The sequence below is a fragment of the Pan paniscus genome, chromosome 2 (genome assembly GCF_029289425.2).
Source record: "Pan paniscus chromosome 2, NHGRI_mPanPan1-v2.0_pri, whole genome shotgun sequence".
In the NCBI taxonomy this organism is placed as follows: Eukaryota; Metazoa; Chordata; class Mammalia; order Primates; family Hominidae; genus Pan; species Pan paniscus.
Window position 1 is genome coordinate 188,245,789 of NC_085926.1, and position 72,089 is coordinate 188,317,877.

General features: G+C 36.3%; 2 protein-coding genes across 2 annotated transcripts in view; one reads left to right on the forward strand and one right to left on the reverse strand.

The window, feature by feature from the left end:
* The first annotated feature begins 11,242 nt into the window (after nt 1-11,242).
* CLDN16 (claudin 16) lies at nt 11,243-37,017 on the forward strand. Its single transcript, XM_034957892.2, has 5 exons — nt 11,243-11,566; nt 25,511-25,613; nt 29,265-29,429; nt 32,818-33,009; nt 34,428-37,017. Exons 1-5 carry the CDS (start codon nt 11,243-11,245, stop codon nt 34,559-34,561), a joined length of 918 nt encoding a protein of 305 aa, XP_034813783.2. The 3' UTR covers nt 34,562-37,017.
* Nucleotides 37,018-53,462: 16,445 nt separating this feature from the next.
* Nucleotides 53,463-72,089, reverse strand: part of TMEM207 (transmembrane protein 207) — a 20,870-nt gene continuing 2,243 nt past the window's right edge. Inside the window, exons 3-5 of the mRNA XM_003824968.5 lie at nt 65,876-65,920; nt 64,684-64,829; nt 53,463-54,534 (exon numbers count right to left, since the gene is read on the reverse strand). Coding sequence (XP_003825016.2) covers nt 54,398-54,534; nt 64,684-64,829; nt 65,876-65,920 — 328 coding nt within the window. The 3' untranslated portion in view covers nt 53,463-54,397. The remainder of the gene's footprint in view (nt 54,535-64,683; nt 64,830-65,875; nt 65,921-72,089) is intronic.

Consider the following 72,089-nt stretch of genomic DNA (forward strand, 5'->3'; position numbering starts at 1 on the left):
TCTAGACAGAGGCAGAGAAGCTAGTTAAGTGCTGAAGGAGTGAGGAAAGAAGGACAAAAATCTTCCAGGCAACGGGAAGAGCCTTTTCTGGATGCCAGAGAAAATGTTACTGGGTTCAAAGGAACTTTATGCATTTCAGAACAGCAAGAAAACAGGGTACATATTAGGGATGCATAAGAAGTGAATCTAGAGAGGAAAAGAAGAACCAGCTTGGGAAAGATCTGCATATTGTGCTACATACTTTGCAGTTTTTTCTGCTATTGATGAGAATCTTTAAAAAGTTAGGAATGTGGTAAAGGAAGCACCAAGCAAATGCTGCTGCTCATGCATTTGATATCCAAATAACTTTTTTTTCACTTCTGTTTAAGTTCTTGGGTTGAAACATTTTACTAAAAATGGAGGTCACATGGTCATCATCCTTCTATCATAAGAGTTTGTACTCTTGGGTTCTATTTGGGTCTCCGTTAGTTTCATCTCTGCAAATAAGTTTAGTTGAGCTTTGTCCCTGGTAAAACAAAACAAAACAAAACAAAACAAAACAAAGCAAAACAACTCTGTATTTTGAGATTCTCTGTTTAAAGTCTCCTTAGATGTGCAAATAAGTAACAGTTACTGGTTTGTGTTCAATGTATGTTATTAATCACTATGAAAAGCTCTAAAATCTCTGTTTTCTGATTAGTGATCTTTGGTTGCCAAAAAATTCCAGTGAAATATAGTTCTTTAAGCCCTTGCTACGAGCAAGATGTGTGTGTAAATTCTGCGAGTGATAAGAGGGTGAGCGGGCACCCTCTCTGCCCTTACGAATCTTACAGGTAGAGCTAAAAGTGTAAAGAAGGTTTGAGTCTTAGGTTTCTCATTAACAGCTGTCATCCTGGGAAAATACTTGCCTGCAACCTTATTTATTCATCTGTAAAAGGAATTCCTGAACAAGAGTATCTCCAAACTCCTTTCTAGTTTTAACTAGGAGTTTCCAGAAATCTAGTAGAGAAAGATATGGGGATAACAAAGTAGAAGTCTATATTGCATAGTGTTATTTAGGACCATGTTCTCTGGAGTCAGTCAAACCTGGGTTTAAATCCTGGCTCCATTATTTACTTATTGTAAAAACTGGGATAAGTTACCACCCCAATCATCTGTTTCCTTGTCCATTAAACACATGCTTATAATAGTGACTACCTCTTATATAATTATTATTACAACAAGCAAAGAGCTAATAATAATTCAAAGAAAAGGTCACATATGAATGAGGGCTCACAATGCACTTACAAGAAGACAGCAATTGAGAAGATCCTTGAAGATGGAGGAGGGTCTCAGTAGGTAGAATCAGCAGACGAGAGATAAGAGACAAAAATGAGAGAAGTTCTCTCTAAAGGAGGGTAAAACTCACAAGGTTTTCACACATGTAGAGAACAGGATATACAGTACAATAGAACCTTCTACCTTTCATGAGTGATGCTTCCCTGAGGGCTGATCACTCATGATCACTCATGATTGAAACTACTTCACTGATAAATTCAAGGGAATGAAGTGACTTGCTTCATCGTTTCAGCAGAGAGCTTTCATGAAACCAGGATGACAGTCCAAATATCATGGGTGCCAGGCCCTGATTCCATCCTATTCAATGGTAGATGAGTTCTTACGTATGAGTCCTGCTGTCGGATCTTGATGAGTAAGGGTTTGGACAAGTAACAGGTGAAATGGAAACTTGTTCCTGAATAAGTGCCAGTTTTGAGTAGGCCTCACTCTCCTTGGGAGGACTTCCATCTCCCTGACTCATCTACATTGGCTTTCGTAATTTCCACTGGACGTTTGCCTGTGTTCTACTTTGCTTGTCTTGGATCCAAACTGCAATTCTGCCACTTTCTAGCTGTGTCAGGTTGAATAAGTCACTTAATATATAGTCCTCATTTTTGTCATCTAGAAAATGGTGATATGATGCCTTTCTAATTATGTCTTGTAGTACAAAATAAAAATAAATACAAATGTTTATATACTCCAATTGAATATGATTAAAATGAGGAATAATGATAGTTATTTCCATTAATTCTTCAAAAACTGGGCTATAGACCTTTGAAAATTTGAGGCGTAAGCAAAGAAACGTACTTGATTTGTTGTTGTTGAGCCTCAGTTACATAGATTGGCTTTCTATAATGGTCAGATCAACTGAACAATTGTCAAAGTTTCACCTCCTTCATTTCAAGACAATATAAGCTAAAAAATTCTGAAGTGTACCTTGGACTGAAACCAAGTTTCTATAATTCCAGTCCATTTTTCTATTAAAATGATTAGCCTCTTGAATGTAAAATGTATTCCAAAATAAACTACACTATTACAGGGTCACCTTAGAAGGATCTCTTTAGAATGCTCACAGTAACATATCTCATCTGATAGAAAGATAGCAAAAATCTATCAAGAGCCTAAATACTATTGGATACCCTCCCCCGACTAGAATATCTTGTTCACTGATGAATTTCTGGTGCCTAGCACAATGTATGGCACATAGAATTCATTTGTTCATTTATTAATTCACTCAACATATATGTATTAAAACCCAGAATTTAATAAAGCTAGTCACACAATCTTTATTCTCATTGGGCTTCAACAAACAAACAAACAAACAAACAACATCATCATGTGGTCATCTACAATGATACATTCGCTGTACTTGGTATTGCTGTGCATGTACAAGCACAGGCAAAAGAAAGCATCCCTGCTCTTAAGTTGTTTATAAGATGCTTCTCACAAACACATTTCTTAATACAGTGATGCACATTCACAAGTCTTTGTCTTTGTTCAAGATGTTTCCCTTTAGGAACACTCCCTTCTTTTCTAACAAATTCTTATTATTTAAGAACTACATCAACCATTATCTTTTCCATGAAGCTTTTTGTAATGAGTTTCCAGAGGCATTAATCATTTCCTCATTTATGGTCCTATAACATTTTGTGGAAACATATATTTCAACATTGTAGACCTAGATTGATCTATCTATGTCTATCAACTCTGTCTGTCTATCTATCTATCTATCTATCTATCTATCTATCTATCTATCTATCTATCTAAACTTCTATTTGCCTGCAAGCTTCTTGAATGGCATTCTATTAATCTATAGTTACTAAGTGCCTGACCTAAGCCTGACATATTTTCTACTTGGTGAATCCCCTTCCTTCCTTCCTTCCTTCCTTCTTTCCTTCCTTCCTTCCTTCCTTCCTTCCTTCCTTCCTTCCTTCCTTCCTCCCTTCCTTCCTTTTCTTCCTTCCCTCCTTTCCTTCCTTCCTTCCTTTTCTTCCTTCCCTCCCTTCCTTCCTTCCTTTTCTTCCTTCCTTTTCTTCCTTCCTTCCTTTTCTTCCTTCCCTCCCTCCCTCCCTTCCTTCCTTCCTTCCTTCTGCTTTTTGGTTATAGACTAATAAACATCATCTAGAGGTATCAAATATACAGAAAGCTTAATTGTGACATACTAAACTATCCAGTTACTGATTCTAAGTCCATCAAAAAGAGAGGAGGAGAGTAACTGAAGATATCAATTTGGGCTTCACAAAGTTAATATTTATTCCTGAGGGATGGTTAGGATTATGATAAATGGTAGGGAAAATAAAAAAGCATTTTAGGCAGAAGAAATTGCATAACTGTGTTGAGAGACTGAAGTATTCATGGGTTAAGAAGAAAGCATAAAATTGACCAATGAGATCTAATTAAACTAAAGGGCTTTTGCACAACAAAAGAAACTATCAACAGAGTAAACAGACAACCTACAGAATGGAAGAAAATTTTTACAATTTATTATGCATCTAACAAAGGTTGAGAATTGCTTGAACCCAGGAGGCAGAGGTTGCAGTGGTCTGAGATCGCGCCATTGCACTCCAGCCTGGGCAACAAGAGTAAAACTCCATCTAAAATAAATAAATAAATAAAAATAAATAAATTAGTAAAATTTTTAGTTGTGTATCAAGAAATCTGGACAATCGAAGCCTGAAGTTGCTTCCCCTTGTTGAGAGGAGGAAATGGAAATGGTTCTATAAAATTAACTGATGCAAGGTAGGGTTCCCGGTACCAGAGCTAAATAGGACAGCATGGAGGTTATTCAGATGAACAATGAGTGTGAGTACAAGTTGCACCCTAAGGAATACTAAGTGTAAAAGATGGGGAACCCAAAGTCAATTCTCAAGTCCAAAGGTCAGGACTGGAATACAAATGACAAATAAACTACAAAGGCTGCAAATTCAGGAAGCCATTAGAAGATAGGGAGGTGACGCGGGTGCAGCGCAAACAGCAAGAAAAAGAGTAAAGGGAGAGAACTCTTGGTAATTTCCTAAAATGCAATTGATTAGAACTTGTTTTTATTAGTTTCCCCATACCTCGTTGGTGGGAGTTCACTCTGGTTTAAAAGTGTAAGTAGATGGAAGTTTAAGTTTACAGGTAGCAGTAAAAAACGATGCTACCTAATCTGTTGCTTGATCACTGTTACTCTCTTGTCTAAAACCTTCAGTTACTCTCAAAGATAAGTTCAAATTTATCCATGCTCCTTCATCTGGAACTGAAGATCTTCCACAAGGTTACCATCACCTGCTACTCCAGCTTCATTTTCTTATGCTGACCTAAACATATGCTAAACTCTGGACATACCAAAGTACTCACTCACTACTTCTTAATTTAATACTTACTCCTACTGCCTCTAGGCCCTTGATAATATTATTTCTATCCCTGATGTGATTTAGCACCAGTGTATTGGAATAAAATAGAAAGTTAGTCATCTAACTTTCTATTTTATTGTGTTAGGTAGGGACTGCTTTTGTATATTTGTCACTCCAGAATGGTTAAGTGAGAACAGATGTGCTGAGTTAAGAACACACCAGTTAAGCTAACTGGACTGGGAAGGTTGGCATGAGTGCAGCGATAAGGACTCAACCTAACAGTTTATAGAGAGTATCCTACATTTCCTGGCAATTTCAGTGTTTCCTTGCCCAACATGGATTAAGTACACACTGAAATCTTACCATTTGCATAGTCTTTTTGATTTACAAAGAAGAGCTGACATTGACTTCATGAGAGAATATTTAAATATTTGGAGAGAAAACAAGAAGGAAATACAAAATAATGAAAGGATATTAATAATGACCAATTGAATGTGTTTGAGTCAAAAGAAAAAAAAAGCCTCAATTTGTGAGATTAAGCCCAATTCAGACAGATTCATTTTATGTCCTATTTCATAATGAACATAGGATGTATGTGGAAGGGTGTAGGGCATTCAAGAGAAAGGTTTTATGCCAGAATGACTTCATGAGTTGCCTACTAACTCAAAGGGAGTAAAATGTTAACCTTTCACATTAGGTTTATTCCAACCTGGTTCACTCAAAACACCCCCCATTGCTTAATCCTTCTGTACCATGATGAACATCTTGTTTTTTCAGGTGAAGTAAGTTACAGAATGAGTAACAACATGTGCCTTGCTACTGAATTTGAGGTTGATTTTTGATGAATGATTCACTGAGTAATTGCTGAGGTTTGGCTTAAGTAAAACTCGAATTCTATGTAAGAAAACAGACGCATAAAGAGCATACTATTTTCAGGGCCTCATGCTTGCCCAGGCATTCTCCACATTGGAGATGTCAATTATTCCCATCATGAACTGATTCATGAATTTTGTAGGTAACATTTGTACCAATGGTGATCCTACCACTATTTGAACCCCCACCAAACCAGACCATTTTCCTTTCAGTCAGTTCTAATTGTTGGAAAGTCCCTTCTTAATTGAGCATAATTCTGCTTCTCTGTGCTTTTACAATATTTTCTAGTTATATTCTCTGAAGCCTGCCAGAAAGATCATAATTCCTTTGGGCCATCCACCCATTATTTTAAACCCACTGTCACGTTTGCTCTGTTCCCTTTTTAAAAACAATTAAAATACTCTTTTTGTCCCAATTTCCTTCAGTCATGCTTCATGTGAGATAGTTGCCAGATAGTTGCCAATCTCCTCATTAATCTCACTAACTGGAACCTTCTCTAGTTGGGCTTTATCTTAAATAGTGGTACCCAAGAGTAAACACAACAAATCCAGGTGTGGGCTGCCCAAAATGAACACTTGACTTCCAGTGCAACATCACATAAGCTAGTGTAATAGGATTTTAAATTAGAATCATTTCTGACTCAGTTTTTACTGAATCCACTAGACAATAAAGACCAAGTTCCAAAATGAAACAAGAGACCTATGCCGGAGTTGCAAAAATGGTGTCTGAGAACCAGTTTTGCAGCCCCTAGTGGACCAGCTATCTCTCTCCTCTTCAAAACAAACAAACAAACAAATAAACTTAACCCCAAGAAAGGAGTTAGAGTTTAGGAGATAATTTTTGGAGGGAGCTATTGATATGTACTGAGTACCACTTTTATGTCACCATGGAGGGGGCAGACACTGGGAGTTCTTGAATCTCACTTTAAGCCTAAAGAACAAGGCTTCAGTTCATCTGCTCTGAACACTTGGTATTTGCTCCCTGGATCTAGAGAAACACGGTAAACCTGTGCACTTCTCCAGCTAAGAAATCTAAGGAACAAAAGTTCTAGCAGACACATTGCCTACATGATGGAAGATGACTGCATGAGGGAGGAGTGGCTATAAAGAGATTTGGCCTATGTACAGGGGTACAGATACTCATATCACTGGAATGAAGCAGTATCTTTGTGCTTTGAAATGACTAAAATACATTATATTACCTGAAACATTACCTGAAAATGACATAAATGTCATAGAATTTGCCCTGTATTTTATTCAAGGGTCAGGGGAGGAATAGGCCCAGACCAAATGGATTTGAAAGCACCATAGGAAACAAAAATGAAATTGTTTTATGACTACACTTTTTCTTTCCTTTGTTTTCAACTTAGTAAGTTGTTTTATATATAGATATAGATGGATAGATATAGATATACATACACGCACATACATGTGTGTACACACATACATACATATGTATATGCATGGCACATATATAAAACAGCAAACTTATAAAAATCATACTAACTACAATTTATTGCTTATTTATTGAGTTCTATGCACTGCATTAAGACCTTTACAAACGTTATTCATTTTTCACAGCCATTTTATGGGACAAAATTCATAATTCTCATTTTATTGACAAGAAGGCAGCCTCAGAAATGTTAACTAGCTTGCTCAAGATCTGTCATATATAAATGGGCTTAGCCTAAACTCGAGTCTGCCTGACTATGAGGTCCAAGCTTTTAACCACCGCTTTTTTTATATTAGTTATAGCTAGCATGGCCTTTCAGAACAGCAACTGATTTTATTGTTTAGATTTTTCCAATGTGCACTGGAAATTTCAAAGGGAGTTAGAAGACTATTTATAGGATATGGTATAAGTCAGTTTACTCCTTCTAATAACTCTTATTATCCTAATAAATATAGAGGGAACATTTTGTGACATTAATGGAAACAGAACTAACACAAAAATATGCTGTTCTTGACACAAGAGCTTGCTGTTCTGTTCAACTGAAAATGCAAGGCTGCTTCCACCTGCAGACCAAAAGGACAACTGCAATACTTCCAGTTCTACAATTACTTCCTTTAATAGAACAACAGCCACGGTGCTAGATTAAGGGTGTCACTCAACTGATCACCAGGTGGCTCTAAAGCCTCATCCAGGAGTAGTGCAAGCACTGGGTGAGTAGGAACATGGTGCATAATGAATTGACGAAACTGTTGGTCTTAGAGATCTTGCAGAATCAATAGCCCTGGAGCTGCAAAGATGATTAGGACACTTTTGCCAGCCTAGTATCCATCCTGGAGGACCCTGAATGTTTCAGAAGGGGAAAGTCCAATATTACTCCCTCTTCTGTAAAATGTGGGGGCTCTGAGAATTAAAGTATTACACATTTGTTGAGAGCCTACCATATGCCAGGTAGAATTTTAAGCATGTGGGATGCACTGGTGAATGAAAGATGTCTGTCTTCACGGAGCTTAGATGAGATAATATATCTGACAATATTTTGTAAACCTTATTGAGCAACACACAGTAATAACTTTTCTTCATGTTTATAATAAATTGGAAAACACATCATATTTCTAACTAATATGCCTATGTACTCTTATTGGGAGTGGTATTATAGCTTAAGACTGTTGTCAGAATTACCTGAATGGAGTTCTTTACTTCCTGCTTCTGGTCCACTCACTGAAGAGTAAACCTCTCAAGGACTAGGATGAGTTCTTCCAACCGTTTATTTTCTCTGTGTCCCAAGAGAAAGTACTAGAGTCAGAGTACACTGTTCATAAATGTGTGCTGGATGGAATGGAATTAAACTATAAAAGAGTTGATAAGCCAAAATGTTGAAGCCTAGGGAGGGTCAGAATGCAAAAGAGATGTGTCTATATAGATTGGTGAGCAGTTTATTCTGCATCTGTGCCCTCCATCCTCACAACGCCCTACACATTTCTTAGAAGTGCACTCACATCCCATCCATGAAGTGTTTACTGCTCTATCAGTTTGCATGACTCTCCTTTTTGTATCTCCTATTACATTATGGCCTCACTCACAGAAATTCACATGCAAGCCTGAATGTTTTATGTTATTCTCTAAGAGTAGTAAACTTAAATTCAGGAACAATTCTATAGCCACCTGAATAATTCCCCACTCCCTATCACATACAATGTTCAGTGACCATTAGGAGCGAATGAATGTTATAGTCTAGATTTTTTTTGTGTGTGAAAGAATCTATGATTTCCAGAGATATGTATGCACATGTGTGTGTTTGCATATGAGAATGCATATGCTTAGCATTTTTTGGTCTTTATTTCTTTCCATTAAGTTCTGATATTTGGATTTGGGACCTATTGGTGCTAGTTAGGGAAGAGTTTGTAGCAAAGATGGAATTCTGATACCCTCTTTTCTAAAACTTTGTCTGTGACTTGTAGTATATAACTCTTAAAAAATTGTTTTTCTTTTGTTGTTCTAAACTCATCTCTCAAAGTATGGCCATCTGTTTCAAAATCAGAATTTTATACAAAACACATGTAAAATATGAATTCCTGGCTTCCACTCCCAATTTCCTGAATCCAAATGTCTGGGAGTGGAATTCCTGGGTCTGTATTTATAACAAGTGGCCTTACAGAGTCCAGTGTACACTCAGGTTGAAGAACTACTGCCTTGGAGTGCACTGTCAGCAGGTAACGTACACTGTGAAAAGTCCCTGTGTGAAATGTCAGCAACAAGTCCAGGACTTTTCCTGCAAAGGGCATGTGCTTTTGGAATTGGTTTGCTCTCCCAGATCAACAGAGTAAATCTTAATAGCATTTCAGATTTTAGGGCACAGGGAAAGATTCTCTGTGACTCACCAAAGCAGCATGTTTGTATTCCATGGGCAATGACATTCTTTGAATGAGCACTTAAAAAACAGGTATTTTTTTTCCAACTGTTAAACAAAATAAGTAAAATAAAAGCATCTGTAATGTACCTCACAGATAGTTATAACGATCGCTAATGTGTACAGTAATCACCCCTTCTCCTTGAGGAATATGTTCAAAGACCCTCAGTGGATGTGAGAAACGAAGGACAGTACTGGATCCTACACACACTATACGCAACAGTAGGTCAGATCACCGAGGCAGCTATTAAGTGACTAAGGGGTGGGTAGTGCATACAATGTGGAAGTGCTGGACAAAGGGATGATTCATATCCCATGTGAAGTGGGATGGCTTGAGATTTCATCACGCTATTCAGAACAGTGTTCAATTTACCACTGATGAATTGTTTATCTATGAAATTTTCCACGTAATTTTTGCAGACCATGATTAACCACTGGTAACTGAAGCCTCAAAAGGGAAATTCTGGATAGCAGGGGTGGTACTGTAGACCCTATGTATAGAAATAATTAAGCTTATATTCCACTTATGGTTTTCCATGCAGCTTTTACATTTAAATTTACATTTTATATACTTGAATAAAATGAATTAAAATTAGAAAAAACAAAGTTTAGTCACAAAAAGTTTATTATTTTAATATATTTTGAAAAATGGTTTATCAATACTGATTTTAGCCTTTTATACTGTATATTATGATCAAATAATTTTCAAATGGAAAAAAGTAATCCTTTTATGAGCTGTTGGTAAAATAAGTATCTTAGTAGCTGATTCATTCCAGAGTAATTACCTCTTTCTGGCCTTTTCTCTGCTCCTTTCTTTCTCTCCCTCCCAATTTCTTTCTCTCACTCTGTCTCCCCTTTGACATTCTCTCCTACATTAAGAATCACCACTTTGTTTTTACTGTTCTCATTCAAAATTTTTATTTTAGTATATAGAAGTCTACCTGATGAAGAGAAAATGTTGATATATGTGCTTTTTAAAGCATATTAAAGAGTATTGGTTATGGAATTTGTAGACCCATTAAGGATACCTATTCAGATACAGATAAAATTCCAGTTGCCCCAGTTACATATTAAAAACTTTTTTTTACAAAAAAGAAACACACTTTCTTCCTAATATAACAGTTTTTTTTTCTTCATTAGACACGTTTTCAAACATTGGTCCAGGAGAGAAAAGTAATAATATAGGAAATTCTTGGTCATGTTAATATTTTCCATTTAGCTATTACTGACAGATGCTATTCTAAGCGACTTACAGGCACAATATCTTTTATTCCTCATATGAAGAACAAATATTATATAAAGAAAATATTAATACATGCATTTTCAGAAACTACAGCCCAAGGGCTCTCAGACCATAAATTCAGAGCAAGGATTTCCACCCAGAGCTGTCTGCATTAAAATGCACACTTGTTCCCATTCTACGATGCTGAAAGGTTAGGAGCCTTGGCTGTCCCTACTGCCCAGGTGCTACAAGTCCTTCATGGAGCTGTTGTACGCAACACTTTGGAATGCAGACTCCCTTGAGCGAGCACTTGTTTAGCATAGTTTCGCCAGTGGCCTGTCTGTCTAAAGTAGTTGGCGAATATTAAAATAGTCCTAACAATAAAATAACACTCAGTCAACCGTGTAGCCTTCTTCTGAGTGGGGAGGAGAATAGCTCACTCTCCCTAGAGGGCCTAAGAAAGATCAGTTTACAGGTTCCAGCATGGGGTGGGACCCTTCCTGCTTTCCCCGTCTTGGCACTGGCACTTGGTCTGGTGACCACCACTAGCCCACAGTTGGGTCGGAAAACGTTACAGAACCCCTCTCTCCCCCACCCGAAACACACTCAGCCCTTGCACTGACCTGCCTTCTGATTGGAGGCTGGTTGCTTCGGATAATGACCTCCAGGACCCCACTGTTGGTTACAGCCTGTTTGTATTATTCTTACTGCAACTCAAGACACCTGCAGCAGGGTGTGAGAAAAAGTAAAAGACCAGTATTTTCACATTGCCAGGTACCAGAAACACAGAAGACTGACACCCGCCACTTAAGTGGGGCCAGGGCTGGTGTCTGCCCATGTTGCCATCTGGATGGGCTGCTTGCCACAATGAGGGATCTTCTTCAATACATCGCTTGCTTCTTTGCCTTTTTCTCTGCTGGGTTTTTGATTGTGGCCACCTGGACTGACTGTTGGATGGTGAATGCTGATGACTCTCTGGAGGTAAGAAGATAGCAGCTTCTTTTCATGATCCAGGCCAGCCCAAATTTTCGCTAAGTCCCAACTGCCATGTACAACATTCAGTATCTTTACTAAGGCTAATGATACCAAAAATAGGCAACATGGACTGACTATTTATTGAGTCGTTACATTATTAGCTCATTTAATCCTCATAGTTAATTTATGAGGTAGGTCTTGTTATCCCATTAAACAGACGAAGTTACTAAATAGTTCCTCCTTTTTTCACAAGGATAAATTTCCACAAGGGTAATTAAGTGATCTCTGCTACTGAGACCTTCAGAAATTCACGTCTTCCATTGCTGCATATATCATATTGAGTAACATTTCAGTACCACCCTTTTTTCTAAGATAAATTTTTTACTCTTGATGACAGCATTAAGAATAGTGTGATAGATTTTTTTAAGGAGTATTAATAATCTAAAACGTTGAGAAAGAAAATGCAAGGCATGCAAAACCTACCCAATTAACATGCAAGAGGAAAAAACATAATCTTAATGATTTCCAAGTAAAAGAAAAAATGTTGAGGGAGAAAATGTCTTTCCAGTGCATCCCAATGTACGGGGGACAGGCATGGATTTAAATCCTCCCTTAAAATGAGTTGCTCTAGGGAACTGACTACTATTCAAAAGATGAGTGAGTGGGTTCACATTTGAGGATTTTATTTTTCTCACTGGAGAAGCTCAGAAAGAAGTAATTTTGAAGTTCAAAACCATTACCTGTGGCCATAGGAATCTGAGAGAGGCAGAACTGAGTAAAAAATCAAATCTTCAGAATTAGCTGCTGTTCATTAATGAGGCTTAGGAAAACACAGGTAAGAAAAAGAAACAATATTTCAAGAGCTCAAAAAAAGGAGTATATAGCAAAACAATTTGCTTTTTAATGTGCATCCTGAAGGGAACAATTTACCCTAGCAAATGCTATAATGTCACCTCTATAAAGTTTAAGAAAGATACTCGACTGAGTTTATATATTTTTCTTCTAATTTTCTTTATTAAACTCTCAAATTGGAGTTCCAAATGGAAAGTAATAATGATTCTATTTTGCTGTGCATTATTTTTGCTGCTCACTTTTTCTTGCTTTTAATTTGCCTCTGACTTGAACATGGCATTTCAAAACCAATGGAGTTAGGAATACCTCTTTAATGCTAGAAAATTACATTTCCAAAAATTGTGATAGAATTGAACTACTGTAAAGGATGTCTGCTATAAGTGAGCCCAGTGATGCATTTTATCTGGCCATGAATATATGCAGAGAATGAAATAAGTGCCCTTTGAACAGTGCTCAGGGAAAAGTGCAGATAAAACGTTCTGCTGTCATTAGTTTGCCATTATCTAGATGGCCAGTGGTAGGTGATGAATACAGAAATATGTTTAACTTGAGCACAATTATAATTATGTTTTTTAAAATGCAAAAAAAAATGTAAAATCCCATCTAGGGGCATTGTTAAAATATTTTCTAAAACAATTTAAAAGTCTTTCTGCTTAAGCTGACATAATTGCTAACTTCATTTGATAAGAAATAGTTTTAGAAAGGGTCAAACGTTGCTGAGAGAGAGATTGAGAGTCCTGGAATTTAAAGTGTCTTCTTTCATTTTAGTATAACCAACCAATTTGCCATCTGTCCCATGAAAGAATACTTCTAGTTAAAACGAATGGAATGAGCAGTCCAGGTTACACACCTCAAGTAAACCCTTGCTAACCTTGAAAAATAGTTAATATTTCTTAGCTTCCTTCTTATTTCCCATACTTAAAATGTATTGCTATAATATTCCCAAGAAGCCTTCACATTTAAAGGAAGAGGCTGGGCATGGTGGCTTATGCCTGTAATCCCAATACTTTGGAAGGCCGAGGCGGGCAGATCACAGGTCAAGAGATTGAGACCATCCTGGCCGACATAGTGAAACCCCATCTCTAACAAAAATACAAAAATTGGCTGGGTGTGGTGGCAGGCGCCTGTAGTCCCAGCTACTCAGGAGGCTGAGGCAGGAGAATCGCTTGAACTAGGGAGGCGGAGGTTGCACTGAGCCGAGATTGTGCCACTGCACTCCAGCCTGGGTGACAGAGCGAGACTCCGTCTTAAAAAAAAAAGAAGAAGAAGAAGAACCCTGTAACAAATCCGGCCCCCTTCTCTTTCAACAATCTCTTTACTTGTCAATATTTTTAAAGAGACAATAATCTCTTATAATAATTGCTACTTCAACAGGCCAGGATAGAAACTTATATTTTCCACAAATTTGAAGGTTCTGATACTAGCTCAATTGCTCTTCTCTTTTCTTGCCCCCATCCTCATTTATATATCACCTTTGGTCCATATAACAACTCACTTTATGTTTTTATTTTTATTTTTTTATAGATATGGTCTCACGCTGTCACCCAGGATAGAGTGTACTGGTGCGACCATATCGCACCGCAGATTCAAACTTCTAGGCTCAAGTCATCCCCCCACCTCAGCCTCCCTAGTAGCTAGGCCTACAGGTGCATGTCCCCACAACTGGCTAATTTTAAAAATTTTTTGTAAGAACAAGGACTTTCTCTGTTCTCTAGGCTGGTCTCCAACTCCAGGCCTCAAGTGATCCTCTTGCCTCGGCCTCCTAAAGTACTGGGATTATAGGAGTGAACCACCACAGCAGCTCACTTTAATCCATTGTTGGACAAAAGTCAATGAAACAAGTGTTTTGTTTTGTTTTGATTTTTTAAGAAAAAAAAGGAATACCAATAGACAATTTAAATAAGAAGGAGTATTATACTTTTCCAGTTTTTTTTTTTCTTAGTATATTTGGATGATGTTGGCACGGGAGTTAGAAGAAGAGTTTTGTGGTTCAATTCAGTATAAAAATATATACAATTTTATCATATAAAAGGAATGATGCTACTCCTACTAGAAGAGACAAAGATAAAGCAAAAACTGCTCCTGCCTCTCAGGAGTGCACATTTAATGAGGGGAAAACAAAGATACACATGAAACTATAATAAAAAGCATAAATAAATTCATATTTTGAGCAAGAAATAAATGAAGTATCATTGGGGAAGAAAATATGCGATGATTACTTCCTATCAGGGCCATCGAAGCAGGTCTCATGAAAGAAAAGGCATTTGAGCAAAGCCTTGAAACGATGTAAAGCATTTCAAATTGTAGAAATGGCAGCAGGGGCCTTTCAGATAAGGGGACAGAGTGGCAAAAGTGCAAAGTGAGGAAAAGCTCAGGGCTTGTTAGAGAAGTAAAGTGGGTAACACAAAGCAGGAGGCAGAAAAAGCTCAGATATTCTTTTTGCCTACCACACTCTACCTATCTCAAATGAAGTTCTTCGTATTAGGTAAAAATGTTAGGAAAGAAAATAGCACACAGAATTACGATGTGCACAACCCTACATCAGTGACTAGAGGCCCTCAGCTACCATCCTGCTCTTGTCATTATTGATTCATTTGTGTCTCTGAGAAGACTGATAGGGAGAAGAGAATTTGGGTTTTGAGATTTTTCAAGCGTATGTTTGCATCTTAACCCTTATTAACTGCCTTCTATTAAGCAAGTCACATTTCTTGTCTTTGGCTCAGTTTTTTCAATTGTATAGTTGAACTCAGTTGTTTCTAAGGTCCTTTTCAGTCTTTTTTTTTTTTTTTTTAACATCATGTCTCCATGACTGTCTGAAACTTCAGAGAGTTGGACACTCACTAATGGACTGGTGGTGTCTGGCACTTCTCCAGACATTTCCATTGGGAATCCAGTGGAAGGATCCTCCATTTTTCTGTAGCTTCATACACTCTCCCTTCCTTCATTCCAACTTCTCTTTTTCCTTCATTTCCTTGTTCCTTCCTTCCTCTTCTTTATTCCCCCTCTCTCTTTTCCTCCCTTTTCTTAACTCTCTCTCTTTCCCTCCTATATCCTTCTTTTTCTTTCTTTCTCTTTCTCCTTCATCTCTTTACCCCTTCATTTCTCTCTCTTTTCTTTCTACCTTTTGTCATTTCACAAATAATCTTTGACAACTTCTGTATACTTGGCACCATGGTGGGTACATGGTTATGAAGTAGGATGAGACCTGGAGCCTCCCTAGGCTACTGCCAGTGTAGTGAGTGGGACAAATAGGTGAACCGACAGTTATAGCACCATGTAGCACACACTATGATAATGAAAACCCTAAGCGAGTGGCTCACTTGGTCTTGGATAACCAGTGAAAGCTACCCAAAAGAAGAGATATCTAAACTAGGACTTGAAGAACAAGTGAGTGAAGCAGGAGAAGTAGAGAGTATTCCAAGCTCAGGAAACGGCAGGAACTGAGATCAAGGTACAAGAGCGTTGTATGTTTGCGGTATTTTGTATATTTCATCATAGTAAGAATTTCCAGTTTAGAGAAAAGAATACAGGGGTTGGGTCATTAAGAGTTTTGCATAGCATGTAAAATATAGATCTTATACCATAGGCAAGGGTTTGTCGCTGTAAACAATATGTACATGTATTTTAGAAAGATTAATCATTCTGGCTATCTGTGGGGAGAGATTGGAAGGGTAAAATGAGGTATGGGGAGAACAACTAGGAGACTTTTGTTATAGACCAGAAGGGAAACAATAGTGGTCTGTACTTCAGTGACAGCAAGCATGAAGAAATATGAAATAAGGGAGGCTCTAAAAATGTCAAATTGATGAGAGTTATAATTGACTGCATGTGGGGAAGTAGGTGATGAAGAGACACAGTCAAAGTTGAAATCTGCTTTTCTGATCTGGGGCAATTGGAGGGGTGGTGATGTTACTCACCAAGAGTTTAAATGAATGAAAATTAGTATCTATACAGAAACCTTCATGGAGCAATGTCCCTGAACCATCCTACTATTTTTTTCTGCTTAGCTTATTATACAATACTTAGAGGTAGGAACACAATTCTTTACAATGGAGAAGTTTATAGATTTAACTTTATATCAGAGGGATCTGAGGTTAAATCCCACCTTACCAGGCAGTGGCTGTATGAATTTAGACAGACTCTTAAATAGCTATAAACCACATTTCCTATTCAGTAATGAGAGAATAATAATACACACATCATAAGTTTCTTGTTAGAATTAAATGAGCTTGTGTATCTAAAGCATTTGCCACAGCAGCAGGCAGATATGAATCAGCCAATAAATATTAGATATATTATTGTCTATTTGCAGTTTATTGGTTTGTTTTTGTTCTGGAGAAGGAGATGACATTTTGCGTAATGTTCGCTGAACAGAGAAATATAAGATTTAAATTCTATTCCTATTTTTGGTATTGCTTCTCTTGGAGAAATTTTGTTTACTTCTCTAAAGCTGTCATTTGCCTTTTTTTTTTTTTTTTTTTAATCAGAATCTCTTTTTTGTCGCCCAAGCTGGAGTGCAGTGGCATGATCTTGGCTCACTGCAGCCTCCACCTCCTGAGTTCAAGCGATTCTCCTGCCTCAGCCTCCTGAGTAGCCGGGACTACAGGCAAGCACCATCACGCCCGGCTAATTTTTTTGCATTTTTTGTAGAGACGGGGTTTCACCATATTGGCCAGGCTCATCTTGAACTCCTGACCTCAGGTGATCCACCCACCTCGTCCTCCCAAAGTGCTGGGATTACAGGTGTGAGCCAGCATGCCTGGCCACCCATTTTTATATTTACATCTATTTCCTTTTTGTCTGACCAGGGAAATAAGACAGATAATAAGTCAAATAATGAAGGTTATTTATCAAATGCTCACATTTACAAAGAAAATAAATTGAGATAATAACATTGTTAATATGTTAACTACAAGATATGTAATTCTTAATTATTTACACTGAAATGGATAATTTCTTCACACAGTAGTTACTGATCTCTCAATTATAAAAAGGAAAAAGTGTTTTCACAAGAAGATTTCATTTTCAGTTCATCTTTGTTAATTATTTATTGAGAACCTGCTATATACTGAGCACTAGTATGATTAAAATTTTATTACCTCAAAACAAAGTTGCTTACATTAGTATTTATTTTATCTGTATAATCAGGTTCTCTTTTGGGATTTCTATTTGCATTAATATTACAATTCTTTTAAACATAAAGTAAATAATAAAATTATTATATCCAGCATGCCTGTTGATTATATCCATTTTTAAACTTTCCAATTGATTTCAAACTCTTTCAGCAGATGTTTGAGGCTACAAATGTTCTCTTATTTATCTCATGATTTCCTAAGTACCTAGCACTGATGTACATTAATGTGAACTCATGATGCATTTGCTCACAGGAGTTGAGAGAGCAGCTAGTAACACACTTAGCATACCTGTTGAAAGAGTGAATATATTAATGATATAATATGAGGTGATTATTGAAAATCTCACATTGAACCTTAAATAAGAAGTATGTCTGTAATGAAACGATCATTTTCTTAAAGCAAGATTTCATATCATGCTACAATGTAAATATTTTCAGGATATGTATTTGGTTCACTTTTAAAAATAAAATTGGAATACAAATCTGATTCTTGGGATATCTAATAAGGTTGATGAAGAGTATATTCTGGACTAGAGAATGTGGCTTTTTGCTTAGTGCTTTAAAGAGAGAAATAAAGAAAACAGAGAGAAAAAAGAAATTGATAATTTGTAATAATTTACTCAAGATAAATTGTGATCTTTATCACTGGGCAATAATCATTACAAAGTTGTAATGCCATACTTTTAAAAGGAAGACATTTTAATGTATGTAACCATTTAAAAATGTTAAAATGAAAATATTTAGAAAGTTCAGATACATAACGTAGGTCATATACCTGTGAAGAGCACAAAATTTTATTTTTCTACTAAGTTGGCATTACCCCATTTCTTATGATTTATGCCTTTAGCCAGTGCTCCACAAATAACCAGAACTAAAACAAATATATTTTAGCAAATAAAGTCATGTTTTTCTTTCATATCTTATAAATGTAGAATATAAAGTAAAAAGAAAAGGCAACATTGATTATGATTATTTTAGTCTTGCTCCCTCATCTTTATTAAGGCCTGTATTGACTCCATTTAGGCCCTGGGATAGTAAAAAATATAATATAAAATGTAAAAGTAAAATGTTCAGAGTCTTGGTTGGAAAATTTAAATGCATTTTATGTTAAAATTGAAAATGTTTCCGATTTTAGTAGTCAAATGTTATTTACTACAATATTATTAAAACTTTTGCATCTTAATAAATATATCTAAGTAAGTACTAAGTAGGTATCTAAGTAGGAAAGTCACATCTTCAAGGTTAAAATATACTAGCACATGTATAGTAAAGTGGTGTGAAAATTATAAATTCTTACAATTTGTATATGCAAGGTGGTTTTTTAAAATAATACATCTTAATAGCTTATTTTCTTTTAGTTGTCTGTACATTTATAATCTTAATGCATATTGACAAAAAATAATCTTGATAGCAGTTAACCAACAATAAACATTTACAAAATCTGCTGTGTATATTTACTCTTTCTCTCTCTCTGTAGATAGATACATAGATAGATAGATAGATAGATAGATAGATAGATAGATAGATAGATAGACACACACACAGACATAATTTCCTATGTTACTAGAGAAGAGATAAATGCCGAACATTGTTGAATGTCTCTAATTCTCAAGTATTTTTTAGTGTTTCTAATTCTCAAAAGATATATAGAAAGACAAGGCAGGCAAAATTGTTGCTGCTTATATTTCAAGATTGATAACAAAAGAGAAACTGGGGAAGACTAGGTTAGAGAAGTCTTAATGGGAGACTGCTATAGAGTCCAGAATAAGAAATCCCAGGATTAAGGAACTAATTTATGTCACTGTAACTCAACTGGGAAGAGTCATCATCTCTATGGTCTCCTAACACTTTTAAGTGACATCCTACTCATTTTTAGTACTGTGGTAAACACTTTCCAGAGCCAGTTGAGTAAACAAGGTCCAGAATGACACCAAATCAATGTAAGCTCTTCAGTCTAAATCATAATTTTTTGGCTTCTGGATTTAGCTGTTTTTGTTTATTTAGTCAAGTAGAAATTGCACTTATTAAGTAGCAACTGTGCATATAATAACCATTTTCTGCTCCAAACTTCCAAAGAGAGTATATGAATTGATTGACAAATTGAGATTTTCTTATCCTCAATAAACATTTATTAAGCACCTATTATGTATCAAGAGTAAGAGACTGTGTGCTCCTTGAAGCCAGCTGCCATGTTTGTCTTTATTATCGCTGTATCTCCAGCATTAATATAGTCGGCATGTTGACTAGTAAATGACAGGCATTTAATAAATATAGTTTGAAGAATGACAGATGGCCTATAATTGCACATACAAAAGATAATGCAATATTTTAAATGGTATAATAATATGAACAAATTCCCATGGGATTTCAGGGTAGAAAGTGATAAATGCCAGCTAGAGAGACTTGGGTGGTGGGAGGCTAATGAAAAAACAGAAGCCTTTAAAATGGGGCTTGAATAATAAGTAGAAGTTTGACAGGTTGAGAGCAAGGAGAGTTATTCTCATTAGTATAATTAGTATATACCAGGAAGAGAAAACTCAAATGCCTTAAGGAACCAAGTAGCCAGCGTTCACGAGAGAGGCAGGCTGGGTAGGATCTGTGGGGAACCTGGTGAGCCTGAGCTCCACCTAAATGGGAGCAGCCACTCCTTTCTTGCCAGTTGTTGCTTTGTGAGACTGGTGAGTTCAGGTACCCAGAATGACCAAGTTTCTAAGGGAACCCTGAAATCTGAACTGCTCTGTAAAATCTCTACACATTATTGGCAACTAATTAAGAGATTTTTTGCTTTCCTCATGCTTGTGACTTCTACTTTATTGTCGTACCTTAAATAAACCTACCTCTCTCCATTTAGCAGGTAACCCAACTTCACTTTTGGGAACAATAGATATTCATTGAAACAATATACAAATTAGCATTGTTTTAACGTTATTTATTAATATATAAGTTGCATGTTAGAAGGAGAAATTTTAAATTTAGAATCCTCTATTTCAGACAACTCTGTCAGATTAAAAGTTATTACTTAACATTTGCATTTTTTACCGTTTAAGAAAGGTTAACTATAATATTTGAAACATCAGTCTGCTTTTTAAGAACGCTGTCTTAAAATTTTCAAGAATTTAGATTTGCTTGCTTTTTAGTTTCTAATAAGCCATTTTACAACAGAGGAATAAGTAAATGAAGATGATAAATCATACCAGAGAGCATTCCTAAATATAATAAAAAACATGAAAAATTGTAACCTTGTCTTCTGTGCACAAAGGCACCTTTAAGGGTGTCTCCAGTGAGTGCTACATTAACACAGAAGTTTAGTTAATTACAGCCACTATTCTCACGTACCTTAACTGAGTGTGAATACCAAGCCATCTAATAGTGTGCCCCTGAGCATTAATACCTAATGAAATTGGATTCCTTGTTTTCTCTAATGAGCTCATTGCTTTTCTAAATATGGTCATTGCAGGTAAATGATCAATAGCCTTGAAACTGATACCACTACTGAATTATTTTGGCAAGATGGAAATACTCTTATTAGTGTAAAATAAGAATTTTTGAATATGCATTTCAGATCACTTTCTAAATAATGTCACGTATGACAGGAATGACCATAGTAGGCTAGTTTGTTTCAGTGGCTGGCTTATACAGTAAGAAATTATGGAGAGTCACTGTCTGATTTACAGCACAGTGCCTTCAAACTTGTATCACCTAGCTTGAGCTAAAGTGAACTGGATGCAGCGTGTTCCTGTTCATTAAGACACTACAGGGCAGTCAGCTTTGAGAAGATCTGTTTTCTGTTATGATATAGCAGTTCTGTACAAACTGTCTCTAATATACTAATTTCCTATAGTTACCGTAAAAAATGACCATAAACTCGGTGGCTTAACAAAAGATAACTTTATTCTCTCACTGTTCTGGAGGCTGGAAGCTTACAATCAAGAAGTTGGCAAGGCTGCGCTGCCCCTGAAAGTTCTGGAAGAATCCGTTCTTAGCCTCTTCCAGCTTCTGGTGGCTGTAGGCATTCCTTGACTTGTAGCTGTATCCCTCCAATATCTCTGCCTCAGAGGTCACATTGCATCTTTCTTTTCTGTCTGTTTCTCTCCTGCATGTCTCTTATAATGAAATTTGTCAGCCCACCTGTATAACCCAATATGATCTCAAGGTCCTCAGTTACATTTTCAAAGATCCTTTTTCCAAATAAGATCATATACTGGTGGTAAGAATGTGGACATATCTTTCTGAGGGCCTCCATCTTTCTCCACCTTCACAGTGGTTAGTTAGTAAAGCCTAACACAGCCACTACTCAAGTCATTATGATGTTTAAGCACTTTACTACCACTATTTTTATTTATTGAGCATATCATTTATATTGTGTGTATTTGTAATTTTTAATTCTTATAACCATCCTATGATTATCTCCCGTATACAGATAAGGAGATTGAGGATCAAAAAAGGTAAGATCTTCCCCAAGGTTACAACATAGATAGTAAGAGTTTCAATCTATATTTAATATTTAATGCATATATAAATTTAATTTCTGTGTAATGCACATATAAATTTAGATGTCCACATTATTTAGAAATTTATGTGTTGAATTTCACAAGATAGCTGTTTATCATTAGATTTTTTGATCTCTGTGTTACACAGGATCAGATAATCCTCCAGAAAGTCCAAGAATTGTTTCCAACTTAAACCTAAGGAGGAGCATGCCAAGATGAAGTTCGCGGAATAATAGCCTTGGGATGAGATCCAAGTTAGGGCTTACTTCACCCAAAGCTATCATCCAATACCCAATTCTGGATTACTTTATTTTAAAATGGATTTGGAATTCTTTTTAAAAAAATGTTTTTAGGCTGGGCACGGTGCCTCACGCCTGTAATCCCAGCACTTTGGGAGGCCGAGGTGGGCGGATCACCTGAGGTCAGGAGTTCGAGATCAGCCTGACCAACATGGGGAAACCCCGTCTCTACTAAAAGTACTTTTAAAAAAACGTAGCCTGGCATGGTGGCGCATGCCTGTAATCCCAGCTACTTGGGAGGCTGAGGCGGGAGAATCGCTTGAACCCAGAAGGTGGAGGTTGCCGTGAGCCGATCGCGCCATTGCACTCCAGCCTGGGGAAAACAGCGAGACTCTGCCTCAAAAAAAATTGTTTTTAAACATTTGTAACTGTTTAAACAATTTTTTAGCACATATGCATCTTCTTAAATGGGGTACATAGTGATGTTTTGATACATATAATGTATAGTGATCCCATTAGGGTAATTAGCATGCCCATCATCTCAAACATTTTTTTTTTGTTGGAAACATTAAATATCCTTTTTTCTAGCTATTTGAAATTATATCACTATTAACAATAGCCATCCTAGAGTGCTATAGAACAGGGGTCCACAACCCCCAGGCCACAGACCAATACTAGTCCGTGGCCTGTTAGTAACTGGGCTGTGCAGTGGGAGGTGAGCAGTGAGCAAGTGAGCATTACCGCCTAATGGTGGACAGAAGCTCCACCTTCTGTCGGATCAGCGGCAGTATTCGATTCTCATAGGAGTGCAAACCCTGTTGTGAACTGCACATGCGAGGGTTCTAACTTGCATGCTCCTTACAGGCACCTAATGCCTGATGATCTGAGCTGGAACAGTTTCATCCAAAAGCATCCCCAACCCCCTACCCACTGGTTCCATGGAAAAATTGTCTTGCACGAAACCGGTCCCTGGTGCCAAAAAGGTTGAAGACCACTGGTATAGAACACTGGAACTTATTCCTCTTATCTAGCTGCAATTTTGTATCTCTTAACAAATCTCTCCTTGTTCCCTGGCCCCTACCCTTCCCAGCCTTCAGTATCCTCTGTCTTATTTTTTACCTCGTGGTTTTTTTTCTGTTTGTTTGTTTAGACGGAATCTCGCTCTGTCGCCAGGCTGCAGTGCAGTGGCGCGATCTCGGCTCACTGCAACATCCGACTCCCTGGTTCAAGCGATGCTCCTGCCTCAGCCTCCCGAGTGGCTGGGATTACAGGCACGCACCACCACGCCTAGCTAATTTTTGTATTTTTAGTAGAGACGGGGTTTCCCCATTTTAGCCAGGATGATCCCGATCTCCTGACCTCTTGATCCGTCCGCCTCAGCCTCCCAAAGTGCTGGGATTACAGGCGTGAGCCACCGTGCCCGACCGAGATCAACTTCTTATAGCTTCCACATATGAGTAAAAATATGCAATGTTTAACTTTCTATTCCTGGCTTATTTCATTTAACATTATTCAGTTCCATCCATGCTGACTTAAATAAAAGAATTTCATTTTTTAAATTGTTAAATAGTATTCCATTGTGTATATATACCATATTGTATTTACCCATTGCTCTGTGGTTGGATATCTAGGTTGATTCCATGTCTTGGCTATTGTGAATAGTGCCACAAAGAGCATGGAGGTGCGCACATACTGATTTCCTTTCCTTTGAATAAATGCCCAGTAGTGAGATTTGTTGGATCATAAAGAATGGGTTTTAAACACACTGCAATGCTCAGGAGCACACCCACACACTGCTGTGTTTGAGTCCTATCTCCTCCATTAACTATGCTTTCTTGGGGTTATTACTTAACTTTCCTGTGCCCCAATTTCCTCATTTGTAAAATGGATGATAAATAATATCTCTTAACGTCCCTTAAGAAATAAGAAAAATAATAATATGCTAAATAGTAACTGCTTTATGGTATAGACTCTGCATTGAATAATTATTACCAACTATAAGTATTTTACGTATAAAGTAGTAATAGAGGTAAAACATTCAGAATCGCGATGAAGTTGCAAGCAGTAGAATTTTATTTGGCACATAACACGGCCTCAAAAAACAGCATGGGGCAGAGAGTTTCATAGTGCATGTATTCCTGAATATTATTTTATTTTCCAAAGCAAAGTGCTCTTATGTTTTTTTTTCTCCCCACAGCAATTTAACCCCCTCCTTTGCATTCCTCATCCCACCCTGCTCTGTTATTTATTCTTTCTTGGGGAAAAAATTAAGTTTTTATTTTCCAAGATAATTCATAGTTAAACTTTACTAAACTATTCCCAGATACAGAAGGTAATTTGAATCCATAACTGGGTCAGAGGAAACAATTGTATTAGCTCTGTTCCATATGCGTGAGCTCTATCAAGAACACCTGAAACTATTTTCTGTTGGCATGTTTACGATTCTAAGAAATCTATTGTGACTTATGGTTTGTAGATAAAGTATGAGAAGGTTCAGGGAACTGGTACCTTCTAGCTCTAAGTGGATTCTTAGAGTCACCTGCACATCATTTCCAAGTAAAAATGGATTACAGTCGTCAAGTTGTATGAAATTAATGCTCAATCTGCTTACATCCTTTACATAGCTTAAGCATTTATAATATATCATTGGAGCAATAAATAAGACTTGGGGCCTTTATATATTTTATTTATTGGCATCTTTTCATTTATTGGTTTTCTTTGCTAATTATTTTATATTTATAAACTTCATATATAAAGATAATATTTTTCTTCATGGAACTCGTATTCGTGATAAAGAAACAATATATATTTTTAATAGACTCAAGGTGTCAACAGTTATCATCTATTGTTATATATATATATATTTTTTTGGTGAGTAAATGTCAGCACAGTGACATGAAATGATGTTTTTCCATAACCATAACTCAATGGTGGAAGCAGCCACAGATATTTAAATATATTTATTTCTGGTTTTATCTCTTCCAGACGTGACTTATTTCTCTACCCCCACCCTTCATGAGGAAGTGGATTCATTTCCTGGCCCAGAAAGTCTTCAATTGTCAGTGCTTAAGGGAAAATATTCTAATATGCATTGTTTGTTGTAAATGAAGTTCTGATCACATGTGTAACCACTTACTTTGCTATCAAACACAACCACCAACTTCTCTTTTTGATCAAGGGGAACTGAACTGTGCCTGCATGAATTGTTTCACACGGTGTCTTCTCTAACATCTAGGTGAGCACAAAATGCCGAGGCCTCTGGTGGGAATGCGTCACAAATGCTTTTGATGGGATTCGCACCTGTGATGAGTACGATTCCATACTTGCGGAGCATCCCTGTACGTATGCCTTAGAGCTCACTGCTTGCCAGGAAGGGAAAGGGACAGAAAACTGAGTTCAGGTTTCCATTTTGTGCTTTGTTTTCTATTGTACTATATTAAGGTTCGGTCCAGTTTGTAATGGTTAGAAATTGAGCTCATCTCGGAAATGTGAATTGAAATATATACTTCAGCACATTTTCTCTTTTCTCATAAATTTGTAAATTCGTTGAGGGAAAAATATTATCTTATTCATCTCTGCTGTCCCTCAGAGGGCCAGGCATAGTGCTTCATACGCAGCAGGCTTACAGTAAATGGTTTTTTAATCGAAATAAATTCTTTAGGGTGCTGTAATTTCATTATTAAACTGGACGGGTTAGGGGGAAAGCATTTCAGAGATGTTTTAAGCTATGACTTAGTTCAAATAGAAAGTTTACAGTTATTTCAGTTGAAGGTTAGCTAAGAAAGAGAGAGTGGCAGAGGCAGAAAGAGGCAGACAGCCAGAGAGAGAGACATAGACTATGGGGATCAGTGGAAGAAAAAACCAACACATGTGACACACTGTTACAGGCAATATTGAAGCTGGCTCCCTTATCTTCCTTACTTTTAGCTTTAAATTATAGTTAAAGCCAGGTGCAGTGGCTCACACTTGTAATCCTAGCACTTTGGGAGGCCAAGGTGGGTGGATCACTGGAGGTCAGGAGTTCGAAACCAGCCTGGCCAACATGGTGAAACCCCATCCCTAATAAAATTACCAAAAAAAGTTAGCTCATCATGGTGGTGGGAGCCTGTAGTTCCTGCTAGTCAGGAGACTGAGGCAGGAGAATCACTTGAACCCAGAAGGCAGAGGTTACAGTGAGCCGAGATCACACCACTGCACTCCAGCCTGGGAGACAGAGCAAGACTCCATCTCAAAAATAAAATAATAAATAAATAAATTATAGTTACATGTCAGCAGAGCCCATGTTGCTATGAATAAAGAAATGTCTTAAATTTAAAAATCTTACTGTTGATTCTCTCAATCCTTCTCCATAGTGTTTATTTGTTTATTTATAAGAACATCGAACCCTGCTAAGAAACATCTGTTCTGTTATGAAAGCAAAGTGGTTTTAGTCTCTTTCAAAGCAAATGATGGGTGATGGCACCATAAGGCAACCTCTTTTCTCAAGATAAATAAAAAATTAAGCCCTTGGAATGTGACTTTTCCCCTGAACCTCTATTTCAGTCCAGAGGAAAGCACTTAAACACAGCAGCACTCTAAAATTCTTCATCTGCTATTTAAAAGTTGGGTGCGTGGAACATTTTTAAAAACATAGTTCATAAGGTCTTTGTTTTATTTTTGTTAAAAAGGATTTTCTTAATTCTTTTTCTTTTCCCCTCTCTGTGCTAACCTAGTTCTACCTACAAAGAAACACTATTTGCTGAATAGGAATGGACATTTTGTCTATGCTAAAAATTCATTAAAATGGATTTTAATTCATAAGCTGATAAGAAAATGAAAAATTAAAAAAAATTTAAAACTTTTAAATACTGCTATATACATTTATGCAAGAAGAAAATATAATCACTCATAAGCTCACTACATAGAGAAAACCACTGTTTATATTTAATATGTTCCTTTTTCATCTTTGACCTATGCTATCACATTTTTCCCTTTTTTAACCTATTACTTTCAAATAATACACTAAAGACCCATTACTTTTCTTTAAAAAATTCTATCATGTTTAAAGACAGCAGAGATAAAAATGTACTCTAGGAAAATGACATATTTATACCCTCTTGGTTAGGATGTTACATGTGAGGAAGTAGGATTTTATTTTTACTTTTTGCTATCTTTCATACAACTACAATTAGATTACTCTTCCCACTGTCCTGTATACTTAGGTTGTTTAATCCAGACAAATATGTTTGTCACGGCTCCAGTTGATATAGATAATTTGAGTCCCCACAAATCAGCATATTAACACCATTCTGGCAGTCAAATCTCACATGATCCCAGAAAAAGAAATTTCTCACTGGCCAGCATGACTTATCTTCTTTCAGAACTCCCCTCCTGGAGCCAGGCTGGCCATGGGGTCCCTGGTCCACCCCATAGGCTCTTCAGATACCCTACATGTAGGATAGGAGTTGGAGAGTTCCGAAGGGAAGAAGATCTAGGCCCACGAGAGTTTGGATGAGTTCAGACCACCCTATCCTGATGGTATAGCTGGTCCCAGATAGTCCTAGGTTTCAAAAGGGTACTTGGGAAATTTCAAGGGAGGCCATCCAAAGAACAAGAACCTTTTGGCTGAGGGCCCTGAGTAGGAGGCCTACTTGTGTATGCTATGTAGTGATCAAGAAGATATCTTGAAATAGTGGTACTATCTAATAGGTTACCTATTTTTATCCTCCCTAAATTTTGAGAAAAATGAGTCTTAGATTTGGAACATTTAAATTTTCTGAAATGATGCTAAATTTTGAGATCTTATGAATTCTGTTTTAGAGACAAATATTCATATATATTAAGATAATTATAGATAGTATGTTTACCTACTAATGAGGTAGGGACTGATTTTATGCATTGATTTTCTCTCTCAGATGAGTCATAATATTTTTATTTTAAGTTAAGGAATATTGGCTGCATTTTTGCAAGCAACATATTTCCAAATAAGCCCTAAGGTTACCTACCATTGGATAAAAATTATTTAAAATACAAGGAAACCCCAGATCAATATGAAGATAAAACATAATTGCTGTACCATAAAAGGAATAAATTTTATTACCCTTATCCATCAGCCAGCTAGAACAGTAATAGTTCTGATTTCAGTTAATTAATCTTCTATTTGAGATATGATTTCCCTAAGTTGAGCTCAGCATAACTATAACTCAGAGTTCTGGAGGCTTTCACAGTTGAAGATGCTTCTACTGCAGAAGATGATTGCTACTGTTCCACTTTCATCTTCCTGATCTTTTCTTTCCTGGACTGTCTACCATATATTCTTATTGTCTGTAGCTTTAAAATATGGTCATTTGACAATGCAAGGTTGAAGGCTTAATATGTAATATTGGCCAAGAAGAGTCACGATTTAAATAGCTGAAAGAGAAAATGATCTAATTTCCAGAAATTACCTTCTACTTAATAGCACAAACTAACTCTCCTTCTTCTAAAGATCTCCTTATGGCTTCTTCTATCCTGAACTGGCAAAAAGAAGTCTTGAAATATTTTATTCTGCTTCCCTGTGTCAAATTTTAGCCAATTATTATTTTTAAATAAAAAACAATTAAAGTGATTGTTTATTCAATATTTATTAAGAAATTTTTGTAGGACAGATATGCTACCTTCGATTCAGCAATCGGCTACAATATTTGTGAATGAGACATTTTCCAGAGTAGGAGGCAAAAAGGAAAACATTTATTTAGTTTCCACTATCTACCAGGATGCTCTCTGCTAGTATACCAACAACAGAACTAAGTAGTGAACTGTGGTTGAACAAGCAATAATGTCAATAATCTCATATTTTTTAGTTTTATGAAAACATTAGGGGTACTTATGTTCAAGTTCATACAAAGTCTGACTTTTACCGGAGGGGTGTGTTAATGTTACCTACTTGTCTGGTTTTTTTGCTATGTCTCTGTGAGTTAATATGGTTCCTTCTTCTGACTCTGCTTTAACCATATGCCCTGGTCTTCCAGTGAAGCTGGTGGTAACTCGAGCGTTGATGATTACTGCAGATATTCTAGCTGGGTTTGGATTTCTCACCCTGCTCCTTGGTCTTGACTGCGTGAAATTCCTCCCTGATGAGCCGTACATTAAAGTCCGCATCTGCTTTGTTGCTGGAACCACATTACTAATAGCAGGTACTGGTCTGGCTGGACTAGCAACAGGGGTAGGGAGACTCTGCTATGGACTTGAGGTGAAGGAGAGTGTTGTGCTGAAGCTGCTCATTTTCGGATTATATGTGGCTTCCTTTTCTAGATTGAAAAACTAAAGGTCACTTCTACCAGCCCTGCATACTTTAGCTTTGAAGTCAGCTAATTAGTCTTTTGTTAATATCTCAGAACAAAATATGAAGCTCTCAGGCCGGGTGTGGTGGCTTATGCCCATAATCCCAGCACTTTGGGAGGCCAAGGCAGGCAGATCACTTGAGGCCAGGAGTTTGAAACCAGCTGGCCATCATGGTGAAACCCTATCTCCACTAAAAATACAAATCCAGGCATGGTGGTGCACGCCTGTAGTCCCAGCTACTCGGCGGGGCTGAGGCAGGAGAATCGCTCGAACCCAGGAGGCGGAGGTTGCAGTGAGCAGAGATCGCGCCACTGCACTCCAGCCTGGGCGACAGAGCAAGACTCCGACTCACGGAAAAAAAAAAAAAAAAAAAAAAAAGGAAATAAAGAAAAAAAAAGCTCTAAAACTATGTTTTGGCCATTTAAAAAGTTACATAACTTCAATTTTTAAAATAATTTATCTTGTGATTATTATTAAAGTTAAAATCCTAAAGTAAGCCCCAAACTTCTACCTCCTTACCTGTACCCACCACCACCAACTCCACCAATTCTTTTTAACAGTAAACTAACAATTGTGCCAAGTCCTATGTTAAACTTGTCCCATGTACTAACCCATTTGTTCATAAATGTAACAATAAACAGATCATATTGTTATCCTCACTTAAGATGCAGATAAATAATTGAAGTTCTGAAGACTAGTCAAGCATATTTATTAGTCAAGCGTGACTAATAAACAACACATCAAAAAGCACTTTAAGTAGTATTTATTAGTGAAACAGCAAAAATGATACTTTATTCAGGTCTGTCTTCAACTTCAAAGCTTAGTCCTCTTCTTTTGCAACATAATGTCTTCTTCTTGTCTGTTAGCAGGAAAAATCTTGTCTGCTAACAAAGCGAATATAAGTGGGAGCCTGACCAGGCAGTGTGGGGTAGTACATCGATATGGAGTTTGGAACTAAAAACACTTGTAGATATGTATGTGTGATATCTTCACCCATGTCTCTGTTTCCTGATCTGCAAAGGGGCATGAAGCTAAGGTAGTAACATGTAGCCTGAATTGCTATGGTGAAGATGCAATGTGGGCACAGCAAACTCTTAGCTGACTGCCTAACCTTTTATATGCTCAGAACTTGGGCCTCCCTGACTTTTGACACAGAAATGTTAAGTCAACGTCCTAATAATCCTCAGATCGTATTATAAAGTTACAAAAATTTAGAATTCGTCCCTTCTGTAAGTCATTTATTTCATTATCCCACCTACTGACAGCATAGAACTTCTTAACATACAATGTATTTCATTTAACAGATTTAAACAATATTTAATCTAATTATTTACGGTTATATAATTTTGTTCGAGAATATTTTTGAGGCATCATCAGTAAATAACCCATCTTACGTAAAACAACAAAACAAATAGCATTTAAAAAATAAGTCACTGAAGAAAATCCTGATAGGAATGACTGAATAAATAACTAAATTGAAAGAGAAAGCATGTCCTAAGCTTTGGAAACTTTAGAATTAGTGTGCTATAAAATTTATTTTTAAAGTCTGTAATCTGTTTTGAAGTTTTAGAAAAGGAATTTCTAACTGAAAACTGCAGATAATGGCATTATAGCAATGCTATTGCAATATATACTGCGTTTTCTAAAGGTTATGTGTTTATTATCTGGCTTTTTTTTTTTTCGAGACGGAGTCTCGCTCTGTCGCCCAGGCTGGAGTGCAGTGGCGTGATCTCGGCTCACTGCAAGCTCCACCTCCTGGGTTCACGCCATTCTCCTGTCTCAGCCTCCCAAGTAGCTGGGACTGCAGGCGCCCGCCACCACGCCTGGCTACTTTTTGTATTTTTAGTAGAGAAGGGGTTTCACCATGTTCGCCAGGATGGTCTCGATCTCTTGACCTCGTGATCCGCCCACCTCGGCCTCCCAAAGCGCTGGGATTACAGGCGTGAGCCAATATGCCCGGCCTATCTGCTCCTTCTTAAAGTTCTTACATTAAACAATTAGGAGAAGAATACAGTTACATAGTGATTTAAGTAGATATCACAGACTCTCTAGGGAAAAAAATGTAAAATTTTTTGGAGACTACATATTTTATTTTATTTTTTTAGATTTGGGAAAGACAAATATTTCTCTCATTAGACAGTAAAACAACTCTGGAAAGTAATCTGAAGAGATTGTTTGTGAACACATGCATCTAACTTAGCACAGAGTAGCAGAACTTTGAAATGAAGGAAAAGCAGGATCCAGTTATTTGGGTGTTGGCGGGCAAGATCTTAACACTAACGTTGATACAGCTTCAGGATATCAGTAAGCATACATTTACAAGTAAATAACTGAAAATCCAACTCAAGCAGACTTAGACAACATATAGATTACTGATTTCTTCTAATTGCCTTCTGCTAGGCATTGAGCATGTGGAAAGTACATATTTTAAAAACACTCTTTTAATTCAGTGTTTTGTCCTCCAACTCACCACATTTCTTATTGCATCTAGGCTTCGACATGCAATTTATACCTTTAAAATAACAGGACACTAGTGGCGTCATTTCAAACCAGTTAATTGTCAGAGAAGCTAATCTGTGGAGATGTATTTAAAGGGAATAACATTTCTTGGTCCATTCTTATATGGTGTGGGGGTAGTAGATAAAGATTTATTTGAAAGTAAAAACACTTTTTACTTCAATTATTTGTGTTTGACCTCAAGACACTGAAATCAGTGACTTTAAAAACAGTTTTCACATGGGTGCTGATTACGTAGCTGGCATAGCTTCAAAAGGGGGTACAGGGAGCATTAAATACTCCTAATGATATTTACTCACAATTTAAAAATCATTACAGAATGAACATATGCTCTATGCTGTTTGTGTTAGACTACATTCTTTTTCTGTTTTGTTTGGTTTTGTTTCAGTATTTTCCTTTATACAATACTAACATGGCATTGGAAAGACAGGAAAATCAAAGAAGACCATAACAGTGAATTTCGATTTACACAGATAAGCACTGCGTTATTTCATTTTTGCATTTTCTTTATGTATACACTGAGATAAAATTTAAAAAAGATACAAGATGGAAGGCAAAAGGAAGAGACATAAGAAGTGTCCAAAGTTTGGGTCGCCCATGAATCCATGTTACTGTTTTTACCTCTCTGAATGACGCCAGCCATTTTGGGTAGTAAGCAGGTATTTTTGGATTTAAATTCAGAAAATGTCCCCTATTATTTGTAGCATCCTCCCTTTCTTTCAGGTACCCCAGGAATCATTGGCTCTGTGTGGTATGCTGTTGATGTGTATGTGGAACGTTCTACTTTGGTTTTGCACAATGTATTTCTTGGTATCCAATATAAATTTGGTTGGTCCTGTTGGCTCGGAATGGCTGGGTCTCTGGGTTGCTTTTTGGCTGGAGCTGTTCTCACCTGCTGCTTATATCTTTTTAAAGGTAAGAATAAAATAAAATAGCAAATTTCCTTGCCTCCACTATCATTTTTCCCAATCCAGTGGAAACAAATTTCAAAGAAAAAAATGTTATTTATTTGAATTCCTACCTATTGCCATTAAAAATTCCAATTGTACAAGGGCAACTGAATTGTAATACTCAAACATTATTACCCAGTTAGTTCTATATTAATTGAAAAATAAAATCCACAACTACAAGCATGTCCAATATTCAAATGTATAATAGTTATCTTGATGTATTACAATTATACATATATAATATATACACACATATACATACTGTATATATACTATATATGTATATATACTATATACATATAGTATATATACTATATATACATACTGTATATATACCCTTGTATATATACGTATACATAGTACGTATGTATACACATATACACATATGTATATGCATATATGTCTATGTATACATATATGTATAATTGTAATACATCAAAATAACTATTGTACATTTGAATATTGGACATAGTTGTAGTTGTGGATTTTTTCAATTAATATAACACTAACTTGGTAATAATGTTTGAGTATTATAATTCAGTTGCCCTTGAACAATTGGAATTTTTAATGGTAATTGGAATTTTTAATGGTAACAGGTAGGAATACACCCATGTATATGTATGTATATATACACCCATGTATATGTATGTATATATACACATGTATATGTATGTATATACACACATGTATATGTATGTATATATACACACATGTATATGTATATATACACACGTATATGTATGTATATACACACATGTATATGTATGTATATATGCACACATGTATATATATATGCACACATGTATATGTATATTAGAATTATACATATATGTGTGTCTATATATACAATTATACCTTTATAATTATATGCATATATGTAGATATACATATAATTGTAATACATTAAAATAACTATTATACATTTGAATATTGGACATGGTTGTAGTTGTGAATTTTCTATATATATATATTTTTTGATGTATTACAATTATACATGCATATAAATCTTCACCTACTCAACTAAATGTATATTTAGTGTTAAACTGAGAAGTGGACTAAGATCCAGCCAAATACTTCTTTTTAAAGAATTTAACATGTTATGTTGGGCTTCTAAAAATATCACCTAAAAAACTAAGGGAATACCTCTCCTGATGAAGAAAAAAAAAATAACAGGAAATCTACTTGGCTGAATTTTAAACCTAAAAGAAACTTTCAGAATGAAAATCTTAAATTGTCTTCTAGGATTCTTCTTAGAGTTCCAAAATGATACCTTCTTTGAGTATCTATATTCTTGCTCCTTTTGAAGAAGAACATATAAAATGGTATTTTATAATTTTCCCAAGTTCACTGAGTTCTACTTATTTTTATATTTCTTTCAAACAGATGTTGGACCTGAGAGAAACTATCCTTACTCCTTGAGGAAAGCCTATTCAGCCGCGGGTGTTTCCATGGCCAAGTCATACTCAGCCCCTCGCACAGAGACGGCCAAAATGTATGCTGTAGACACAAGGGTGTAAAATGCACGTCTCAGTGTGTGTTTGCATATGATTTAATCAATCAGTATGGTTACATTGATAAAATAGTAAGTCAATCCAGGAACAGTTATTTAGAATTCAAATTGAATTAAATTAATTGCTAGCTTAATCAAAATGTTTGATTCTCCTATACTTTTTCTTTCTATTACTCTTATATTTTCCCGTCATTCTCTCTGCTAACCTTCCACCTTATGCACACACTTTCCCTATATTTTAAGATAAGTCTGCTAGGATGTAGAAATATTTGTTTGTGATTTCTATATAGCTATTAGAGAGTATGACATAGTAATATTAAAATGAAATGATACTTAAACAGAAAGCAATTTCCAAAGAGGCCAGGGACCCTAATCTTTGAAGAGATGAAGAAACTTACTTTTCTCCCTGGCTTTTGGTTCACTTTTTGTACTTTTAACAAGTGGGTGAATTATTTGATAATTTTGAGGAAGATTATTCTTTTAAATTCAAACTAGTATATCAATGCCTACCATTACTCTGATTATATTAAAACAGAAAAAGGAAATAACAACTTCGTATACCAGCCACTGGTGAGAGTTAAAGACAAGAGCTGCCCCCCAACCCCCAAATGTCAAAGGCAAATGCTAAATTGATACTGGCGCTCGTGGTGACTTTCTACCTCACTAACAACATAAGGGATCTCTATATTATTTCACCACTATTCTAGCTTTGCTGATATATTGCCAAATGATTAGACTACAGAATAGCTCAACCAGAGAATTTACTCATTTATTGATTAAACATCCAAATACTATTGTAATATAGTATGTTAAAATTCATCAATTCAAGTGCCCACACACCACTGAATCATCAGCACCAAGCAATATATTAGACATATGGCAAAATTCAACAAATATATTTTGATATAAATAAATAAACGTTCACGACTTTACTTAAAAAATCAATGTTGCGGCTGGGCACGGTAGCTCGCGTCTGTAATCCCCGCACTTTGGGAGGCCAAGGCGGGTGGATCACGAGGTCAAGAGACCGAGACCATCCTGGCTAACATGGTGAAACCCCGTCTCTACTAAAAATACAAAAATTAGCCGGGCGTGGTGGTGGCGCCTGTAGTCCCAGCTACTCGGGAGGCTGAGACAGGAGAATCGTTTGAACCCAGGAGGTGGAGGTTGCAGTGAGCGGAGATGGCACCATTGCACTCCAGTCTGGCAACAGAGCGAGACTCCATCTCAAAAAACAAAAATAAATAAATAAATAAATATTCTTCATAAAATGTGGGTTTTGGGGAAAATATAGAATTACATATACATTTAACGAAGTCGCTAATGACATTTCATTCATATTCATAATGTAACCATCTTGAATTTTTTTAATTGTAGCGATTTTAAAAATGTTTGTAAAATTTAATTTCCAGTTTTCTAATTACTTGTCAGTCACATTAATAACATTAGTACCTTTACGGTACCCTTGCAGTACCTGAAAAGAATATCAACTCACCCAGAAATTAGTTCTTTGAAAAAAAAGAAATTAAGTTGTGAATTTCTAAAGACCTTGAAATAAGTGTTTCAAATTTAAAGAACAAAGAATGATGTGAAAATGAGATTATGATTCCTACTACATGAATTAACGTTTCGAGATTGCTGTTTATTACTTCCCAGAGTATCTTTAACAGTATTCTCTGAAGCAGTTCCAATCTAGTTGGAGAATTAACAGCAATTGATTTAACTATCTCATTTTTATTAACTGTGTAATTGACATTAAAAATATTTGTAAATCATACTCATTAGTTATTTGATCATTGTTCTATGCATTTTAAAATTAATTTTGTGTTGTTACTCTCAATATTTGTTTTTAACATTTATTCCCATTTTTATTTTATATTCTATTGTCTGTCATGCTTTATGTATTCCAATGTCTCTTGAAATCCTTGTGGGGAAAGGCAGGACAAAAATAATTAGTTAATTAGATTTTTAAAATGTAATTTTTCCATTTTAAATATTTCATTTGTATAAGAAAATATTTCAGAGAACCATGATGATAATGGATATGTGTGACTGTTTTGAATTTTTTTCTCAATTAAAACATTTTGTATGTGATGGGAGGAATGTCAAGATTTGTTTTTTTAATTTATTTGAAACATTCATTTCTAATTCATTGTAATTTAATGACGCTTCCCAAAATAAAGCATAAAGAAGACTATGCTTTGTATGGCAACTAGTGAACAACAAAACAAATATTAAATGATGAAGCTGTAATTATTGACAGGTTGTGATGTAACAGGGCAAGAAAGAAAAAAGTGATATAATCCAAAGGCATATACAGGTAAGATTATTAGATTGAAACATTAAAATAGCTCACTAAATACTGGGTGCTACTATTTAGGCATGGCTACTAATTGCAATATAAGAAAAGAAAAAATTTTAAAAATTGGACAATGCTATTTATCCACCCCTTCATTAACTACTTTCTTTCTAAGATCAAATTTTTAAATTAAAATTACCTTTCATTATTATAAAATCTGTATATGTGCATTGTAAAATCTTTGTGTAAAAAACACAAAGATTCAAAAATATATCTTATTTAAATACCAAGGCAACATCATCACCATATTCTCTCTACCTGGGACATCACTACTCCTAAAACTTTATTGAATCTCTACACAGCCTCCCACATATTCTCCATTGATGCACATACCCATAAAGACACATTCATATAAATATGTATCTTTTTGAAGAGATCATTTCATATGTTGCTTTATATTTACGTTTTTTCTTATTTAACTACCTCTGATTTATGGTAAGCAATACATTTCACATCTAATACCTAGTCTATGTTTAAATTTCTTCAAACATTTAAAAACATTCTGCACAGGTACTTTGTCAAAACAAGGATCTGCCTTTCATTTTGTTAAGTCCCTTAAGTCTCTCTTAATCAAGTTACACTTTTTTCCCACTGATCTTGACTTGTTAAAACAGCAGGACCAGTTTTTGTACACTTTGTTCCATCTTCTGGATTTGTCTGGGGATGTCATGTAGCTTAATTTCTCAATGCCTTGTATTTTCAGTAATGGAAGTTTAAATCTAAAGACTAGATGGAATCAAGCTAAATAGTTTGTAGAATACAACATAGATGATGTGACAGCATACCTGGAGACCTAATACGTGGTTGATTTACTCTTAGTTTAAATGCTAAAATTGTTCACTGGATTAGAAAGTTGGTGAGCTTACCCCTCAATTTTTCTGTGCGTGTGTGTATGTATATATACACACAGAGAATATATATACATATATATATGGAATATATATAAATGGATATATATGTAATATACGGATATATAATATATGGATATATAATATATAGATTTAATATGGATTAATAGGTGGAGTTTATATATCCAGGGTTGCATTGAGTGTCTGCAGCTTTTCCAGGCACATGGGTGCAAGCTGTCAGTGGCTCTACCATTTCAAATTGCAGTATTTTATATATTCATATATTAATCCATAATAAAGAAATACATATATATATTTCATTAATAAAAACAAGTAATCAATGTAGTGTTATTGTGAAACTATGGGAATACCATATTCCTCATCAACCGTATACATGATAGTTTTAACAATTGATAATTCTTATCTGCGCTAATGCTTTCATAAAGATTTGTAGAAAGAGAACTTTCTAATTCTATTGCATCTGCATCTTTCATAGAAATTCTTCTGTAAAAAAGCCTTTGCCCCTTCACTGGAGTCTGTTCAAGTTAGCCTGAAAGGATAGGATGAATATTCAGTTCTTTCCCTCTATTCGCCAATTTACTAATACAAACTAAGGAGCTTGTTTTTTAGTGATATGATATATAATTTATTTTCCAAATTGGTACACTTTTGAGAACAAAAGTGAGCGCCATTAATCATGAGGTCAGGATGTTCCTCAGAAAGCAAGGCCATACGGTCTCTCTCTTAAAGAGTTATGTGTACAATTTTTTAGTAGTTTTCCATTTCTGACTATTATTATAGAATTATAGATTTTCTTTAATTCAATGTTTAATCCACTCTAATCATTATTGTTTTGATACTCAAATTATTAAATGTTTGATCAATAGAGACTGCTTAAGCTAGCTCCTGTGTGTTCTTGACACAGGCCTATTAATATTTTTTTCAGTAATCTTAATGTTGAAGTGTATGTAGAAAATTACAGGTTTATAGCTAGATAGATTCTTACAATGTGAATATACCTATACAATCAATATTATGTTAAGAAATAGTGTTGCAGCTTTTGTAGTTTGGTGTGCAGGAGGGAATGGCACCTGGTAGCTTTTATTCTACCCCATTGCTTGGCAAGCAGGAAGGAGGGTTACTGTGTTAGAGGATTCCTCCAGTGCTGCTTCTCCAGCTTGAAATCTCTGGCTGCCATGACCTCTGCCTGGGGCTGTGCTCCAGCCTGCCAAGCTCACTCTGTCCACTCGGCTCAGCAGACTGAACTCAGCTCATGCCCTGGCCCGGATCCCACACCCACCATAGGATCTGCACTCAGCCTGTGGCTGGACCAGGCATGCCACAAGCAGCTTCCACACTGGGCATTGGTGTCTACACAGGGGGAATGTGGAGGCACCTGAAAACCTGGAGATGCCAACAACTGTGGAGCCCCAAGGGGTGTTAAAGCTCTTGCACAGGGCATCCTGAGATCTGAGTATCAAGAAAGGTTACACCTTTCTCTTGTTCCTGCCACACACAGCTTGGCGAGTTCCAGGTTCTTGTCCCGTGACCAAAAAGAATAAGGCATGCAGACACTGGATAGTGAGTAGGGCAAAGAAGAATTTTATTGAGTGACAGAGAAAAGCTCTCAAAGGAGAAGGGACCCAAGAACGGGTAGCTCTTTTTTGAGAGGGGGCCTGAAGGTGGGTAGGCCTCTGTGAGACTGAGTCCGGGGTTTTTATGGGCTTTGAATGGGGGAGTACATGCTGATTGGTCCATGGGTGAATTGGGAAAAGCACCAATTGATTGATTAAAAGACATCAAGGAAGTTCTCACTCCCATCATGGACTCTACCCATAACTCACAGCTCAGTTTTCAGGCTTTAAACTGCCTTTGGCTTGAAGGTCAGTTTTCACCAGGGACCTGTCCCTGTCTGCCTAGGAATTTGTATGTCTCCTGTCACTATCGATAGCCAATCACTACCAACTCTCCCCCACAACACCACTGTGCAAGAAGTTCTGGACCCAGCCATTATTCTCACAATCCGGTGGGTAATCCCTATCCTGATTTCAAACTCTATAGATTAGTTTTTCTCTGTTTCTGAACTACTATGTATTTAACTCTTTTTGTCTGGCTTCTTTCACTTACTATTATGTTGTGAGGGTCAACATTCCTTTATATTGTTGTATATGATTTAGTTTATCTTCATTGCTGTAGAATATTATCTTGCATAAATATAACACAAATGTTTAATCCATTTTATGGGACATGAATATTTCATTTGTTCCCAATTTTGGCAATTGCAAATAGTGCTGCTATGAGCACTGTTGGACACAATTTTGAGAGACATATGCACTCCTTTGTCTTAGAAATATACACAGGATGAGGATTGCTCCATCAGAGGTTGTACTAGTCTGTTCTCAACTGCTATAAAGAACTGCCCAAGACTGGGTAATTTATAAAGGAAAGAGATTTAATTGACTCACAGTTCTGCATGGCTTGGGAAACCTCAATAACTTACAATCATGGTGGAAGGGAAAGCAGGCACATCTTACATGGCAGCCAGTGAGAGAGAGCAATCATTTGAAGGAGGAACTGTCAAAGGTTTATAAAACCATCAGATCTCATGAGAACTCACTATCACAAGAACAGCATGAGGAAATCTGCCTCCATGATCCAATCACTTCCCATTCTCAACACATGGGGAATACAGATCACTTCCTCGACACATGGAGATTATAATTTGAGATGATATTTGGGTGAGGAGGCAGAATAAAACCATATCATTGCACTCCTGGTCCCTCCCAAATCTCATGTCTTTCACATTCAAAACCAATCATGCCTCCCCAACAGTCCCCCAAAGACTTAACTCATTTCAGCACTAATCTGAAAGTATAAGTCCAAAGTTTCATCTGAGACAAGGCAAGTCCCTTCCACTCAGAAGCCTGTAAAATCAAAAGCAAGTTAGTTACTTCCAAGATAAAATGGAGTTAGAGACATTGGATAAATGCTCTTATTCCAAATGGAAGAAGTTGACCAAAACAAAGGGGCCACAGGCCCCATGCAAGTCCAAAACCCAGTGGGGGCAATCATTAAATTTTAAAGCCCCAAAAATGATCTCTTTTTACTCCATGTCTCACATCCAGGTCATGCTGATGCAAAAACTGGGCTCCCATGGCCTTGGGCAGCTCTGCTTCTGTGGCTTTGCAGAGTACAGCCTGCCTCCTGGCTGCTTTCATGGGCTAGCATTGAGTGTCTGCAGCTTTTCCAGGTACATGGTGCAAGCTGTCAGTGGATCTACCATTCTGGGGTCTGGAGGACATTGGCTGTCTTCTCACAGCTCCACTAGGCAGTGCCACAGTGGGCATCTGTGTGTGGGCTCCAACCCCACATTTCCCTTCCATGCTGCCCTAGCAGAGATTCTCCAGGAAGTCTCTACCCCTGCAGCAGACTTCTGCCTGGACATCCAGGCATTTCCATACATCCTCTGAACTCTAGGTGGAGGTTCTCAAACCTTAATTCTTGAATTCTGTGCACCCACAGGCCCAACACCATGTGGAAGCTGCCAAGGATTGGCAGCTTCTAAAACTATGGCCTGAGCTGTTCCTTGGCCCCTTGTAGTGCCAACTGGAGCTGGAGCTGCTGGGACACAGGACACCAAATCCCAAGGCTGCACAAAGCAGCAGAGCCAGGGGCCTGGCCCACAAAACCATTTTTTCCTCCTAGGCTTCCAGGCCTGTGATGGGAGGGGCTGCCTCAAAAGTCTCTGACATGCCCTGGAGATATTTTCCCAATTGTCTTGGCTATTAATGTTTGGCTTCTTATTACTCAGGCTAATTTCTACAGCCAGCTTGAATTTCTCCCCAGAAAATGGGTTTTTCTTTTCTATCACATTGTCAGGCCACAAATTTTCCAAACTTTTATGCTCTATTTCCTTTTTAAACATAAGATCCAATTTCAGATAATCTCTTTGAAGTTCAAAGTTCCACAGATATATAGGGCAGAGGCAAAATGCCACCAGTCTCTTTGCTAAAGCACAGCAAGAGTAATCTTCATTCCAGCTCCTACTAAGTTCCTTATCTCCATTTGAGACCACCTTGGCTTGAACTTCACTGTCCACATCACTATCAGCGTTTTGGTCCAAACCATTCAACAAATCTCTAGGAGGTTCCAAACTTTCCCACATCTTCCTGTCTTCTTCTGAGCCCTTCAAACTGTTCCAACCTCTGCTTGTTACCCAGTTCCAAAGTCACTTCCACATTTTCTGTATCTTTAAAGCAGTATCCCACTACCTTGATACAAATTAACTACATTAGTTCATTCTCACACTGCTATAAAGAATTGTCCAAGAATGAATAATTTCTAAAGAAAAGAGGTTTAATTGACTCACCGTTCTGAATTGCTGGAGACGCCTCAGGAAACTTACAATCATGGCAGAATGGGAAGCAGGCACATTTTACATGGTGGCCAGCAAGACAGCGTGAGTGTTTGAAGGAGGAACTGTCAAACACTTATAAAACCATCAGATCTCATGAGAACTTGCTCTCTATCATGACAGCAGCATGAGGGAAACTGTCCTCATGATCCAATCACCTCCCTCCCTTAACACTTGGGGATTACAGGTCCCTCCCTCAACACATGGGGATTACAATTTGAGATGAGATTTGGGTGGGGACACAGAGCCAAACCATATAATGGTATAGAAATGTTCATATATAGTGGATATTACCAAACAATTTTACAAAGCATTTGTACCCATTTACCCTTGCACAGCAGTATATGAGAGTTCAATTCTACACGTATTTGCCCAACACCTGGTATAATCTATTTTTTTTTCATTTTAGCCATTCTAGTGTGTATACGTACTGGTATCCACAAATAAAAATTTGTAGCTTTAGCTTTCATCCTTCTGATAAGTAATGAAGTCCTGTACATATTAATATGTTTATTGTCTATTTGGATATCATATTTATTTAATTTCATGTTCAATTTATTTTCCAATTTTTCTATTGTATGTATTTTTCTTATTTATTTGTAGATAATCTTTATATACCTTTGATATGAGTTGTTTATCAGAGATAGATATTGCAAATATCTTCTAGCTTATGCGTCACATTCTTATTTTATTAATGATATTTTCTGATGAAGAGAAGTTATTTTTAACGTAGTCCAGTTTATTATTTTCTTCCTTTATGGCTCTCAGATTTTGTGCCCTGATAAAAAGTCTTCATCTACCAAAAAATCATGATAATATTCTTTTGTTTTCTTCTAAATTATGTGTTTTAATATTTACTTGTATTTTATTTTGTGCAAACCTTATTCAAGTATAACATACCCACAGAAAAGTACATGAATCATAAGTGTATAATTTGATGAATTTTTCACATGAAAACACTGTTAGCATCAAGATCAAGAAATAATATTATACCAGAACTCCAGAAGTTATTTATTATACACTCCCTACATGAGCCCTCTGCAGCTTGCATAGTCTCAGTTGACTGACTCAAGTTTAAAAATTACTTTAAGAAAAAGATCTGAGTAAAAGTTATTTCCTTATAAGGAAACTGAATAGTACTATTCAGCTTTCTAATTATGTTTTTCATCATATAATTTTATTTTATTATTATTATTATTACTTTTGATACAGAGTCTCACTCTGTCACCAGGCTGGAGTGCAGTGGCATGATCTCGGCTCACTGAAACTTCCGCTCTCAGGTTTAAGCTATTACCCTGCCTCAGCCTCCTGAGTAGCTGGGATTACAGGCATGCGCCACCATGCTCAGCTAATTTTTGTATTTTTAGTAGAGATGGGGTTTCACCATGTTGGCCAGGATGGCCTCGATCTCTTGACCTCATGATCCACCCTCCTCGGCCTCCCAAAGTGCTGGGATTACAGGTGTGAGCCACGGCACCCAGCCAATTTTCTTGTTTATAGTACCACAAACTTTAAACTTATTAAATATATTGAATTAAAACATAATGATCAATATTAGCTTACATATAGACATATTACTAAAAATAAATGATTGACTATACATACACATCCAAAGGTACACACACACACACATACACACATACGATCCTTATTGGGATTAAAATCAAGTAGTGTATTTAGACTATAAAGTAAAGGAGTATTTCTTTGATTTCCTCTAAACATAGGTTTTATTTTATGAATGCTTGAGATGTCATAAAGGCTCAAAATTTAATTTGTTTGAAAGCATGAACAACTATTTCTAAGTACAGTAGAAATCTCTACCACTTACTCACTTTAGAAATTGACTTGCTGCTCAATTTAAATATGAATCTAAATATTTTTGAAGAAATGTATTTTAAGAAATAAAATGAATGATTGCCTTAGCCATCATTTTATTTGCCAATAAAAGGGTCATTAAAAAATAACGTACACATTCCTCCTGTAAGAAGATGTATTGGCTTTAACATACTTCTTATAAAAGTAGTTTATTTAGCATTTTTTTTCTCAGAAAACTCAACAGGGGTCCTGAAAAAGTAGTTTTCATTTGACAATTACTCCAACCAGTAAATGTTAAGATAACTAACTTCTTTTCAGTGTGTCTTATTGAAAATCAGATACTATATAAAAACACAAAATATGGAAAGAAATAAAGAAGATGATGATAAAGAAATTCTAGAAAATTTTCTAAAATTGCAAATCATGCTTAAAACAGTATAGAAAGAAGAGAATTTTATCTAGATTATTGCTCTATTTACAAAGCAGTCTTCTATAGTGACATTTACTGGTTTAATTATCTGAATAAATTTACTTCCATTTAAATCTAACTTTAGAAAGAGGTAAATACAGAAATGGAACTCTAATTGCCACAGAGTGTCTTAGATAATTCTTCACAGAACTAGAAATTTATACACACATGCTGTGACATTAATGAATATAGCTATTTTCTTTCAAAACTTTTTAAATGTAAAAGAAAAAATTTAAATCTAGGAGAGAATCACTATATTAGTGATTTAGATGTATGTAATAATACCGATTTAGCCTTAGGACAAGTTTTTGAGGTCATGTTCAACTACTTCTTTCTACAAAGGTGCTTACTTTCAATCACTTTTATAATAACAAAATAAAAATATAGAGGCTTTAAAAATAATGGTATCATATGCAATAATGCTATGTCTAAGTCTATAAGAATCTATACACAATAAATAGTATTCAGCCATAAAAAAGGAAATTCTGTCATGTATGACAATATGGATGAACCTAGAGGACATTACATTAAGTGAAATAAGCCAGGCACAGAAAGACACATACCACATGGTCTCACTTACGTGGAGTCTAAAATCGTGCACTTTGGGAGGCCGAGGCGGGCAGATCACCTGAGGTCAGGAGTTCGAGACCATCCTGACCAACACGGAGAAACCCCATCTCTACTAAAAATACAAAAATGACCCATGCATGATGATGCATACCTGTAATTCCAGCTACTTGGGAGGCTGAGGCAGGAGAATCACTTGAATCTGGGAGGCGGAGGTTGCAGTGAGCCAAGATCGCCCCGCTGCACTCCAGTCTGGGCAATAAGAGCGAAACTCCATCTAAAAAAATAAAAATAAAAATCACACAAAAAAATAGAGAGTAGAGTGGTTGTCACCAGAGCCTGGATCCTTTGTTAGGTGGAAGAGGGGTAGGGAGATATTGGTCAAAGGATGCATAATTACATTTAGATAGAAAGAATCAATTTAAGAGATCTACTATATAGCAAGATGACTAGAGTTAATTATTCATTGATATTTGTTCTATATGACCTTCTTCTTTTTGATAGCTACATAGTTCATTGTACCAATGTACCAATATTTGTCTAAAATGTCCCTTTAAGCATCATCGCTATTGATAGATTTTGCTACTATAAACAATGTTTCAGAGAATATACTTTTAGAAACATCTTTGCCTTCTTATAGCACGCTAGCTGTAGAATTAATATCTGTGTCTGGAAGTAGAAATGTTGACAGCATGTTCTACTAGGAATATAATCACATCTCATTGTTGTTTTAATTTGAAATTCCCTGGTGATATATACAACATTGAGCATCTTTCCATATGCTTATTTGCCATCTGTATATATTCTTTGGTAAGATGTCTGTTCAAATCTTTGCCTATTGTTTAATTGGGTTTGGTAGTTTCTTATGAAATTAAACATATCTTGCCATTCAAAAAAAAAAGAAATGTTGACAGCATGTTAATATCCATCAAAATTTTAGATACACGTAGCCAAATTGGCCTTCAAAAAAGGCTGCACTATGTTATACATCCACTAACACTGTATAAAAGAGCTTGCTTCCCCATACTCTTGCCAAAACAAGATATTAACCATCTTTAATACTGCCAATCTTATGGATAAACAATAGTATTACGTTGTTGTTTTGATATGCGTTTATCTAATTAAATTGAGCACAATGGAGCCAATTGAGCAACTTTTTCTATTTTCACTAATTGGATGTGTATTTCTGAAAATGGGGAATTATAAAGATATTATTCTTGTTCTTAGTTCATCCTATGTTGTGTCTCCAATTTGGTAGCATATATTAATGAATTTCTCAAAGGGTGACATACTTACTACAAATGGCATTTGAAACATATTTAGGTAGTACATGGAATATTTTTATTTTATAGCCATTATTAATATTTATGTGGACTTGGAAAAAAGTCACTTTTCCATTTGTAATATAATTTAAAGATTCAATTTAAAAAACATTTCAGTTTGAAACTAATTTGGCTTTAAAATACATTAAATAAAATAAGTAGAAATGCTTTTCCGTTTGTATGTGAGTATCTGAATTTCGGTACATACTGGGTTAATCAATGTATTATTCTCACCATTAAATATACTCTAAGCAGGAGGAAAGATAGTTTATTAAGTTTCATTGCTTATGCAAAGCATAGCCATAATAGTATCAGAGTTAGCAAGTATGAATAGAATAGTATAGTATCAGAGTTAGCAAGTATAAATTGATATATGTTTACATTCAATGTATAGGCTTTATCCACAACCAAAAAATAAGGAAGTAAAAATATTTGTTTATTTAAAACATCTTAGAAGTCATATAATTCCACTCATAAGAACTTCATTATAGTTATATAATAAAGACTTTATCAACATAGCCACAATGCAGTATCACATTCAACAAGATTAACAATTAACAATTCCTTAATATGAATTTTCTCAATGTTTATTTTGTTGCAGTAGTCTGTAAGATCTCCATTTCAATTGGATCCAAAATTCAACAATGAAAATGGTTCACACTTTGGGGTTGATGTCATGCCTAGGTACTGTAATTTTAATTTCTGTAGCTTTTATTTGCATCAGGGCTTGGGAGATTTTTGAAAGATGTGAAATACTATAAGATTTCTTTTGCAGAAATTAGACTGCCTTCACAAAACCAGCAGGTTAAATATTTGTTGACGATAATTGGGGGAGAAAAACAAAATTGGAGTTGAAAAGAAAAATAGAAGCAAAAATCAAGTAAAGGGGATGCTTTGTAAGGAAGACTTTATATTTAATAAAGTACAGATGAAGTGAGACTAAGCAAAGTAACCTTGATCCCTTTCATTGTCATCCTAAGTCAGCTAGAAAAAATAGATAGAAAATAGTTATTAAAATCATCAAATTTTTCTGCTGTTTTCTAAATTAGGTTATTGTGTGCAAAGTTAAGCCCATGTAACTAAGCGAATTGGGAAAAGGGATTGAGGAATCCTTTAGTTTCAAATGGTAGTTTTCCTTTTTCTAAATTAAAATAAATATTTTACTGTGTGTTTTTTAAAAAGCTATTGAATGGGAAGTATTGATTAGAGGAGGGTGTTAGAGAGGATCTCTGTAGGAGAAGGGGAAATCTTCAAATTCTGTAAATAGGAACCATGTAAGTTAATTTAGTTAATATAGCAGAAACTGAAGCAGTCAATAAACCTTGCTAAAAGGAGAAAAAATAAAGATGGAAGAAATTTTGCGTTATGGGAGATACTTAACATTCCAGCAATGCTTTGCCACTCTTAAGAGATTGGCATTACATCTCTTACTTCAACTGTCTTCACATAGCATTAATGTAGTTTTTGACCATGTCACAGGTGGCAAAGCACTCCACAGAATATTAGATAAGCATGCAATTGTCCACTGATTGTTTCTAATAAATATCTAGGCTTTTTAAAAATTATTTTGCACCTTTCAAAACAAGATAATAGCTCTAGTCCTTCTAAATGTAGAAGACAATTAGTAGTACCCAAGACTCTTCTAACATTATAAGTTTACCTGGATTTAGGTATATAAAAGAGAGAATAATCTAAGTTGATATGACTTCATTTTGTATGGCCAGTTTTCCTACCTTATGGACAAAAGTTGGCTTTTTTTTAAATATAAAGAGAGACATTATTACATTAATTATTAGAAAAAGTGAACTCATATTACTTTTTCTCATTATGTCCCAAAACAGATTTTCCAAAAAGGAAACCCTCCCAAACAAACATAATAGTAACATTAAGCAACCTGCATTTATCAACAGTGTCAGTAATTCTGAGCAATGCCATTTTTATCTTAATAATATAAAAATCTAGCATTTTGATTGATACAGATTATTTTTTCATGAGTTAGATCGCAAGCATAAATTGGCATAATTTCAGAGAATAAATAACTATTTTCCAAATGCACAAATACAAATTTCATTTTGTTTATTATTAACCTATTCCATTCTGTAAAGCAGGCATTACTTTTATTTCATTTTCAGAGAACTATAGCTAGTTCTGTGAAAAACAAAAATGGTACTTTTTATCATATCTAATATTAAACATTCAAAAATGCCTGCATAGGATTATTTTGTACAAAATCACAAAGCAAAATGAATTTGAAAGTAAAAGATTCCCTTGGAATGTATAGTCAATTTCTTTTCTTCTTCTTTTTTTTTAGATCACTCTCAACAGAATGGTTTTATAGCCAACACATTTTCATTATTTCATTTTCTCTTACACAATTTTGAAGAATTTCACATTTTGCCTTAAATATAATATTCTGGGAGAGTTTCATTTTATTGTCCACATGAATGCTATTTTAACTCTATCCCAGCTCTATTTCATTTTTGTGAAAGATATTGAATTTTAAAGTTGTCTCTTATAAAGTTGTGGTGCTAATGTAAATGAAACAAATTTGGAACTACAAAACTGAAAATTAAAAAGGAACTTGCAGTCAGGTAAAAATGATATAGGTTAGATCTATAAGGCCAGTGTTGTAGATATTGCGTACCACGTGGGCATTATATGCACAAATTAGCCTACCTTTGTAGACACCTCAAACTCATAGGCCTCATCCTCAGAAAGATGGTTTCTATTTCACATTTTCTACATTCTGATGCCAGGCATCTCACCTGATGCTCAGCTTTCTTGTGAAAGAAACTAGATACCTTTTTGCAAATGTGAACCTCATTATTATTTCATTCTGCTAGGGTCTGTCAAAAATTTGATATCAGTAGTAACTCAGCTTCATAGTTTCTTCTAGCCATTAAATCCAATCTAGCTAATGGGCTGGAATCATAGATTGGCTTTCATGCCCTCTGGTGGATGCTCAAAGAAATTGCTACAATCATTAGTAAAAAGGAAAAAAAAAACAACCCTCATTTTAAAAAACAAACATTCTTGGCCTGGCGCTGTGGCTCTGCCTGTAATACCAGGGAGGCCAATGTGGGCTAGATGACCTGAGGTCAGGAGTTCGAGACCAGCCTGGCCAACATGGCGAAACCCCACCTCTACTAAAAATACAAAAAAAAAAAAGTTAGCCAGACGTTGTGGCGGGTGCGGAGTCTGAGGGAGGCGAATTGCTTCAACCTACCTGGAAGGTGGAGGTTGCAGTGCATTGCAGCCTGGGCGACAGAGTGAGACTCTGTCTCCGAAAATAAATAAATAAATAACATTCTTTAACAGGGGAAGAAAAAAAAAATCAAGTCTCCGAAAATAAATAAATAAATAACGTTCTTTAACATGGGAAGAAAAAAAATTCAATCTATTACAAACACAGAAATAAACCAATCAACCAACCAACACCAAACAGGTGCTTTTGTTTGAAGTGTACTGACTCATAAACGCAATTAACTTTAAAATAAATTCCAGTTACTTCAACTCCGACTTTCACTACTGTCTTAAGCAAATTAGCTGCTAAATCATTAGCTCTGTTTCTAGATGTGCTTACGCTTTTCTAAGGGTTAATTATAACCACTGCCTGCTCTGTAAATCGAATGGGGTGTAACATACGTAGCTCATAGGATACAAACAAAAACTTTTTCTTAGAGTCACTCATTTGAGATCAATGTAGTTATATTGATCATTCTCTGATGTTTACTTATTATAGTCACTTTTAAAGTTAGAAGATCATAGTGGAAAAATGCCTGAAATAGGAACTGAAAGATGTCAATACCTAGTCTCTAGTTTTGTTTCTTACACTAATTAGCTATACAACTTGGGCAAGTCAAATCGTCTTCCAGGGTCCACACTTTCTCATATATTAAATGAAAGCAGACACACATGCATAGATAGATAGATAGATAGATAGATAGATAGATAGATAGATAGATACCTTTTTGTCTATTTTTTAAAACAGAATTTGTGAGCTTTTCAACTATAAAAGTATATATATATACTTTTGAAGTCTAATTGAACAATTAGAAAATCAAGAAACATAAAAAATAAAATCACCTGTAGCCCCATTACGTGAAGATATGTTTTACATTTTTTACTTCTTTATAGTACGACTTCCTTTGTTGGCTTGGAATTACAAGCTATAACACTGCCAAATCATGTACTTGTTTAATTTTATATTTCTTTCTATTTAAGTAATAAATGAACTTAATTTTAAAAGTGAAGTAGTACTATAGAATCGAAATAGAAATCAGTACTTTTCTGCCATACCTAAGCCACACATTATCCCCGAGTCCAATTTCTTGAGACAACAATTTTCAACTCTTTAAGTATTTTGTTACAAATATTTATTATCTAATTCTAAAATGATGTGTTTTGGCACCATTTGGTTTTAATTTATTAATACTTTATTTAATTTAATAAATTAATAAATAATAAATTATTAATAAATAATAATAATTTAATTAATTAAATTTTCACAATCTCAGATTAGCATTTAGGTTTCTTACTGTATCCTGCCACCTTCCTTCACAAACCTTTTCCCTTTGCCTATCTTGTTAATATAAATAATACATATTTAAAATATTAATTTAAACATTTTAATCAATTTAAGTATTAATTATTTACATTATCCATAGCTTAACCATTTATAACAGTACTAATTATTTGTAATTTTCATAGCTTAACCTTTTTATAGTTAATCCAATTTTTGTTTTTCATGGATTTAATAAATGCCTTGTTCTTTTCACTTCCTCTGTTTTCCACTTACTACTAATTTAACATTAAAGCTACATATATATTTTTCTTTAATCATGCCTCTTATTTCCTGTAGCTCATTGCTGTTATGTTCCAATTGGAACTGGCTCTTCTTCGGGCTGCTGCAATGCTGTCTTCCTATAGATTAGCTTCATCATCATTTTCAGAATTCTCTTCACTTCTTTTGCCTCTAATTCTTGGACATTTCTGGATTGCCATAGCAAATATTAGCTTAATCATTCTATTTCTTCCCTGACACTTAGCAAAGCAGAGAAACTCAAAATCTCAGTGAATCATGACAACCATCTGTGTCCATCTCATTCATCTTTCCAAGTACTAAAATCTTCTGATTAACTTTCTTCTTACTGTCATCTTCTTACCTCTGTCTCTGTGAATTAAAAACAGTTTAATTTCTTTCCTATAATCTTAGTAGGTTTCCGAAGAGAGTAGATGTCTTCATTCTACCATGTTCAACTTGAAGTTAGGAATAGCCAGTTCACAAAATTGTCATTAGAATAAAATCTGATAGCGTATATGAAAGCAGTTTGTTCACTATAAAGCCCTACACACACACCAGGGATTATTGCAGTACATAAACACATGCTTCTTCAGATCTTTTTCATCAGCGGATACAAGTGAGATTATGTTAACAGCACTAAGTCAGCTGTCTCTGGCTTTTACTCACCCTCACTTTCGTAAGGTCTTATCCCCATTAAACCCTCATCCAGTTTTTTGGGAATTTCCAGAACTAGGAAACATTACTTTATAACTTAGTTTTAGTATCAGGCAATGATTTCCTTCACTTGTGGATTTACATTCTAGTCCTGGAAGAAACATACCAGACTACCAGTAGAATTCAGCTGTATAGCATAGTAGAAGATGATAAGTGCTACGGAAAAGTGAAAAGTGTTTCTAGTATAAGGAGGTTGAGAGTGTCAGGGTTGGGAGAGGCTGCAATTTAAAGTGGAATAGAAAGGTTGGGCCTAATTGAGAAGGTGACTTTCCAACAAAGAATTCAAGTAGGTGAGTTGGTGAAGCAATGTTGATATCTGGGGGAAGAATGTTGTGGACAAAAATAACTGCAAAATGGGTGTAGGCTAGTACCTGACAGGTTTGAGGACAATGTTTCTGGAACAAATGAATAACAGGGAAAGTCACAAGAATGGAGATGGGGAAGGAGTACAGATCATATAGAGCCATGTGTCAAGGAATTTGACATTTTCCTTTACTGAGGTGGAGTGCCTCAGTTAGAGTTTAGTTAAAGTAAATGATGCTTCTTACATTGTAAAAAGATTACTCCACATATCAAAAGTTTCTTTACATCATATGTCATTAGGGAATTGCAAATTAAAACAACAATGGAATACCACAGCACACTTATTAGAATGGCCAAAATTCAGAATACTGACAACACCAAATGCTGGTGAGAATGTGGAGCAATGGGAACTCTCGTTCATTGCTGCTAGAACTCCAAAATGGTACAGACACTTTGAAAGATAGGTTAGTGGTTTTGTTGCAAAACTAAACATACAACCCAACAAACATAAGTTACAAACTTATGTCTCCACAAAATCTTGCATATGGATATTGACAGTAGCTTTATGCATAATTGCCAAAACTTGGAAGCAACCAAGATAACCTTCAGCAGGTGAAGGCATACATAAACTTTGGTAAACCAGACAATGGATTTTATTTAGCCCTGAAAAGAAATGAACTATCAAGCCATGAAAAGACATAGAGGAAACTTACGTGCTAACCTGAAAAGGCTACATACTGTATGATTCCAACTATAGGGCATTCTAAAAATGCAAAGCTGTGGAGAAAATAAAAAGATCAATGGTTGTTTGGATTTAGAAGGGAGGGAAGAATGGATAGATAGGCAGAGCACAGAGGACTTTCAGAGGCGTTGAAATTACTTTGTGTGACACTATAATGGTAGGTACATGTCATTCTAAATTTGTCAGACCTACAGAATGTACAACACCAAGAGTAAATCATAATATAAACTATGGACTTTGGATGATCATGATGTCAGTATAGGCACATCAATTGTAAGAAGTGTATCACTCTGGTGAGAAATGTTGGTAATGGGGGAGGTTATGTAAGTGTCAAAGCAGGGTGTATACAATAAATCTCTCTACCTTCTGCTCAATATTCCTGTGGACCTAAAACTGCTCTAAAACTAGTTTATTAAAAAGGATTACCCTAGCTTCTATGGCTCCAAGTATTTTTTGGCCTGAGCAACAGTTGCAGTTAACTGAGATGGGGAAGGTTTGGATAAAACAGATTTGGAAAAAGAAGATTAGGAAATACGTTTGGTCAAGCTAAATTTTAGATATCTATTGATGTTTATTGTTTTGTTCAACAAATTTGTCAGCTGAAGATCATATGTCATCTGTGATGGATGTTTTTTTCTGTCCCCCTGCTGATGGCCACTGCCAAGATGCCACTTGAAGATGTCTCATTGCTACTTCTGCAGTCCTCATGAGAACAGATACCTATGCCGAAGGTTCTTAGCATGATGCTGCAATAAATGCAAAGCCCTGAGGCTCCAGAGAAACACTATGGACTATGGAGGCCACATTCATTCCTGTAAAAGGGGAACTTTTCTTTTCTCCCCCTGTTGGCATTATATGTGCTCCATATCTTCAGCAATCTCCTTCACCTTCTATCTACAATTTCTTCCTCTTTAGGTTGGGGCATAAAACCTCTTGGACTGAGACTTGTAATCTTTTCCTTTTCCTCTTCATTTATCCCTTACCCTTCAACTCCAAACTTTTCTTTTTCCTACTCTCTCCCCTCACCTTCATTCAAATACTATCTTCTGGTTCTGGTTCTGGACATGTTGGATTCTAGGCTTGGGCTGTTGTTAAATTATAATAATTTATATGGACCCCATGCTAGGAAAGAGTTTAAAGCAGAAAATGGTGTGCTGTATACTGCAGTGGAGTCCTAAATGTGATGGAAACTACTTCCAGCACCTAATTGTTGCCTGTTTGGGTACTAGTGGAGAAGCATTAATTTGGTTGTGTAGCATAAAAGTATGATACAGCAGTTACACATCAAAAGCCTGCTACTTTACTATTTAAACATCTCCATGACCAAAATTTTTTCCAACATCCATTCTTTTGTCGAATTGTCCTTCCTCAGACTATATGAATAGATCTCTGGACATTTCCAACAACTGAAATATCTATTCCTAAATTTGATGTTTTGGAATTACAGATGTCGTTAATACTTTAAATTGATAATCCACACCTAAAATCAGGTTGTTTTTAGAATTTCTTCATATGGAGGTGGGGAGCCTAAAGGGCCAAAACAAGGAGCAGGAACAGGATATAGGTCAGGGGTTTGAGTTTGAAGGTGAATTCCAACAGTTGGACTCACAGCTGCTTCTGTCCCTGGAAAGAGAAAGATGAAGACTTGTAATCTTTCTAGTGAGCATAAAACATAAGTACATGAACTGCCCAATAAAATCTGGCATTGCTTGGATCACTGAAGCAACAGAAAATTATTTGTGTCTATGAGAAAAAAATTACAACTATCTTGCTCTTTGCAGTGAAGGTTTAGTCACCACAGGGAAAAAAAAAATTGCTTGCCTGAACTGATGAAATCATCATTGTCTAACCCATCAAGAAGCATTTACAATTTAGCAGCTGAAACTAGAAGGAATATCCTCTTTTGTAGATCACAGAACAGGATTCCTCAACACTAATGGCATTTCAGCTAATGCTGCCAACATGGGAAATGTAAATTGCATTAGAAAAATTAAAATATCACTTTCTAAATTGTATTATTTTACATGTATGGTTGCAAACTTCAACTAATATAAATAATTATTTCTCTTTAGTAAAGAGTAAAAATGTTAAGCTCAGTGATGAAAGCATGCATTTAAAGTATACACACACAATAAAGAGAATATATTCTAAAATTTAAAAAAAACTTGGAAATCAAAGTTCTTGACTTCTAGATTAGGCATAATATAGGCCATTAACTATTACGAACTGGCCTTTTCTTCCACTAACTGGTAACCTTGAAAGACTATGCACTTACTCTAATGGCTCTTTTGGAAATTGTCTGTTAGTATTTCCTTGAAAGACTGTGTTTGGGTAACACAAAAAAAAATAGTGCTATTTTATAACCATCTTTATATTAATATATGACTATATATATAAAGATGGTTATATATATATGTATAAATGCTTATATATAACGAATATGTATTCACCTGGATCTTTACCTACCTTTGAATGATTTTGATTGCTTTCTGCCAAAACAATAGCAACCATCAAAAATTCATCTTTAAAAAGAAACTAGTCCTGTGAACTAAATCGGGCCTCTGTTTTTGTGTATTGAATTTATGAAACACAATCTTATTTATACATTTACATATTGTCTATGGCTGCTGTTGCACTACCATGGCAGAGGTGAGTAGTCCCCACCTAGACCATATATTTTGCAAAGCCAAAAATATTTTATATCTGCCTTTAATGGAAAAAGTTTGCTGACCTTCCTTAAAGGAGTAAGATTTGACGCCATTAGGAATATTCCAAAGAATATGCCACAATGATCAAAAGAATTCAAAGACTAGTTGCATATTAGGCATTAGTTGCTTCACTAGGATCCATACGGAGATTACTCAAAATGATTACTTTGAAGCAGATAATGTTAATTTAGAATAATGGATTTTCATACAGTTGTGTTTGTCTTATTTCTTATCTCACTGGTACCAGAGCAAAGACTAATAAGTCAAGTATGTAAAGGGTGGAGCTGTGTTTAGTATATATGTCTCACCTGCTGGTTTAGCACTTTTCTTAGAGTTATCTATTTAATTAAATAGTCTACTTTTGGGCTATTACATAATATTTATTTGCCTCAGTTTTCTCTTAGGCAATAAGGGTATAATACTCGTGTCTACCTCTATAAAAGCAAGGCTAAATGAGCATAAAGTACTTAAAACAAAGCCTGGCACAGGAATTATGCATCAAGGTTTACTATTATTATTACAATATGTCAAGAACTGTACTAATGATAGGAACATGCATGCATCTTCTTTTATTTACAATATTATTTTTCAATCCATCCTCTTTTCATAGTTAAATAATGATTTAAACATTATTATTATTAATTATAATATAGAAGTTATTAAATGAAAAGTATCATGGAGTTAGAGCCCTTTGCAGTTTATAAGTTTGGGTTGATGTCAGATAAGTCTGTGGGACTTGATCAATCAGAGTTAACATTGGTAAAATACAGTTACCCTAGGAATTTCCTCCATTGTGAATACTTGTAATGAATGATGGCTATTTTCTTGGTGAACTGCGCCTAGTGTATTCAGTACAAAGTCAAAGGTAACTATCTTTCTGCCTAGAAATGGTCAACCAAACTGACTTGACACATCTATTATTTGTACTAGCTCCAATTTATTTGTACGATTGCCACTGTCTATATTGTGCTCCCAGTAATAGAGTCTTCACAGTTGCTTTCGTAGAAAACTCATTATCTTCTTCCTACAAATTTTGCTGTTGATCTTAAACTTGTTATTAAAACCACAAGGCATTTGGTAAACATAATTAAGCCAATGTGTTCAGGAAGTTTTGAAAACCAAATATGTGTTATATCAGTTTTCAATTTTTTTCAAAGCATGTTTACATATAATATCAAGTGATTGGATGCTGGGGAGGACAGGCATTTTTATCTTTTGACAAATTAAGAAGCTGAGAGAACTGAATTTAAAATGCCAGCAAAAATCCTATAGTTTTTACAGAACTGCTCTCTAAGATATCAGAGTTTACTGTTTAATTTTGTAAAACCAATACACTTACTGCTTAGTTTTTATAGCCAGAGTTGAGATTTCCTATGTTTTTCAGAATCACTCAAATAGACTTCACCTCTTTCTACATGTTGTTTCTACCTGTTTCTTCTCTTTCCTTTACCTCATTCCTTTCTCTTCTATGGGAGTGGCCAGAAGGACTGAATTTGAGTCACAGTTCTGCCATCTACTTACTATGTTGCTTAATCTCTAAGTGCCTTTGTTCCCTCATTTGTAGAGTGGTCAGAATGATAGTGAACCTTCATAGAGTGGTAAGGAAGAATAAATGAGATTAAGGATGTCAAGTGTTAGCACAGAGCATGGCTCCTGGGAAATGCTCAATGAATGAGTCATTACTGTTATCATGTCTTTCCATGAAAATCTGTGAATGAAATACTTCCTTTTTTATTACTGAAAATAAGTCACAGAATATTTACACTTAGAACATGAAACATAGGGAAATGGCATTTCTGAAAAACCATAAAATAAAAGAATCCTGGGAGACTGGAGGGAGAAGAGAGCAGAGCCCGTAAGACCCTGCTTCTTGTTCACCTCTCTGCAGCCCTCCTATTTCTCCCCAGCTCAGAGCACTCATATATAATCACTGCTGGAATGCCAGTATTTCTATTTTCCCAGAAATAAGAAAGAGGGAAGATCATCCCTGAAACTGCAGAAGAAATGGGATCAGAGAGATTGTATAGTTGAAGGGCAGCATTATCAAGCGATCAGCCCCAGGGAGAAGCTAAGCCAAGATGAGTGTCCCTAGGAGGGGTGTCACCTCGGGCTTCATCTTGCGATCAGCTCAGGAAAGGCAGGGAACCTCATTAGGAAGCCTTGTCAAGCCTGAGGGAACCCAGCTCCAATCCACACACTTCATGGCATAAAGGCAAAGGGACCCTTATTTAAATGTTATGTAATTGATTATGTTTTATTAAAAACATGGACAAACAATTGTGGGGGTCCCTCTCCTATGATCTCAAGTTCTCTCTTTTCTAATGCCTAGTCAATTGTTTTTCTGCCTCAAGCTCTATTTGTCCTTTTCTCACCTCCAAAACTCCATTTTCCATTAATTATCTTTAAATATCTTGCTTCCTCATTAAGATGGGCTTTTATTCAGCATCACAACTTTATTTTTAATAAAACCTTATTGTCATCCTTATTTTTAGTAAATTAAAATAAAAACAACCTTTCATTTTTAATAAACTCCAAAATTCCTTTGACATTGCCTACTTTTAATATACAAATTTAAAAAATAAAACAAAACAATTAACCTAATCAACAAAACCAAAATCCTTATCTTTTTTAAAAAAAACTATTTTTAATATTTATTTTACCCTATCATAATTATAGTCCTTGGATTTATGAACTGCTGAGCGATGACCACAAACAATAGAGATTTGGGATACAGATGGTCATGTGAAGATTTTGAGGATTTTTCTCTTCTTTTTTCTCAATCTTTACTAAAAATTTGCATACATTCCTTTGAAAAGATCACTGTCTGTGGCTCAATGCGTGTTTTCACTTCCCATTTCCACATTTGAGAGGGGGGAGAAAACTGGTTTTGCAGATTGATATGATTTGGATCTGTGTCCCCACCCAAAACCAGTGTTGAATTGTAATCCCCAGTGTTGAAGATGGGGCCTGGTGGGAGTTGACTGGATCATGGGAATGGCTTCTTATGAATGACTTAGCACCATACCCTTGGTGCTGTTCTCATGATAGTGAGTTCTCATGAGATCTGATTGTTTAAAAGTGTGTAACACCTCCCGCCTCCCACTCTCTTCCTCCTGGCCCAGCCATGTGAAGTGCTTGCTCCCTCTTTGCCTTCTGCCATGATTTAAGTTCCCTGAGGCCTCCCCAGAAGCCAAGCGGATGTCAGCATCATGCTTCCTGTACAGCCTGCAGAACCATGAGCCAATTTAAACTTTTTTTTCATAAATTACCCAGTCTGGTATTTATTTATAGTAATGTGAGAATGGACTAACACAGGAAGTCTTCTGTGTTTTCAGTTGTATTATCACTTAGGAGATATTCTGATATGATTTGACTGTGTCCCCACCCAAATCTCATCTTGACCTGTACTCCCATAATTCCCATGTGTTGTGGGAGGGATCTGATGGAAGACAATTGAGTGGTGGGTGGTTTCCCCCATATTGTTCTTGTGGTAGTGAATAGGTCTCATAAGATCTAATGGTTTTATCAGGGATTTCCACTTTTGCATCTTCCTTACTCTCTCTTTGCCTGCTGCCATCCACCTAAGATGTGACTTGCTCCTCCTTGCTTTCTACCGTGATAGTGAGGCTTCCCCAGCCACATGGAACTGTAAGTCCAATTAAACCTATTTATTTTGTAAATTGCTCAGTTTCAGTTATGTCTTTATCAGCAGCATGAAAATGGACTAATACACTAAGAAAAGAAAACATCAAAACGAATGAAAAAAAATTACCTCAACACAGATACTGAACAAAACATACCCACATAATACTAGAATTATTAATCTTTGATGATTTAGAGAAGGAACTAAGAAGGTCTCAGAAGCTACGGCATGGATGATGCCATTTGAGAAGACATGAGGTCATTGAGTGGACGCTCTCTGGGTTGTAGCAGAGATGGTGAAGGAGAACCGGATCCAGAAGATGAGTGAAGTTCAGGGGAACATAGTAAAGGGAGAAGAAAGAGGAGGAGATTCTGGAGCTGGGACCAGGAAGAGGAAGTGGGGCTGAAGAAAAAAAGAAGAATTTAGAATCTGTATAAAATAAGTAGGTTTAAATTTTAGTCCTTAAAATATCTCTGATTTTAAAGTGTTTCTTCTCTTCTTCGTCTTGCTCTGCATCTTCTCCTTCTCTGCCTTCTTGACTTTCTTCTGATCTTCTCCTCTTCTTCTTTCTCTGACAGCCCCTCTTCTTCCTCCTCACTCCCCAAGAGAGGAGTTGTATTAGTTTGCTAGGGCTGTCATAACAAAGTACCACAGACTGGATCACTTAAATAACATAAATTTATTTTCTCACGATTGTGGAGTCTAGACATCCACGACCAAGGTTTCGGCAGGGTAGGTTTCTTCTGAGGCCTCTCTCCTTGGATTGCAGATGGCCACCCTTCTCCTTGTGTCTCTACATGGTCTTTACTTTGTGCCTATCTGTCTGTGTGCTAATATCTTCTTATAAGAATGCTGGTCATATTGAATTAAGGTTCATCCCAATTACCTCATTTTAATTTCATTGCCTTTGTCTTTTTAAAGGCCCTATCTTCAAATATAGTCATATTCTGAGATACTGGGGTTAGAATTTGAACATATGAAATTGGGTGGGACACAGTTCAACCCACAACAGGGGGCATCAGAGGGAATATTTTTCCCTTTCTGAAAGGTAAAGATCTTCCTAACATATTGTGGACATGGAGAGCGATCTTTGAGCGCACAATAAGTGCCAGGGTCTCTTCTACAGAATCCAAAGACTTTCGAGAAGCCCCTCAGTTTAGGATCCACACTTCAGGGGTATAGATCCTATGAAGAGGAAGGAAGACCAGTTATCTAAAGACTGAATCAGCAGAGTACTGTGAAAAGACAGGAACATTAGCCCGCGAAACACTACTGTGGTCTGTGGTGTTTGGGTGAGAACCCACGGACCTCTCCCAGACAGGAAATTCCACCAGACATTGGGATGGGCTGTGCTGGCAACACCCTCCTTACATACCTTTATAAGGATCCAAGCCAAGGGTTTTCTTTTTTCTGTTTAGTATTTCTAATCAGAATAACTGGCAACCTGCACCATGTAATAGTGTCAGTAGTTCTGATGGAAAGAAATTCTCTGTTTTATGTATTTTAACATTAGCACAATTTGTCCACCTCAGTTTCTCAGTCAGAAGTTTCCTCTGAGTTCTGCTCAGCTGAGGGCAGCTTCCGGGAGATCCTGAGAGTCAAACCTTTGCCCTACACGTCAGAAGAGCCGAGCTATTTCAATTAATATATTCAATAAATGGTGATAATTAAGTAGAATAAGTTTTGGTAAAAATTTAAAAAATTAAGTTCTGGGAGGAACCCAAGGTTAATATATCAAATCTAGTCTCTCCATTAAAATGTTTCAAATAAATGACCCATTTCCCACATTCTGTATTCAGTGGGGAACATCCCATCTTCTCCTTTGTGCTCAAGAAATGGCAGGGAGTCCAGAAACCTTATTTTGTATTCTAACATGTCACCAGTGTCATTCCAGAGATTTCTCATTTTTCTCTTTCTCTTCTGAACAGGGACTGTGAGGGAAATTCAGAAGCACAGTCCCATAACCTTGGTGTGGGCGTATGAATCCTGTGGCAGCTGGACTCAGTTCTCCGCTGTGAGCACATACTCTGTGGGAGCTGTGGAGGTAGATGCTGTGGTTTTGACCCTCACCTCCTTCTGTAGCCACAAAAGCAAGTGGTTCTTTAACTTCCCTTTTGGAGAGCAGCTTCTTTTTATAGAAATATTAGGTAGGAAGAATGATTTGTATGGAGAAGTGAAGGTATCATGAAGATCCAGTGAGGAATGTAAATCTAGCATGGGTCCAGGTTTCAAATTGTCTTAAAATATTGACTGCCTGAAATTTGCTTCCAGAAATTACTAGGTAAGAAGTCACTAGAGATGGGAGATCACCACTTCCTAAATTACTCTTTTGTATTTTGTTTTGGAGAAGAGAAACAGAAATGCCAAAAAGCACAGCTCTGGGCATCTTATCCACATCAAAGACTGTATGAATGGCTGTTCCCTGCCTGTCCTGCCATCCTGAGCATCCCTGGGACAAGATGGAACATGGGCAGTGGGTGGAACAACCTAACAATGAATTCAGCATAGGCACACACACACACAAAAGATAAATAGGACAGAGTAACTAATGGGAATCAATAGTAGAGAGATTTGCAGTGCAACTCAGGATGGAAGAGTTTAAATGTTTCTTCAGCAAAATAAGATCCAGAAGTTAAACCAGTGGAATTGGGGTGCAAGAATAGAGTGAGGATGGGCATGAAGATCCTGGAGCATAAGCCCTGCTACTGAAAAGCTGCTCTATAGAAAAGTCTAGGTGTTCAAATAGTGAGGCTCTACTTAGTGTCCAGGGATGGGCTGGGCTGTGAGTGACCAGCCCATATTTTCACTGGTTCCCTAGCCCCAATTCTGGACAGTTTAAAATTTAAACTCGATTAGTTGACGTGCAGTAAACATCTATGCATGTATGTGTCCCTTTGAGAGTGAGAGAAGTACATAACATCCTCTAAGATAAATAACAGTCACTTTTCCAAGTTGATATTTAGGAATTAGAGATAATATCTGAAAATCCGCAAATTACTGCTTAGCATTTGACAGACGTAAAACAAATTGTGACCATATAAACCACAATGAGATACCATCTCACACCAGTTAGAACGGCGATCATTAAAAAGTCAGGAAACAACAGGTGCTGGAGAGGATGTGGAGAAATAGGAACACTTTTACACTGTTGGTGGGACTGTAAACTAGTTCAACCATTGTGGAAGTCAGTGTGGCGATTCCTCAGGGATCTAGAACTAGAAATACCATTTGACCCAGCCATCCCATTACTGGGTGTATACCCAAAGGACTATAAATCATGCTGCTATAAAGACACATGCACACGTATGTTTATTGCGGCACTATTCACAATAGCAAAGACTTAGAACCAACCCAAATGTCCAATAATGATAGACTGGATTAAGAAAATGTGGCACATATACACCATGGAATACTATGCAGCCATAAAAAATGATGAGTTCATGTCCTTTGTAGGGACATGGATGAAATTGGAAATCATCATTCTCAGTAAACTATCGCAAGGACAAAAACCAAACACCGTGTGTTCTCACTCATAGGTGGGAATTGAACAATGAGAACACATGGACACAGGAAGGGGAACATCACACTCTGGGGACTGTTGTGGGGTGGGGGGAGGGGGGAGGGATAGCATTAGGAGATATACCTAATGCTAGATGACGAGTTAATGGGTGCAGCACACCAGTATGGCACATGTATACATATGTAACTAACATGCACATTGTGCACATGTACCCTAAAACTTAAAGTATAATAATAATAATGAAGCAATTTATCCCCAAGGGCTTTTTTTTTTGCCTGTTCTGAATGATTTCAGAGTAACACAGGGAATGTGAGTCTATTGCCCATCACTCAGTGCTAGCACACCCAGATTGCTAAAGCAGTACATCAGCCTTGACCCTTCCTTCACACTCATGACGTTCAGTCAAGTTCAAGAGCACATATGGAACCTGCCATGCAAGAAATATAAAAACACTAGATAAAGAAGAGTATAACCATGTCACATAAACTGCTTTAAAAATTTTTAACAGTATAACTGTCTAGCTTAATGATATACTTAAAATTAAAATCAAAATTCTTTTAAGATTCAAGACAGTCGAGGAAAAGGTCTTTCTCGAAGTGAGAGAAGAGCTGAAAATACTAGGCTGCATTTTTCTTTTTAGAAACTTAAGTTCAGATAAAAGAAGCATAATTGCATTTACTTATTAAATACCTCGAGGTAAATAAAGAAAAATAGTCCAATGTTAGCATGTTGACTCCTTTGACTAACATATTTTGTTAAAATATCAATAACCCTGTTTCCCTCTATGCCCTGTGGAAGGTGCTTTTGATTTTAGGAGGAAGAACTATTGTTTTGAAGACTTTAATTATCCTTCCTAAAAGAACCATTTTCCTAACTGATAATGCATTGCCTCTGTTAAGTAATAACCTTTGAAGGAAAAAAAAAAAAAGCTGGAGGTGAATATAATCATTATGTTAGAAAACTAAGTTTGATGTTAACAAATTTTTATTTTTACCCCACTTTTCATCTTGCTGTTAGTTTTCCCCAGGGCACACCCTGCTCCATCTATTGCAAATTTCACGGTGGCCCAGTTTCTGAAAGACGGCTTTAGCTATTATCTCTGTTAAGCGCTCCCGAGGTAACTGTAGTGTGTAATGCAGTAACTTAGAATAAAGTCTCACAACAGTCCCTGCTTGAGCCAATACTTAAGATGAAGAAATAGCTATCAATTATGGCTTCCCAGAAATCAGTAAGTTGTTTTTTTCTACTCACAGCTAAGGCTGGCAGCTGCAAATAACTCTAAGCCCTGAATTTCCTCTGTTCTTTACTTCCTTATGCAAACTGGAAAATGAAGGGAAGGGCATGGTTTTGGGAGGGGGGGTTGGGAGCTGACAGGATCAGGACGCTGAGATGAAAGGGCATGAAAATTGACATTCCCCTGACTATTCCATGGAATTTCAGATTCTGCATTGACCGCAGACAATCTGGAAAGTGTCGTTCAATGTTACTTCTGATGAGTTCAGTAAAGCATAGAAAGCTCAGTAAATGAAATTATAAATACAAGTTAAGATAGGTTGATAATAAAAGCTCAGAGATGCTTTGCAGTACCCTAAACCCTACCATTCACCTGGACTGCCCAGCCCTGCATACTTCTTCTCTTCTGCTTATTGAACAACAAAATATTTAGTTGCTTTCCTTATACTTAACTGTGGGTCAGTTCCCAAGACACATTTTCTTTCTTCTGGGATTGTCTTTCTTATGAAATTTTCTCCCTTAAACTCTCCTCAATGCGGGCCTTGGTGTCTCCAATAAGCCACATCTTTTTCTAAGTTCCCAGATCTGCTTTTGGGAGAACAGTTTTTCAATTAACCGCAAAACCACAAAGTATCAAAAAAGAGTCCAGAAGCGTGCAGACAACTCACCATAAATAGAGTCCAAGTCTCCAACAGCAAAAACTGCCATGGTGCGCCTGTGAGAATCAATTCGGGGTCTCCTCAGCCAGCACTGGAGGCAGAGGACCACGGCTCCACAGAGAAGAGCTGCCACCAAAACCAGCAGCAGGAGGATCCTGACTCCAAAAGTAACCGAGAAAAGAATGAGGTAGAGTATGCAGGGAAGTTAAGAGCTTCCATCACTACCTAGAAGTGGGGTGAAGACTCAGCTAGACTGGCCGCAAGCAATGTGGGACACTGAATTCCTTACGCAATTTCCTACCACCACCCATACATTTCCACTGAACTGAAAATATTCTTTGGCCTCAGAAAGGGTTGATCTTTCCAGGTGGTAATAATCATTGTCTCCTTAGAAATTGGAGGGTTATTCTAAAAGGCAGAGTCTTAATTCATTCATCCATTCTTCCTTTCAGACATCCATCCATCCATTCATCCATCCATCCATTCAGTTAGTATTTAAGCAACTACACACACTTTAGATATTGGGGATAGGAATTCAAAAGTAGGCAGAGGGGCGGGGCGCGGTGGCTCAAGCCTGTAATCCCAGCACTTTGGGAGGCCTAGGCGGGCGGATCACGAGGTCAGGAGATCGAGAACATCCTGGCTAACACGGTGAAACCCCGTCTCTACTAAAAAATACAAAAAATTAGCCGGGCGTGATGGCGGGCGCCTGTAATCCCAGCTACTCCGGAGGCTGAGGCTGGAGAATGGCGGGAACCTGGGAGGCGGAGCTTGCATTGAGCCAAGATGGCGCCACTGCACTGCAGCCTGGCGACAGAGCAAAACTGTGTCTCAGAGAAAAAAAAAATCTGAAGGATTATCTCATAGAAGAGACAGTGGTCATTTGGAATGCCTTTTAAGGCCAGAACTGATATCAGTGGAGGGTCATTTAGGGAGATTTCAAGACAAATAACAATTATTTTGCTGTTAAAGATTTTCAACTCTAGAATAAACTTATTTTTTATAATAGTGAGTCCCTTTGTCACAAGAAGTGTTTAAGTACACATTGGCCAACAATCTGAAAGTGATGTTTCTATATTCATTTGCATGACGGCTAATCTTTCTTTAAGCTGTATGATTTCATGTACCATCTCAAATTATTTAGGACAAAGAGTGTGTATACCACCAACTGTCATATAAAACAAATGGAAGATATCCTTACCAGATATACCAGCCATCAGGGTGTTGGTCATTATAACTTACACACCTGGTGATAAAGGGAGAGCGTTAGTCCTGGAACTCAGGATAGCCAAAGCCTGTTTCTTTCACCCAATAAAATTGGTACTGATCACACTTGTTTCTCCAGAACAATCACTGACATATTCCCATACCAGCCCATACCGTCCCGCACCAAGCACAATTATGCAAATGTTTATGCCCACTCAATTCAAGGCACTGAGAATACAAGTAAATGTGAAATTATCAGACTGATACATAAACAGATAAATGCATTATAATGGGTTTGATTCTAGAGTTACAAATACTGTTAAGCATTGAGAAGGCAGTGACTAACTCTTCAGGGACAACAAATCGTAGGTGTTTGGTATTAGGTAGATAACCATTATAGCTATATTCTGTTCATCTAGAGACCTACAGTCATGTAAAACTCAAATTCTCCAGGGAAGAATATCTTGGTAGAGAATAGGAGTCATTGGACAACTGTTTGCCCTCTTGTTATACAATTGGTGAGGAAAGAAATTAGGCTAGGAGGAAAATGAATGAACGTGGCCATACCTACCATTTACCAAGGAGTTAGAAGTTGACTCCTTCAGTCAGGAAGTTGACCCTCCTGTGTGTGTCTAGCCACAATTCAATCTTTCTTGAGACAAGTTTTAAAAGATCGCAGACAGACAAAGTTCACAGAGTGATTTTTGGGAGGTATAACTCCGTAGGTGTAGAGTCCCTCACTATGCCTAACATGGCACACTAAATGTATGTGGGCTGATGGACTTTTTTCATACCTCAATATACAAGCTACTTTTAAGGTATTCTGAACTGAGCTTGAACAGTGGAAATCTGTTATTCACAGTCAGATACACTTCTGAGAAGACACTATACTTAATCATATCTTCTTCAGCCATTGTTAAAATAACTCAGTTCATTGCAGTTTGAAGACATTCATAAATGTCAGTTAATTTATTGCGTCTAGCTTCCCTGAAGAGGCAGTGTGTCATCCCATCATCATACCAGTCAGAAATGACTTTTAACATATGTGAAGTGTCAATTTAAAAATTTTATCACAAACATTTAAGACAAAAACCAATCACCCAGCCTACAGATGATTTCATTCCCCTCCACATATAAATCTCTGCGTCTTTTTCTTTTGTCTGTTTTCTGTTTATTTGCTCTTTGTTCTTTTGAGCGCCCAGAGTGTTTAGCAAAATTCACAGGTATGGCTGGAAAAAAAAAATGGCAACTGAAGTGTGACTTTGAAAAGCACCCTAAGACAAATGGCCATGAATAAAAGATGTGAAAAATAATTAATGGGACATACTTACAAGGGAATATTATTCAATCATCAAAAATAATGTAAACATGTTTATAAATAAGTCTTGCTACATAAAATAGTATAGAGACTTCAATCTTACTTTGTATATATTATTTTCTACAAGTACAATGATTTCACCAAAATTACTACCAGACATAAATTTACACCAGACTACTGAAGTGCCCACTTCTCTTGAAGATGGCATTATGAAAAACTCTATCCCTTTCATATTGTTTGAATTATTGTAATGTACATGAATCACTTTGTAGTAAAAAGAACTTTAAAATATTATATTAAAAAATTAAAACCTTAAAAATATACATTTTTTAAGAGACAGATGTGGGGAAATTCTCTTGGTGTCCTGACACAATTAAAAAAGCTTTTTTTTGTTTTGTTTTGTTTTTCTTTTTTGAATTGTGACATCTAAGCTCATGGTCAGGAGTATGGATTATTTCATCTCCCTCCTCTTCCTTTACTTTTTTTCTGTTTGAAAATAGCCCCTTTACTTATCGTTAAACTCAATTCTAAATATTAACCACCTCATTGTGTTTCTTAAATCTAATTTTTAAGGCCCTCTATTTTTTTTTCTTCCTGGGCTAACAATTTTCCAAACCAACTTTATTTCACTTTTTTTTCTGAGCTGGTGCACCCTCTGGTGGAGCTTCTGATAAGAAATAACATGGCTAGGAAGCAGTTAGCTGGAGAAGTGCAGTAATCATGTAAGTTCCAAATCGCAGGCATCTTTGAGATCATTTATTGACCTTTAGGATTTTGCACGGTGTACCACTGAGACTTAAGGTGGAGAAAGGAAGAGGGGAATTCACTACGTAGTCAGAGAACTACACTGGAACATGTGTCTTTTGGCTCCATATGCTCCCCTCCTCGAATCATTATTTCCATTTCTCTCTTAAATTCAAGTTTTAAACAGAAACTTTTTGAGTTCCTAAAAAAGTAAGAGTATTCTAATTACTCAAATATTACTTCCAAGATATTCAGTATAGGAAAGGTTATATTTTTGAAAATGAAATTATTCCTCAGGGATTGGTCAAATTGGTACGATTATGCTAAAAAGAAAATTAATCATCGGGGGAAGTGAGAGCTGACTATAATGCGTAAGAAAGACATTTGGAATAAGAATTATCTAGAATTAATTGTTGAGGGAGATAATTTCTGTCCTTATCAGAACGATTTCCTTTTGTTACTTTGATGTCATGGAGATGATTTCTGCGCAATACGAATGGTTAGATGAGTTGATCTTTATTCTTCTTCTCTGTGCTGAGAATCTGTGGACCTTAGATTATACATTTATGAATTTGATAAATTCAGGAAGAAATATGCAGAGTTGCTTCATTGGTTTCTCTGTTACATCACTCAGCATTTTCTAGGGCAGACACTCTTCTAAAACCAGATGCGTAACTTCATGTGAAATAATGGACTCTCAAACTTACGCCACTATACAGTAGGGTCATACTATTATAATTCTCCTTTTACAACTGAGAAAACTCAATCACAGAGCCATTAAGTAACTTGCGCAAGTTAGCATAGCTGGAAGTGGTAGAAGTAGGTTTTCAACCCAAATGCTCTGTCTGCAGAGTCCATGTCTCTTAGCACCATGTCGTGGTGCGACTGGGAACAGTAATAGCCAGCTCTAACCTCATATTACCATGTGGAGTATTGCCTGAATGAATCCAATATCCCGTGTTCCAAATGCTTTAAGGAAATACTGAAAATTAAAAAAAAAAAAAAGAAATGAGAGCCTGGTGAGGATCAGACAGAGAATAGGCCAATAGTGAGATCAGTTTGTAAACCGAATATAGTAAATACCATATATAAAATTTGAATTGAACTGTAGATCTGACTTAAGCTTCCTAGCAGCTAGCATAATGAGAGAGAATATTGGTTATATAGTGTCCTCTAAAATTAACAAAATGAACAGCATTACTCACCAGATGTACAACTATTCCTGGCATCGAAACCAGAGAAAAATTCAAGCTATGAGGCCTCATAAAGAGAACACTGTTAACATAAGAACAATGTTTTCCATAGTATTCTCAGAATAAATTCAGTAACACATTTCATGAATTTTTTTTTATTTTTAAAAAGTCATTCCTCAACATAGGCCAAAGTGCAATTCAGCTACAGTAATTTGAGGGATGGATGAGTCACAAATCATATTACCCAGAAACTGGTAGTAAATTGTATAGTATCTCAAAGAATGAATGGACTATGCATCTCTCAGGTATTTCACCAGATGTATAATAGATTAAATGTTGGATATACAATATAACTTTGTGGTTGAAATTCTGGGCTCAGGAGTCTGTCCCAGGTCCAAGTCCAAGCTCTGCCTTTTAACTTGCTTTCCTACTCTTGAGTAAGCTATTTCACTTTATCAAGCCAAGCAAGATGTGGTATATCATTAGAAAATCTATCAATGCAATTAATTTACAGAATCTTTTATATGTATAGTCATATTTATATTTCATAAATCAATCTATTTTTGTTCATTCATGCACATCAGTGTCCTTGGCTATTTATCAGAAGAGGACTAAGTCAGAAGTATGATAAGAGGGGCTCTGTCATGCTTTATTTCATAAAATAAATTACTTATAGCATTTAAATTTTATACAAAGACAGCACAGCAATGCTTTGTTCATGTTAAAAATACAGTTAGAAAAGTGAAATAATTGGATTGGATCAGAAAAACGTACCCTGGTGTTGAAAACAAATTTAAATAGGGAATAATAAAATAGACCAGTGTTGTTGTTATTTGAGACGGAGTCTCGCTCTGTTACCCAGGCTGGAGTGCAGTGGTGCGATCTCGGCTCACTGCAACCGCCACCTCCCAGGTTCAAGCGATACTCCTGCCTCAGCCTCTTGAGTAGCTGGGATTACAGGTGCGTGCCACCATGCCCGGCTAATTTTTGTATTTTCAGTAGAGACGGGGTTTCACCATGTTGGCCAGGCTGGTCTCGAACTCCCCACCTCAGGTGATCCACCCACTTTGGCATCCCAAAGTGCTAGGATTACAGGGTTAGCCACTGCGCCCGGTCGACCAGTTTTGTTTGTTTGTTTGTTTGTTTTAATGGAAAATATATGCAAATTGTTTTGCACAATTCTTGGAACATAGAAGTTGATTAATACATATGTTTTTATTTCTAGCTAATCAGCACCTCCTCCACCATGGCCTCTACCTAGGCGATCCATGTTTCCTGTTTTTACTTTGATGCTCCCTTGCATTCCAATCCAAGTCTCCCTTTTCTGTGTCCATTTTGCATGTGAACTTTGGACAAGCTACTGTCCTTTTGTGTTTCTCACTTTTTAAAAGACATTTGGAGTAGGCCATCTTTACGGTCCTTTTCACTGTAATCTGCCATGTTTGTGTGTTACTCTCTTATAGCAGTGCTGGTAAATGGATGAATATGGTCTCTTGGCTGGGTAGTGTATTTTAACAGGAGATAATGTCTCAGATCAAAGAAGTGATTTGAAACTGAAATCTGTTGTATAAATATAGTTAGAGAAAGAGGATTTTTGTTGGAGGGGACTTTTTACTCCCTCAGGAAACAGCATGACTTTCCTTACAGATTCATTCCGCTGACACTGTCTTGCGATAACAAAAGATTTGAGATATTGTGCACGTCTTCAATACATTTACTTACCTTATACGACCACCCTACATTCCCAGCCACTCTCTTTTTTGTGTTTATTTTCTGCCAATTTACATTTCATTTGAGGGTTAATTTTTTTTTTGTTTTTACTCGAAAGCAATTGTATTAAATAATGATAACCATTACAGACACTTAGTTGCAAAATGATGTAGCCAGAGAATGTGATGCCTAAGTACCAGTTGAAGCCCTACTACTCATTCACTATTTCTCTTAGGTTTCAATCCCTTCACCTAAAAGGGAGAGCGGTAGCCTCAGCTACCGCTAAAGTCAGCATAAAAACTTTCTTAATACCGTATGTTTCTGTCACGTTGATTAGAGTTAGATTCAACATTTAAGATCCTTTCCAATTCTGAACTTCTTTATTTTGTTAGTCTGGGTCAAAGGCAGAAGATGAGGAGATAAGATAAGGGCAGCCAGGAAATCCTGAGTCAGATAAGCATGCAAACAATCAAATACTCTGTTACATCACAAACAGCATAAGACAGAGTGAAAAAGCAGTTCCAAAATTAACGTAAAGAAATAGCAATCGAGAGCCATGCAAAAGCTGAAAGAGCAGCACAAATTTAATAAGCAGATTGTTAACAATAAGAAAATCCACCAGAAGCAGGTGAATGGTCCCAATTTCTGCTGTGAAATACAGTCATAGCCTCCTGCTATACAGAGAGCATGGCTTTGAGTGTAACAGGCAATGAAAACTGAAAACAGCTGCTAACAGTAAGGGCTGCAAGCAGGAGAAGATAGTGCTGGGTGGAAGTGCTTTTCTGATACTAAATCACAATGAATTACAGATATTAATTATCAGTATCATTATTAATGGCACCTTCTCTTCATCTCCTGAATAGAATTCTGAGAACCATTAAGTCTATCGCACAAAAAGTGAAAAAATTGAGTCAATTGTTCACATAATTCATATCACAAGCACTTTGAAATAGACACACAGTACAGGTTAGAATTTTGGTCAGTTTGCTTGTATTTTAAACTGAGTTATACAGAAAACTGCCTCCCTTGGTCACTGTGATTTTTGAGTGTGGATGAAGCCATAGATGACATCATGATTCTTTTATGAACTTAAAGTACCCTTGAAACCTTGAGGAAGATAAATTCAGTGTGCAAAAATATCTAGAAATCAACTAGGCCTCTTATTTATTTAACAAAGCTGATCGTAATGAAAATTATCTTTCCTGTTTTCAGAAAAAAAAATGGAGCCATCTGCATTTACAAAC

Coding starts and splice junctions, on each gene's coding strand:
- CLDN16 (XM_034957892.2), top strand. CDS start 11,243: ATGACCTCCAGGACCCCACTGTTGGTTACAGCCTGTTTGTATTATTCT. Junction 25,614..29,264: donor CATACTTGCGGAGCATCCCT/GTACGTATGCCT, acceptor CTGGTCTTCCAG/TGAAGCTGGTGGTAACTCGA. Junction 33,010..34,427: donor CTGCTTATATCTTTTTAAAG/GTAAGAATAAAA, acceptor TCTTTCAAACAG/ATGTTGGACCTGAGAGAAAC.